A 60948-nucleotide genomic window follows, 5' to 3' on the forward strand; every position below is an offset into this window, starting at 1 on the left:
AAACCTGAGCCCCTGCCCTTGCCTTAACCCTAACCCTAACTTTTTATTTTTATTTAATTTATTTGTTGTTACACTTTTGGGAACAATTTATGACTGAAAAAATTAAATAAATGATAACGCCATTTTGCTAATGTTAAGATCTTGACCTTATTGTGGCCTGGATGAGAAACTTCCTTGGAACTCTTGACCTATACAATGGAACAAAGTTATATACATGCAATTAAATGAATGGCTTGATAAAAGTTTGGGGGAACCAAGCAGCAACACAGTCTTGATATCGAAGCTGCTCCACAGCTGGTAGAAACACATACTTGTCCAGATCATCATAACCTATGTGTCCTATAGTATTGTCCTATAGTATTACACACACACACAACTCAGAGTCATTACAGCCCAGACAAATGCAGCTTCCTTTGAGGAACAGCTCAATAGGTTATGATTAGATCACCAACTACTTCTAAAGCAAAAGGAATTTCTGAAGTTGGTAAAAGAGAGAATATGCTGATACCTCCACACAGTTCATGAATATAAAGCACCACAGAGTTCATAAATACAAAGCGGCCGGGCAACTGGTGAATGTTTGAAAAGCTAATTGCAAACGGGGGTGGTCATCTTTACAGTCAAGGTCACCTCTTTGCTGAAAATAATGACCCAACATGCCAGGGGAAAGAGGATCTGCCTCAAGGAAATAAAAATCAGGAAAAGGCAGCCAATTTAGAGGAATGTCATGCCCTAAAAATGCTCCATTTTCTTCCTCCATTAAACAAGATCGAAACAAGAACTCCCCAGCCTGGGTCAGGAGCAACCGGCTCAGACCAGCTGCACCAATATCTTAAATGAAGTCCAGCAAAGCACATGATCTAAATGTCCTCAGTTTTCCTGCAAAAGGGAGATGCTCAGTCCTGGATCTTATTCAACAGTCTCCAGCAGACCACATGGCCGCGAGCCAACGATAGGCCTTATCCTTCATTAATTAGTCTAGCTCCCTTTTAAAGCAATCTAAGCAGACAGTCATAACCAAGCCGAGGAAAAACTGCTACATAGGGCTCTTTGATCCTTTGGGGAGAGAAAAAAAATACCCAGCCTTGATGTTCAAGAACAAAGTAGAATAATCAGGCTCTTAAAAAAGGAAAAAGAAAACAAGTTGGCAGCTGTGGAAATTCATGTGATAATAGATCAATTCCGAATTTGGCCCTCAGGGCCACAAGTATACGTTTAATGACTGTGAAATGTTGGAACAATATTTTTTTTAAAAAAACTGTATTCCCAATTAATGAGTTCTTTACTTGCAATTACAAAGGGACAGAGGAAACTTAACAGCCCTGATTCGCAGATGTTATACCAAGGAACAGAGCTGAGGCCTCCATTTGAAGCACAGATTTATTTAAGGGTACATTTTCTGTTTAACAAATCCGTGCCTCAGAGATAGATCTCCCCTCCGTTCCTTGGTAGAGCATCTGAGATTACTTGGCATAACATCTCCCCCCTCCCAAATAAAGCAGGGAAGGGCATTTGACATTATTAGTATGTATTTATTCATAGTCCAACAAGGTACATGTATTTTAATGATTCACTTGGGGAAAATCCATCAGTGCATAAATGTGAGAAGGGAGTGACATTGTTAGTACACTGGTAGTGTTACTCATCCATCCCCTAAAATGTACTCTTGGATTTTGTCTTGATTTTCTAGACAAAAGGAAGTACTTCTTTACTTAATAAGTAATTTGGTTGTAGAATGCTGAACGTAACGATAGCCACAAGTATAAAAGTCTTTAGAAGGTGATTCAATAGATCTGTGGAGAGGTTCATCAATAGCTACTAGCCATGGTAGCTAATGGAACCTCCACATCCCAAGGCAGTGAACACCAGTCCTATGAGGCAATAGTGGAGAAGGTCCTGGCTTGTATACCCTATTCCCGTGGTGGTGAACCTTTGGCACTCCAGATGTTATGGACTACAATTCCCATCAGCCCCTGCCAGCATGGCCAATTGTAGTCCATAACATCTGGAGTGCCAAAGGTTCACCACCACTGCCCTATTCATTGGCCATTCACAGTCATGGGCTAGCCCCTCTGTGAACTAGGATGCTGGGTGCAGGCAAGCCAGTGGCGGGTGTCTTGTTGGGGATTAGGAGGGGTGGTGGGAATGGGGAGGGGGCAGTAGTCATGTTGTTGGGGGTTGGGAGAGGGCCCAGGGGAATGGAGAGGGGGCTGGCAGGCAGTGGATGTGTTACTGGAGGTTTGGGGGAGGGGAGGGGAGGGGCTGGAATGAGACATTTGCACCTCCAACCCTTGGGGGATTATGTATAAGGATACATAATCCCCCAAGGGTTGTACCTACATTTTTTGTCTGCAGCAATACCTGTAAAAAATGTAGGTACAAAAAATGCTTGGAAGCTTGGTTGTGGCGTGATATATATACACAAATGATTTTAATGAAGCAGAACAATTGTGTTGTATTCAGCAGAGGGCAGCGGTGGTACCGTGACAAAAATATCTTCTACTATAGAGGCCTGGCTAGCCTGATCTGGTCCGATTTTGGAAGCTAAGCAGGGTCAGTCCTGGTCAATATTTGGATGGGAGACCACCCAGGAAGGCAGTTGCAAGCCACCACTGTTAGTGTCCTGCCTTGAAAACCCTGCAGGGTTGCCGTAAGTCACCTGCCACTTGATAGCACTTCATACACACACACATGAACAAGAATAAAGTTTGTTTTCCCTGGCGATCCCATACACGTGTCCTTTTTCCTTCTTTTCTTAGTTTTGAGGGAGATGTCTGCAAAGCTATGGACTCAAATATGTGCATATTGCACATTCTTGTGTTGCATCATCATAGCTTTGCACACAACTCCCTCCCTCAAAGCCAAAAATAAAGGAAAACCGCCCCGTGCGTAGGATCGCCAGGGAAAACAAACTTTACTCATAAGAACATAAGAACATAAGAACTAGCCAGCTGGATCAGACCAGAGTCCATCTAGTCCAGACTCTGCTACTCGCAGTGGCCCACCAGGTGCCTTTGGGAGCTCACGTGCAGGATGCGAAAGCAACGGCCTTCTGCTGCTGCTGCTCCTGAGCACCTGGTCTGCTAAGGCATTTGCAATCTCAGATCAAGGTGGATCAAGATTGGTAGCCATAGATCGACTTCTCCTCCATAAATCTGTCCAAGCCCTTTTTAAAGCTATCCAGGTTAGTGGCCATCACCACCTCCTGGGGCAGCATATTCCAAACACCAATCACACGTTGCGTGAAGAAGTGTTTCCTTTTATTAGTCCTAATTCTTCCCCCCAGCATTTTCAATGAATGCCCCCTGGTTCTAGTATTGTGAGAAAGAGAGAAAAATTTCTCTCTGTCAACATTTTCTACCCCACGCATAATTGTATAGACTTCAATCATATCCCCCCTCAGCTGTCTCCTCTCCGTCTCCTCTCCTCTCCTACTCATGTGCTTTTAACAGAGAAGTTGCACGTGGATGAGCTGCAAGCAAAGGAAACCTCTGTGGGAAACCTTCACCAAATGGGGGAGGCAGGAGGCTTCTGAAGAGAACAGAAAATGGCAGGCGCAACTGCAGCGAAAATGAAATTAAGAGCTGGGAGGCAGGAGAAATAAAGCATCTTCAGCCTGCTTTTGTCCGCACAGGCAAGCAGGAGACATCTTCAACCTGTCTTCAGGTGAAAAGAGTAGAAATTCGAACCTGGGTCCCCCGAGTCCTGCTGTAACTGCTACACCGCGCTGGATCTTAAGACTTCTCCGATACTTTGTGGTAGCTGTCAGGAAAGTAAATGGTAGACAGCGCAACACATATTGGCTGAATTTGCTTAATAATAATAATAATAATAATAATAATAATAATAATAATAATAATAATAATAATAATAAGAAGAAGAAGAAGAAGAAGAAGAAGAAGAAGAAGAAGAAGAAGACGAAGACGAAGACGAAGAAGAAGAAGAAGAAGAAGAAGAAGAAGAAGAAGAAGAAGAAGAAGAAGACGAGGAGGAGGAGGAGGAGGAGGAGGAGGAGGAGGAGTTTATATCCCCCCCTCTCTCCTGCAGGAGACTCAAAGGGACTGACAATCTCCTTGCCCTTTCCCCCTCACAACAAACACCCTGTGAGGTAGGTGGGGCTGAGAGAGCTCCGAGAAGCTGTGACTAGCCCAAGGTCACCCAGCTAGCATGTGTGGGAGTGTACAGGCTAATCTGAATTCCCCAGATAAGCCTCCACAGCTCAGGCGGCAGAGCAGGGAATCAAACCCAGTTCCTCCAGATTAGATACACGAGCTCTTAACCTCCTATGCCACTGCTGCTCCTATTCTAGCAATTAGGCATGATAATATTTAAATGGGAGGACTGGAATAGGGCTAACCCCACCTCAAAAAAGGAAGAGAAAGAACGAGGGGCCTCCCCCTAACATTCCCCCAACCTCCCCCTCTTCCGATGTTACTTCGGCAGATGGTTTTTGTACGAGAAACAGGCCAGGCTCCAGTTCTCAGCAAAATAAGCTGGTCTCGTTTTAGCATTCACCGGAACACGATCTTATCCATGTGAAATATGTTTATTTTTCTCTGTGTTCCCCCTCTGAGATCCCCCAGCAGGAGGAAGCTGTCCCTGGATTCAGCACCACCTGCTCTCCCACTCTATCTCATGGAAGATTGCTGTGGTGATATTTTAAGGATGAATATGAAAGGATTGTGCTAACCAAAACATGGCAGCACCCAGAAAGGAGACAAAAACACACGCAGAGGATGGTCTCCGTAGCCAATTATCATGAGAGGAAAGCACCATTCACTGAAACAAGTTGATGGCAAACACAGAATCAATGGCAGGATATTCTAACATGGGTAGTAAAAGGGATGTTGAAGACCAGAATATAACTGGGAATATTTAAAAGACTGCAAGTGAAGGTTATGGGGGGAACCAAAGTTAAGCACAAGTGAAACGCTAAATGCAAGAGTTTTTATGTTCACAAGTTACTTACTAGTCCTCACAAAAAAAGTTTACAAGTTTCCTAGCCACACAACCCTGCACTGTGCATTACGCATAAGCATTTATTGTCATTGTGCACACACAACGAAATTTACAGCAGCATTCCTTGATGCACACAATTTCAGACTCATACCCCATCCTCACTTTCCCCTTCCTCCACCCATCCCTACACAGCCCCAAACACATCAACACGAAGCCGCGGAGTTTAGCATAGCCACAGCTCTAGAGTAGAAGCTGTCTCTAAGCCTCTTTGTCCTAGTTTTGATAGACCTGTATCGTCTGCCGGATGGTAACAGTTCAAAAAGAGAGTGTGCTGGATGAGACGGGTCTCTCAGAATATTATCAGACAACTGTCAAAAGGATCTTCTAATGCAGAAGTTTTCTTGCTTTATCATTTACAAGTCATCTTACTAAATAACTGAGCAGCATGCGCCTGACAGTGAACCAGGAAAAATAAAGGAGTCTGGGAAATGTAGTCCAGAGGGTGCCACTTCTCATGTACAGAGGGGCTGACAAGACTACAACTCCCAGTAACACTTCTTAAAGTTCTGGGGTCTTTGCAGGCTATCCTATTTCTTGCCCGAGCCAACTCTTAAGTCAGCAGTGATCATGGTGCCAGCAGCCAGGACTAAACAGGCCCCCTGCCCCAGACTGTTTCGAAGAGAGAGGCCTCACCATACCCAGAATGGCTCCAGCTGAGGTGGTGATAGTGGAGTGGGGGGGAGAGGTCTTACCATGCCTACCCAGAGCACCCCAGGCAAGCTACAAAGAATTGGGGTGGTGGGGAGAGAGAAAGAGAGAGTTGGAGTAGAGGCAGAAAGAGAATAAGATAGCTTAGGTGGTCAGAAAGTGGTCAGAAAGAACAAAAGCTGGAGTACAGTGGGAGAAACAGAGAAAATAAACAGTTGGGGTAGGAAGAGAGGAAGACAGCTGGAATACGTGGGCAGTCAGGGAGAGCTGGGATAGCAGGGTAGAAAGAGAGTTCAGGTAGCAGGGCAGAAAGACAGAGCTGTAGTAGCAGGGCAGAAACTTAAAAACAGAGCTGCGGTAGGGAAGGCAGAAAGAGAGTTGGGGTAAAAATAAAGAAGATGAAGAGAATAGGTGGCCCGATGAAGAGGCAGAGACAAAGGGGCTTTTCGCACTACAGAAGGGAGCTAAGGTCGACTCGGTTCCTTTCAGTGGGGGGCGATTCCAGGCTGTCCGCACAGCAACTTACTTGGCCCCCTGGAACCGAGCTAAGTGGGCGGGATCATCTTGGTGCCTGTTTCGCTCCTCGATTGTGATTGGAGCTTGTGTTACCATGGGAAACGGGAGCGTTCTTTTTTTTTACAGTTTTTACAGTTTACAGTTACATGCCCACCACAACTCTCCCATTCTGCGCATGCCACAAAAGCGTCTCCTGATTGGTTGAACGGATGAGGTATCGTTTCGATGCGTCCGCACTTCGAAGCTTCGAAGCTGTATCGACCTTGTTCCAGCAGAAAAGTGCAGTTCATAACTGCGACAGGGATGTCGCAGTTCTGAGGGAGGGGAACTGAGACAAAACAACGTTGAGCTCAGTTGCAGTGCAGATTCACTGAGGTGAACCTAGATAGAAACCAGTACAACTCTGTCAGTGCGGAAAGCCCCAAAGGGGAGAACAGAAGGAAAAAGGTGGGGGATTTATACCCCACCTTTCTTTCCTGTAAGGAGTCTCAAACACCTTCCCTTCTCTCTACAACAGACATCTTGTGAGGTAGGTGGGGCTGAGAGAGTTCAGAGAGAACTGTGACTAGCCCAAGGTGACCCAACAGGCTTCATATAAGGGTGTGGGGGAATCCTGTTCTCCATATTCAAGTCTGCTGTTCATTTTGGAGGAATGGGGATCAAACCCAGTTCCCCAGATAATAATCCACTTAACTACTACACCACACTGGCTCTTTATTAATACGTTGGACACCATTTATAAACAGCTCCACACACACAGAAAAAATCACATTTAAAATGTCCTCATTTTTAACCCAAAGACAGAAATTGGTGTGAAAACCATAGCTTGCACTGTTGGACAGTGGAATTCACTGCCTCGGAGAGTGGTGGAGTCTCCTTCTTTGGATGTTTTTAAAGAGAGGCTGGATGAACATATGTTGGGAGTGCTTTGATTGTGTGTTCCTGCATGGCAGGGGGTTGGACTTGATGGCCCCTTGGGGTCTCTTCCAACTCTATGATTCTATGATTCTATGATATAAACAAAATCTACAATAACAACAAAGGAAGTGTGCCAATACCCAATTATGAGAATCCAAATTAAACTGGAAAAGAAATGTAGTAGAAAACACCGGCTTCTCCATAGAAGACTACAGTTTTGCAGTGCTGTTTACTACCTATTAAGGTGAGCTTATTTCATTAGAATGGTTTTAATTACCGCAAGGCAGGGACAGAAGGAATGGGGTAGCCCGGCCCTCAGTAATTAACTCCCTAGGGAAACCGTATTACTGGCATTGGAGCTGTAAAAGAATAGCAGCCAGGGAATGACTCAGCAGAAGATCTAGTTTGGGACTAGTTGTTGTGGTTTTACAGGCAACAGAACAGGGATGTTTGGGGGTCTTTCCAGGAGGGCCAGAGATTCCCTCCCCACTGTGAACACCATGAAAAAAGGAGATTTGAACCCCCTCAGGATCCTTTTCCTGACTCCCACAGCAAACTTATAACGGGTTGCAGTCAGGATAAAGTAATCCGTCTTCCTGTTTTCGTGTTCACATGCATCTGTGCAGGCAGCAAACGGAGCCCACGGAAATAATTCAGGTTGCTGTCATGTCTTCGCATGGAGACGCGTCTCTTTTAAGTAATTTATTTCCCACAAATGTGTAGCTATGCAGGCACGCACAAATGAACCCCCACAGCCATGCTGTCTCATGACACGACCATCTGCACCTGCGTAGTTACACAGATGTAAGCCACAAAAAAATTGAACAAGGAAAACAGAGGCGAATTAAGCACTCCAGCCCAGCTTGTTGCTCGCAAGTGGCTGCAACCTGGGATATTTTAAAAAACTCACTAATAGCACGATTCTCAAAAAACCTGGTTGGGGGAAAATAACATGGGTTTAGGGGCGGAATCTGTGCGAAGTCCCACACACACACACACACACAAAAGGGGTTTTTTTACCATCCTACATCCGTGTTTATTAGCCGTGCAGAAGGGGCCCCTGAGAGTCGAAGCTGCGTTCTAATATACTCCTCAGGTTCTCCAGCTTTGGTCTTACCAGCACTTAGCAGAGCAGTTTAGCTAGGGTGATCAGATTTTGAAGTGGGCCCTATAGCTGTCTCCCTAAAAGCAGTTTCAACAGGTGGACTTTGGTAGTTGAGGATATTCAGCACGGTGCCTTCACCTGCTGGCTACAGGGGAAACCGCTGAGGTGGTTCTTTACCTCATATACATCTCCATGGAACTTCGCAATAGCATGCGGAAGTAAGTAGGAACAACATCGGGGGGAGCAAAAAAGTGTGAGAGGAAATGTTTTCCCCTCTCGCAAAAGTCTATTGTTTTGTATTTCAGATGTGGCATTGGAGAGCAATTTCCCTGCTACTTGGTTCCACTGAGGCTCAGGACAATATAGAAAGCTGCAGAATGCAGACTCAAACTGGACAAGCTGGGTGTACCTGGGACTGAGTTAATGAGACATCTGAAAGAATCTCAAGTCATTGATTTTAAAAGACCCAGGATGAAGACAGGAGTAAAATAAAGCGGCACTTGTTTATTTCATATGCGAATGGGGACTATGACATCCCTGAGCCTTCAGCTCAACACAGATCTTTGTGGATAGACTTTATCCTTTTTATTGAAAACACTTGTGTTTTATATTCTTTATAAAGATCCTGTATTGTTGCATATTGCAAATGTTACTATATTATATTCCATAAAAATCCGTTCCTTCGTTCGTAATTTTGTTTATTTTTGCGTGTGTGTGTGTCTAAGATGAACATTTCTGATTCCTATCTACTTGAAAAAAAAGATCAACGCAGATGTTTGATTTTTAAAATACATCAGGTAGGAAGACTGGGGGAGAAAGCCACCCCTTCCCCCCAATCAGACAGAATGCACAACCCTTGGCTATCTTCGCAACCGATCTTCCTCAACCTACGGCAGCTGCCAGTGTTCAGATTATTTCAATAATACTGATGTCTGCAGTCGGATGACCCATAGCTCAGTGGTGCATCTGGGGACAGACTGTGTCTCAAGGGGATGGGCTGAATGCTTTCCATACTGGGACTCCTGGGTTCAATCCCTGCCAATGCCAGTTAAAGGATCTCCAGTGACAAATATTTGGGAGAGTAGATGTAACCCCTGTGCTCAGAATGGGTTGACCCAGTAAGGGGTGGAGACTCAAAGCAGCACGAGGCTGCAGACCTCATGTAGTTGGAGGAGACAAGGCTACCAGACTCGGACCTTGGTTGTATAAGCCCTTAACACCTTGTTAAGGGTTTCTTTTTATGTTTGTAATGGGTGAGAGTTCTCCTGGAAACCTTCATCATGTTGAATCCTGTTCCTCAAGCCCTTGGAGTCTTCAGGAGCCAACCCACTTGCAAAGAAGAATTGGACTTGGCAGTCTCAGTAGACTGTAAATATAAGGACTTGAAAATGCAACCTGAACAGGACCTTGAAATGTGATATTAAATGTTGATGTTATATGTTATGTATTAAGAAAGTAAACCATTTTGTTTTTAAAATTTGTTGTTGCAAACTCATTCCAAGTTCTGCCCCATAGAACCCACAAGCTGAGGTTACATAGACACCACTAAGTTATGTGGGCCAAGAGCCTGACTCGTTATAAGTAATTTCCAAATATTCATTTTGGAGTGCATCCAACCATACAACCTACCACCCCTGGACTGTCTGGTGATGACAGTAAGGAGGTGGAGGAGAGGGGGGGTTGGAACGGCCTACACTGACCCATCTGTCCCAATGAAACAGCCTCCGCAGCCTAATTTGGGGTTTCAGATAAACACGTTGTCCTTTGCACAGCCCTGAAGCCAGTGGGCGAAACTGCCGAACTGGCAACCAACTGTTCCAAAATGAATGTATTTATTTTGTTGACTTGAGATTCTGCTCTTCCCAGTGAATATCCAGGCTCAGAACAGCTAACAGATATAAAAATAAAACATCATCTTTAACAATTCAACCAATCAAATGAAAACAGCATTAAAAATTAAATAATCGGTTCTTGACTGCGTCACAACAATTATTTAAAACAGTTTGCCAGAGTTCCGGTAAGGGGGAAAGCCTCTCAGCCTCCATTTTCTGAGACAATTCACAGACGGTTTCCACACACTGGGATCTTTTCCCTCACTACTGAAGAGCACAAGGCTGAGGATATAATTGGGAGGTTTATTTAAAATCACAGCACAAGTGCAGATGACAATATTCGGTAACAACATCCACTTAGCTAACTTACCTTAACTTTCTTAAGAGATCGACGCCTGTAGGAATTGCTCTTGCCAATCAGTTCTGCTGGATTAGTCAGACCAAAGATGGAGGACTGAAGTAAACATGGCGGCATCCTCGTGGCTGCCATGAGGACATCACAGCCATTTTAAAATGCTAGCGGGCAGCATGGCGCTTTCCCGCCATCCCCCTTTTTTGAGAACCAAAACAGCAAAGGGGGGTGTTCTGTCCCCAACAGCTGTTTTGGCTGTTGAAACGGTAATCAGGATTGGGTCCTTGCAGCATTTTAAAATATCTTTAAAGAGGCGGCGCCAGCAACATCCTTGTGGCCATTATAAGGATGCCGTCATATTTAGTTCTGTTGACTTTTACAGCAGAAGTGGAATTCAGAAGTGGAATTGTCAAAAATCTAGCACAGGATGGATCCAGAAGGGACAACTTTCCTCACAAAGTAGGAACCCTGTCATACACTTCTTGAAGACCACTCTTGGGAGAGTCATTTTCTAATTCATCCACAGACTAGCAGTCTATGCTCATATCCTTTTCACCGAATAATTTGTTTACCACTTCAGACTTACAACACCGTGTTTCCCAATTAAATTGCCTTATCTCTGCCTCACCCTCCGCGGTTCGCAGGAAGCTTAAAGTTTTATCATTTCCAAACATACTGAATTCATATTGATTGCATAAACATCCCATAAACTTATGGAATGTGCTCTTTAGCATCACAGTAAAACAAAATATCAATGTCTCTAAAATATAGTGAAATAAAACTGAGAATATTGTCATTTACGGTTCTGCTTAGATCGCTGATTTCTGTGGTTCGGTCTGTTCTCCTGAACTGGTTCCCCCTCAGCCTCATCCTTTATTATTCCTATCGGTACAATTTATGTCTTCTCCATGGTGCTGAACCTGTACCTCCAGACAGGCAATGCAGGACCAGAGAGGTATCTGATGCACAACTGAGGTACCTCTTTCATATTTCAAGCAATATTTACATGTATTTATTTATATCTGCCTCGTGGAACGGCCTTCCCAAGGAGGCCAGGAAAGCACCCTCTCTCTAGACCAGTGTTTCCCAACCTTTTCGAGGTCAGGGTGCCCTTGACCTCACTCTTCATATCTCACAGTACCCCTGCCACCACCCTCCACCTTCCCCTCCAATTGCCCCTGCTTGCCACACCCCCACCTTCCCCTCCCAGGGTGAAGGGAAGCACTGGGGGGTGGCTGCTGACCTTGCGGCAGGCCCTGCCCCATGGGCCAGCTCCATGTCCTTGCTGGCACCGGTGGGAGACACCACAAAAATGAGGGGGGGTAGTGTTGTCGCGGTACCCCTGGGACATGCTCACGGCACCCCAGGGTACCACAGAACCCTGGTTGAGAATGGCTGCTCTAGACCTTCTGCAAACTATCCAAAACTGAACTGTTCAAGAGGCCTTTTTGTGCGACAAGGCTGCTCAATGCAAAATGGTTCCACAAACTTACCTGGACAAAGGATTGGGACTTGTGGTCTGAACTGCTGTTTACAGCAGATTGTCAGTAGTATCCTATTGTGTAATTTCTGTACTGCTTAATGTGTCGTGTAAATACTTATGCTATGCTTGTGTCTCTTTCTGGCAGTTCCAGATTTCTGACATCCTATTGCATCGGTTACTAAACATCCCATTTTGTCGATTACATTAACACACTATGTGTAATCTACCTTGGTTTTCTGTGAGAAAGGTGGACTATAAATAACCTACATTTAAAAATAAATATCTTGCTTTTGTGCCTCAAAGTGGCTTAGGTCATCGTTCTGTCCCCGCCCTGCCTCCATTTTTTCACAACTTTGTGAGGTCAGCCAGGTTAAGAGTTCACCCAGTGAGGTTCTGAGGCAGAAGTGGAGATCTGAACCCAGACCTACCCAAGTTCCTAGTCTGAGGCCCCTTCCGCACACGCAAAATAATGCATTTTCAAACCACTTTCACAACTGTTTGCAAGTGAATTTTGCTATTCTGCACAGCTTCAAAGAGCACTGAAAGCAGTTTGAAAGTGCATTATTTTGCATGTGCGGAATGAGCCTGACATTCTATGTACTACCCCACACCAGCTCTCTTCTGTTCTATGAAGCTCAAATCTGTGTCTTTGGTATGTAACCATTCCATTAATTACTTGCGATTCTGAGTCAGGAAAATACAAGATTTAATGCACATGCTTTTCTCTTTTTCAAAATGTGAATGCTCTGGTTGCAGGAACTGGAGATTTCAGAAGAAGAAGAAGAGTTTGGATTTATATCCCCCCTTTCTCTCCTCTAGGAGACTCAAAGGGGCTGACAATCTCCTTGCCCTTCCGCCCTCACAACAAACACACTGTGAGGTAGGTGGGGCTGAGAGAGCTCCGAGAAGCTGTGACTAGCCCAAGGTCACCCAGCTGGCATGTGTGGGAGTGTACAAGCTAATCTGAATTCCCCAGATAAGCCTCCACAGCTCAGGTGGCAGAGCTGGGAATCAAACCCGGTTCTTCCAGATTAGATACACAAGCTCTTAACCTCCTACGCCACTGCTGCTCCTTCAAGGTAAAAATCATACATCTTTTATCAGAGCATTAAGCTGTTGTTTCTATAGCCTTAAGTCTGGTTTGTGGACTCTTGAGTACAGGGCCTTGCAGAGTTATTATGCCCTGCAAAGCCCTGCACTTCATTTCTTTTCTAGTTCCCCTGCCAGAGAGAAAGCCCAAGAGAAAAGGGGTTGAGCAGAGGGATCCCTCGCGAGCCCACAGCAAGGGGAAGAATGAAAACAGCCCCTCAGCTCCCAATTAACTATCCTGTGCCCAGATGCAAACAAGATATTGGGCATGTAATGATTTCTGTGCAGTCGATGCACAAGTTGAGCCATGACAATACTCATGCTGTCCAGAGACACAAAAGTAAGGAGCAGCTCAAGGTCTCCATGAACTGAGAGAGGCTTGGATCTATTAATTATTATTTTGGCTAGTAACTCAAATGGCTCACAAGAGGGTTTGCTTCAGAACAGCATACCCTCTGACTTTATACACATGCATGTAATAAGAGCATTCCTATATCAGACCATATCCTATATTATCGATCTCAGGATCTCTGTTTCCATCTGCAGCCATTTGGAAGACGGACGATTGTTAGTCTAGAGAGAGCAGGGTTTGTGAAGAGGAGGGTATAATGTCATAGAATTCACCTTCCAGTGCCACCATTGTCTCCAGGGAAACTAGTCTCTGTTGCCTGGAGATCAGTTGTAATTCCAGGAGATTTCCAGCTCCCAACAGGAGCTTGGCAACCCTGGTTATAGTTAGGCTCCTTCCGCACATGCAGAATAATGCACTTTCAAACTGCTTTCAATGCTCTTTGAAGCTGTGCGGAATGGCAAAATCCACTTGCAAACAGTTGTGAAAGTGGTTTGAAAACGCATTATTTTGCGTGTGCGGAAGGGGCCTTAGTTTTAAAAATCATTTCTTGAATAGTTTTGGCAAAGCTGCCTTGACTGTTTAATATGTTATTTTTATTTATTTATTTTCCAAAATGTATATCTCACCTTTCTGCCAACATGACTAAAAAATGAAAACATACAAAATAAAATTCATATTTTGAAATCATTAAAACCACACAAAGTATGATATGGGATGACCCGGTAGAAATGCTTTAAATAAATAATTGTATTAAAATATGCTAGTATTAAGTTCGAGAGTCAGAATGATGGGACGTCTTTGAAGAATGAAATCTATTCACCCCCCCTCCTTTATTTCCAAATGTGCCCATCTTCGTAAACGGCATCACAATGCACAATTATAATTTGGAGGCACAGGGGTTTTTTTTTTCAGTAGCTATAGCAGTACCTAGATAACACATCCCCAAGTCCCTCTGCCGTTTCCCTCTGGGATTCCTCAGCTCTCAACTGTTGATCTGCAAGATCCACTTTAGCATTCGGGTAGTCGGCAGAAGCAAGTGCTCAGTTCCCGGCAACCAAACAGTTTGGAGGTGCAATATGACGTCTGAGCACAGCAAAGCCTGGAGCCACGTCCGCCACCTTCACACAGCAAGCGAGGGCCTGTGGAAGGATGGAGGCCATTCCTCTGCCCACAAGAAAGCGAGGAAAGGGGAAAGGAGAAAGGAAACAGTCTCTGCATCTTCAGATCCAGGAGGAAAGCAACAATACCAAGGAGAAGATGAGGAGAAGGAGGAGAAAGACCTTTCTGCATCTTCAGGAGTAGAGCAAAGAGACCAAGAGGAAGGACACGAAGGGGGAAAGCAGGAAGGACCTTCCACATCTTCAGAACCAGAAGAAGAACAAAGAAGCGACCAAGATGAAAGACATGAGAAGAGTCCTTCCCTGTCGCTTCTCAGCACCCCGAGTAAAGGAGTCAAAGAGAGGCTGGCTCAGCTTCGAAGTCAACTCCAAGCTCAGTTATCCCTCCAGGAGCAGCAAGAGGATCAATGTCCTGGCAGTCAGCTGGTAGAACTGGTGGAGAGAATCGTGCATGGGGAGGGAGGTGACAGAACTTTGTCAGCAAACAGCGACGTGGCTACAGACGGGAAGTGCCCAACCTGCGGTCAGTACAATAACCCAGCTGACTACTCCAATGGACTTCCTGCCACAGTAGAAAAGATACTGCAGAGGGAACTGGCAGGGCTGAAGGAAGAGGTGACAACCAGGATTGAGTCCATGAGGAGGGAGGTGGCGGAGAAGCTGAGCAGCCTCCGTGAGGCCCTGCAAGCCTACAACGAGCACCATTTTTTCCAGGTGGCAGACCTCAGTCCTCTTGAGGAGCTAGATGAGAACGGGCCTAATCAACTGAAGGGAGAGCACCATGGGATTCCCCAAGTGGGCCATCCAGGGGACAAGATTTCACTGGAAGATAAATTCAAATCCCAGTCGGTGCCAACCCTTCACCCCCTGCCTATCTCCGGTAGAAACCAAGCTATGCTCCGGGCAGCCATGGCCACCATTTCAGCCAAAAGCAGCTTTGCTTCCAACTTGTCCAGATCAAACTCAGACCCTGTGGAGCCGATGCAGCCCAAAAGCACCATCTTCCCACTGGTAGTCCCCAAACTAGCCACCAGAAAGGCCCCCACAAAAATGATGGTGCCTCCTCCAGCTACTAGAACCTATGCCTCAAATGGAAAGTACAGCAACAAAATGTCTACCAGGACACCGGCTCTTCATCTGCCACGTGGGGACTGTGAAGAGAGACCTCATTGACCCATTCAGGCATTGGCACAAACGGGTGGCAAGTACAGATGCTCTTTTACCTTAAACTTTGGCTATATTGCAGAGCCGTGACCATTTTTTTCTGCTAGTGTAACCCCCATGCTCAGAATGGGTTGACCCAGAAAGGGGTGGAGACTCAAAGCAGCAGGAGGCTGCAGAGCTCATGTAGTTTGGAGGAGACAAGGCTACCAGGCTACCTTGGTTTGTATAAGCCCTTAACACCTTGTTAAGTTAACTGCAATGTTGTTGGGAACTAGCGGGAAGGTAGTTGTTTATTTTTGCTATGTTGTAAATGTTGGAGTTTATTGTTTCAGGGTTTTTTATGTTGTAATGGGTGAGAGTTCTCCTGGAAACCTTCATCATGTTGAATCCTGTTCATCAAGCCCTTGGAGTCTTCAGGAGCCAACCCACCTGCAAAGAAGAGTTGGACTTGGCAGTATCAGTAGACTGTAAATATAAGGACTTGAAAATGCAACCTGAACAGGACCTTGAAGTGTGATGTTAAATGTTGATGTTATATGTTATATGTTAAGAAAGTAAACCATTTTGTTTTTTAAAAAATTGTTGTTGCAAACTCATTCCAAGTTCTGCCCCACAGAACCCACAGATAGAGGTTACACTAGCAGGGTAGCAACCTTCTTCGAATTCAGCATGACTTCTTCTTGGGGGGAAATAGTCACTCAATAACTTCACAACTGGATTTGTCCTTTCTTGGATTTGAGGACTAGGATCTCATTTAGCACACGAGAACTGATGTGGCAAACCTCCCCAATCCAGTGTAGATCTAGGAAACTAGAAGAGAGAAGAGCATGGACATTTGTTTGCTTGGGATTTATGATTAAGACTGGTGGATTTTAATCTGGAGAACTGGGTGCGACCCCCACTCCTCCAAATGAATGGCGGACCCTGATACGGAGAACTGGGTTTCCCCATGCCTCCACATGAAGCCTGATGGGTGAGCTTGGGCTAGTCACAATTCTCTCAGAACTCTCTCAGGCCCACCTACCTTGTGGGAAGGGGGGAAGGTAATTGTAATCCACTTTGAAATCCCTTAAAGGTGGAGAAAAGCAAGGTATTAAAAAAACCCCTCTTCTTTCCATATTGAATGGATGCCCCCGGCTGCATTTGTTTTCCCAATCAAAGCAACTAACTGACTTTCTACCGCTGCTTTTTAAACCTGACTTCTGCTCGACACTCATGCAAAATGTCCTTGCTGCAAGCGGCATCATTAGCTCCAGCCCATTGAGTCTTAAACAGATAAGCACTTAAAAAGAAATAAAAGGCAAGTTTGTGACAAGTCAGTACCAGGTGAGATTAAAAAAGGGCCAGGAATTGTTGCTCACTCAGGCTGGCTTTGTAGAAAACCCCTGCATTTTTGAAAATGTAATTCAATCCATGTGACTGTCTTCAGGGAGGCAACCGTCTTGTGAGCCTAAGGTTCTTTTGCATATTTTCTTTTCACTTTCTTGTTTGCTGAAAGGTAGCGGGGCCTGCAAAGTCTTGAGCTAGTTTGGTTTCGCAGGCTCACATGATGAGAAGATGTACCCTACCATGGATGCAGAATTTGTGTGCTGTAGGGATTTGTGAACAACTAAGTTATTCTTGAGATAATTGTCTATTTCTGGTCGAATCCCCACTACCGTCTTAGCCAGGTTTCAGAACACAAACGACCATTAGTTTGTGTTCTGAAACCTGGTTAGATGGTAGTGGGGATTCGACCGGGGAGGTCGTCCCTCAAACCTGGTTAGTTTGTGTACTGAAACCTGGCTAAGATGGTAGTGGGGATTCGACCTCTGTTTGAAGATAGATGTGTTTTAGATGTTTTTATGGTGCACATAGATGCTCCTACAGAAGCCTTTGATTCTCACATTAATTAAATAAAAATATGATGTCTCTCGTATAAATCTGTTATTCTCTGGCTTCTTACAACGTCAACTGACTATGCCCAGCAAATGTGTTGGTGTAAATGTGGTTCCAAAGTAGTTTCCTCCATCTCTGGCCCCTTCCGCACATATAGAATAATGCACTTTCAATGCACTATGAAGCTGTGTGGAATAGCAAAATCGACTTGCAAGCAATTGTGAAAGTGGATTGAAAGTGCATTATTTTGCATGTGCGTTAATGCACCTCCAAAAATTCTGCAATGATTGTCACAGATTCTGCATGCGAACATGAAATATAAAATTCCAGACACATGAGTAGCAATGGGCAGCAGGGTGACGGAAGAGAGCAAAAAAACCCCATTCACTTTCTGTTCAAGAAATGTCTCTAGACAAGGATGACCTGTTAAAGAGTTATGGGAGATGCTTCAGAAAGTCATATGGTGTAATAGTTAAAGTGCTGGATGGGGAGATGGGGCAGTGGGTTCTAAATCCCTCCATGGCCATAAAACTCACTGCCTGACCTTGGGCCGGCCTGTTAGAATTAAATAAGGGAGAATCATGAAAACTGCCTGGGTTGGCCAAAGGCTGAGGAGGATAAAAATGTGATGGATGTTTTAAGGCCTTTATCCGGTACATTTAGCTGGAGATTGTATGTCTCGAATGCCTGTTTTCATCCACAAGGCAGTAAACTTTTATAAGGAGACAGGATGAAGCATCTTCAGTATTCAAAATTATGTTCAATTCATGACACTGTTTATCAACCGAGGAACCAAAACTGTATGGGACATCCCCCGCCCCCCTCCCAAATTTCACCTGGATCTCCTTTTTGGCATTGAAGCATCAAGATAATTTACAAAGATGTTTATTTCCTCAAGCTTTGAATTGCACTTTCCCCCACCTTTTAGCCACCTATTTTAACATTTTATTCTGGCTTCTATGGCCTCAATTATTTTATATCCTTCTTGGTAAGACCTAGGCATCAGCTGTCGGCTCCTAATGTGGGCTGAATGTTTTTCTCTTTCAGACTCTGCGGTATTTTATATTGCTTTTACTTCTTATGCATTTTAATTTGTTCAATTTGCTTTTACCTCTTGCTTAATACATCTCAATGCGCATCCCATAGCTTTGCATATTTTTACAAACCGAGTCAATAGACCGCAATAAATATAATTGTAATTGATACCACGTTGAGGGGCAGCTCAGAACTGATCTCATGCCATCCAACCGCGATTTTTTTGTTTGTTTTAATTTTCTTCTGTCACTGTTGCACTGGCCCATGAAAACCAGGTTGCTGACGGAGATCTCCCACTATAGCAGGAGAATAGTCACCCTATCCAACTCAGGCCCCTTCCGCACATGCAGAATAATGCACTTTCAATCCACTTTCACAATAGTTTGCAAGTGGATTTTGCTGTTCCGCACAGTAAAAACCAGCAGCAAAGTGCATTGAAAGTGGATTGCATTATTCTGCTTGTGCGGAAGGGGCCTCAGTGGTGCTGCTCGGGGGGAAGAGGTAGAGAGAGCAGAAGAGCTATAACTTCTGAGTGATCCCCTAAAAGGGATATTTCCACAGGAGGAAATAGGAGGCTGCCACAGGAGGTGGTGATGGCCACTAACCTGGATAGCTTTAAAAGGGGCTTGGACAGATTTATGGAGGAGAAGTCGATTTATGGCTACCAATCTTGATCCTCCTTGATCTGAGGTTGCAAATGCCTCAACAGACCAGGTGATCGGGAGCAACAGCCGCAGAAGGCCATTGCGTTCACATCCTACATGTGAGCTCCCCAAGGCACCTGGTGGGCCACTGCGAGTAGCAGAGAGCTGGACTAGATGGACTTTGGTCTGATCCAGCTGGCTTGTTCTTATGTTCCATGAGTAACAGCGAACAACAATAATAAAGCGACTGATACGAAATTGACGGATACTGATATGAAATTGACTGGCATGAAATTGACACAATATTGCCCAGCACTTAGATCTGCACTTAGATTGTTTTAATTGGTGCAGTTCGCTTTTTGTTTTTGGATTTTCCTCCATCAGGAAGGAAGTTCCATGGTTGGGAGAATTCTTGCCGCAGCAGTCTGCTGGGAGGCCTAGAAGAAGAAGAAGAGTTTGGATTTATATCTCCCCTTTCTCTCCTGTAGGAGACTCAAAGGGGCTGACAATCTCCTTGCCCTTCCCCCCTCACAACAAACACCCGGTGAGGTGGGTGGGGCTGAGAGAGCTCCGAAAAGCTGTGACTAGCCCAAGGTCACCCAGCTGGCGTGTGTGGGAGTGCACAGGCTAATCTGAATTCCCCAGATAAGCCTCCACAGCTCAGGCGGCAGAGCTGGGAATCAAACCCGGTTCCTCCAGATCAGAATGCACCTGCTCTTAGCCACTACGCCACTGCTGCTCCCACTCTCCTGCTACCAGGGGGTGAATCTTCCTGAAGTGTCAGCGAGGCCCTGCTGTTCAACATGGCAGGTGAGGGGGCGAGGAGAGGTGGTCGGGGGAGAAGGAGAAAATAGCACATTGCTGCTGATCAGCTCTTGGTGACATGCAGCTTCGGCCTCTTCTCCAGCTGTCGTCTCCTGCTTTTGTTCCTATGGAACCTGCCTCAGGGAAAGCAGGAGGAGATGGAGGAGAAAACGAAGTTGGGGTGGAGAAACCAGGAAAGGCAAGAAATCTCAGAGCTGGAGGGGAAAGAGGGCTGCAGAAACAGACAGGATTGTAGGAAAAGACCGCAGAAGGTTGCTGGTCAGAGGTGGGATCCAGTAGGTTCTCACAGGTTCCCGAGAGTAGGTTACTAATTATTTGTGTGTGCCGAGAGGAGGTTACTAATTGGTGATTTTGCCATGTGATTTTTGCCTTAGTTACGCCCCTCCTAGAGGCGGGGTGAAAAGAAACTGCACCTGGGGTGCTCGTGCCCTGCATCCTTGCCACAGCCCTGCCCAGGAATGCCCTGCCCCTGGAATGCCAGGACACACCCCGTCTTGCCCCGCCCAGCCCCATTGGCTCTACGCCACTGTTTGAATCCCACCACCATGGGAACCTGTTACTAAAATTTTTGGATCCCACCACTGTTGCTGGTGCATTGTCACTCAAGTTTTAGAATGACATCAAGTTATGACACCGAGTTATGTTTGGTATATTATTGGAGTTATTGCACTGGTACATGTTGCAAGCTTCCCTGAGCCCTTCTGAAGAAGGGCGGCCTATAAAACAAATAGACTTAACCCTAGTGGCAACTACCCTATAGCCTCTAGGACAGTGGTGGCGAACCTTTGGCACTCCAGAGGTTATGGACTACAATTCCCATCAGCCCCTGCCAGCATAGCCAATTGGCCATGCTGGCAGGGGCTGATGGGAACTGTAGTCCATAACCTCTGGAGTGCCAAAGGTTCGCCACCACAGCTCTAGGAGAAAGGTACCTGGGGAAGGGGAGGTGCCTCTCACCTTTTGGAACGTCTCAAAATGTGGCACCCTAGGTGATCATCTGCCTTTGGACCCACCCACAGAGGCATAGCAAGGGGGGAAAGCGCCCGGTGCACTGGTGTGTCCTCCACCCCGTCTCGCCCCGTCCCGCCCCGGAACACTCCGCCACACCCCCAGAACGCCCCCACCATGCCCCAAGAATGCCCTCGCCACTTCCCCAGAACGCCCTCGTCACACCCCCACAGGGGTGTGCACCAGTGCATGGTGCACCCCCCCCCCCCTTCCCCTGGGGGCTATGCCTCTGCCCACCCTACAGAGCCCACTTCATTGTGCCGCAGACAAGATATGAGAGTTTGGCCAGCAAAAGGCTGTGCCACAATGAATTATTTCTGGCACCCCAAAATTCTTTGTTATTTTGACTTTAACAGACTAGCATGGCACCCCTCTGGAATTTGTCACAGCTGTGACAAATTGGTCCTACTAATTTTGCCGAAAGCTCAAAAACAGGGGAAACCACTATGATGGTTGGGGATCTGAATTCCAAGTGAGATAAATGAAGAGATTTGATGATATGCTGCTACATATCCAACTTGGGAACTGTCCCAGCTAGTCCCAATTCTGCAGGCCTCTTATGAAACATGTAATTGTCTTGCTGGGCCACTGTGGATATGTTTCTATTACAACAATTAAGAGCGTCTGAGTGCCGTAGGCTGAGTAATAGATCGCTGGGGAATTTCTGACACTCTTGACAAATCCCTACATGCAGCCCAATCAATCAGCTTGTCTGCTCTCAGGCTGGGCTGCCATCTGTAGGTTCAAATCTGTGCTGACAGCAGGAAGAACAAATTGCAAGCAAATGCAGTTATGCGTAGTTGGACTTCCTTTCTCGGGAAGGAGCAAACTAAGGCGGCGAAGCCCAAATTGGGATTTTTGAGCTGGAATCTTAACACAGACAGAAGGAGAGAGTTAGAAAAACCCTTTTGGGTTAGTCTAATGCATAAGTGTCAAACTCGCGGCCCTCCAGATGTTATGGACTACAGTTCCCATCATCCCAACTGTAGTCCATAACATCTGGAGGGGCGCGAGTTTGACACCTGTAGTCTAATGGACCCATTTCCAACCATGACGGACTGATGGGATTCTGGGAAACTTAAAAAGACAACAGTCATTCCCTGCTGCTGAGCTAGGACATTCAGAAGTATACTACTTCTGAACAAAGAGCTTTTATTTAGCTACCATACCTATAAACACTACATAAGAACAGCCCTAACCATTTGGTGCAGCACACAGTTTCCAATAATGGCCAGTCCAAGCAGACCAACCAAGAAACGGTGGCCAACATCCCTGGTCTTCACAGGTAGACTGTTAACCATAAGGCCTTTTGGAGGACATTAATTCATAGGGCCACCATAAGTCAGAAGTGACAGCACTTTACATGCACACACACAAACACAAACACATAGGCTCATTCCGCACATGCAGAATAATGCACTTTCAAAATGCTTTCAGTGCTCTTTGAAGCTGTGCGGAATAGCAAAATCCACTTGCAAACAGTTGTGAAAGTGGTTTGAAAACGCATTATTTTGTATGTGCGGAAGGGGCCATACATAGGCCAGGATCTTCCCTTTATGTTATCTCCTAGATCTGGTATTCAGAGGTTTCGTGCCTCTGGATTATGGAAATTCCCTTTAGTCCCCTTGGCTAGTAGCCACGGATGGGACTGATCTGCAGGAATATATCATGGTGTGTGTGTGCGAAGTGCTGTCAAATACCAGCCAACCCCCGGAAAGGGCTATTCAAGGCCAGTGAGAAGCAGAGATGGTTTGCCATCACCTGCCACTGAAGAGTCTTTTTTGGTGATCTTCCACTCAAGAATTGACCCTAGCATCTGAGACCTGACAGAATCAGGCTATACTAGGCAGCTTTCCTTCCTTCCTAGCATGTGATCTGCCTCTTCCTAAATCACCGTAACCTTGTGCCCCATGCTAAATGAGGATCAGAAAAGGAAAACAGAGGAACAGGAAGAGATTATAGACAAAGATTGGGAGTCTCTTCCTGTTTCTCTGTTTTCCTTTTCTGATCTTTAATGATGGGGCACAAGGTTACGGTGGGGCACAAGGTTACGGTGATTTAGGAAGAGGCTACACTTGCATATTCAGATCCTCATTCTGCTATGGAAGCTTGCTGGATGTCCTTGGTCAAAGCACATACTCTTAGCAGGGGTCTGCAACCTGCGGCTCTCCAGATGTTCATGGACAACAATTCCCATCAGCCCCTGCTCACAAGGGCTGATGGGATTTGTTGTCCATGAACATCTGGAGAGCCGCAGGTTGCAGACCCCGTAACTCACAGAACTGTTGTGAGGATAAAATGCGGGAGAGGAGAATGTTATGAGCCACATTAGGTGCCCACTGAAGAGAAAAATGTGGCTCGAAAGAAGTAAATTGCAAACATTAGTTCAATCTTGTATGCTACTTAAGTAGATATGCCACTGAAATTATAAACAAAGCTAATGGCTCAGTTATGTAAAGAAGCAAAACATCCACCAAGAGAGAAAGTGCCTAATTTGCAGGCGCTGCGTAGCTGAGATGGTTCCTTTTGGACATGTATTAAGAATTGGCTGGCCTTTCCCAGCGTTAATTTTAGCCTGCAAGACTTTTCTTCCTTGGTGCTAAATTTAAACCTGTAATTAGGAGAATAAAGGGGGAGGGGCGCATTTGTGTGACTCTGGAGCAGGTTGGCTACTTGGGGAAGAGCTCTGTTTCCTGGGATTTTGTTTCACAACAAATGGTGCACAGGGAAAGGAAAACCTGCCTATGCTTTTGCTTTTCTCAATGGGATGTTCTTAGTAAAAGCTTCTTTGAAATAGGAATGTAAGAACACAGCTGAATCGTGCAGATGGGCATTAACAGGAAGCTAATGGAATCCACAAAGCCCGAAACTTAATAAGGCAAGTTTTCAAGGTGCCCATTCAGGGAGGAATTTCTAAAAAATATATTTTAGGCACAGGTGAGCATATGAAGCTGCCTTATTTCGGTCAGGTTATGGATCCCTCTGGTCCAGTACTGCACACTTTGATTGGCAGCAGTTCCAGTATTTCTCAGCATCTGAGATTCTTCAACCAAAGTTGCCAGAGGTGCCAAGTCCTTCTACATGCAAAGCTTTTGTTCCACCTCTGAGACACAGCCCTCTGCTTGAGAGAGTATTTTCAACTTAGAAGCCACCACAAACCCCCAACAAAAATGCCTTCTGGATAGGTTGCCAATCTCCCGGTAGGGTGTAGTAATCTCTTGGACTCCAAACAATCGAGGTCAGTACCCAGTGGCAGGATTCAGCCGGTTCGCACCACTTTGGCAGAACCAGTTGTTAAAATGGTGCTTGTAAACAATCAGTTGTTAAATTACTTGAATCTCACCACCAGAACTGGTTGTTAAATTATTTGAATCCCACCACTGTCAATACCCCTGGAGAAAATGGCTGCTTTGGAGGATAGACTCCATGGCATTGTACCAGTGATGGCGAACCTTTTTGAGACCGAATACCCAAACTGCAACCCAAAACCCACTTATTTATCGCAAAGTGCCAACACTGCAATTTAACCTAAATACTGAGGTTTTAGTTTAGAAAAAATGGTTGGCTCCACGGCGTGCATTACTCGGGAGTAAGCTTGGCGGTAGTCGGTGGCTTTGCTTTGAAGCAACTGCGCAACTCTTCCAATGGGTGAATCACGACCCTAGGAGGGTTTACTCAGAGGCAAGCCCCATTGCCAGCAACCGAGCTTACTCCCAGGTAAAGGATCGCGCTTTAGTTCTTCGCATGAAAATCAGTGGGGTTTAACAGCATTTAACAGCGTTACCTACACTGCTTCCCCAAAACTAGGTCTTAGGCCAGCCTAGATGTGTGGGGGGGGGGGCGTGACTCTGTTTGCGCGTGCACACAGAGAGGGCTCTGAGTGCCACCTCTGGCACCCATGCCATAGGTTCGCCACCACTGCATTATACCCTGCTGGGGTCCCATCCCTCCCCAAACTGGACCCTTCCCCAAACCTTCACCCCCCCCCAATCGCCGGGAAACCTACTCTCGCGCCACTTCACCCCCAAATCGCCAGGAAACCTACTCTGTTGCCACTGCCTCAGATTTAAAGAAACACAAAAGTATGCAGGAAAGAAAAGGTGATGAACAGCTGACGGAAATGGTCTCCTCTGCTGTATCACAGCATAGTGAACTAGGAAGAGGTTTCCCCTGGAGAAAATGACTGCTTTGGACACTGGACTCTATGACATTATATCCCACTGAGCTTTCCCCCACCCCACCCCACCCCCTGCCCTCCCCCAAATCCCCAAGAATTTCCCAACCTGGAATCGGCAACCCTACATCCTGTCATATAATTTCCCGCCTGATTCTAAGGAGAAGAAATGAGTGTCTAAACAGCCCTGCAAATAGTTTACCTTCTCTGTGTGCCCCCCCCCCTCTTCCCTGGAGCAAACTGTTGGGGAGGGGGGGGGACAAGTCCGAATGGCAGATCCATCCATTTTCACAGCTTCTCTTAAAATGCTTTTCAGTCCTTCTCGGGCTATAATTAGTTCATCCCCAAGACCTATCAATTTATCTTACGTTGGCCGATGGAGCAGATCTTCCGCCCGGCACAAAGATTCTCAATCAGTGCTAGCGGAAGGCAACATCCAATGTTTGTGCATCAAGAAGGCAGGCAGACCCCTTAGGTGCTTTACAACACAGAGGCAGATTGGGGAAGGCTTCGATCCCAAATCTGAAACCATTCCCACCCTTGACGTACATTTACATGACTTACGAGCCCCCCTGGCTTGTTGCTAAGCAACTGTGGAGTATATGATGCCCTTGACATGGTCTGAGGCCATATAATCCATAATTAGGATGATTTCGATTTTTTTTAAATCCCTGCTGTTGTGATAGAAAAAACCCATTTTAGCATCATTTTGTATGAAATCTCTTGACATGCTTTTCCCGCTATCTAGTTCAGAATCCTACAACTTGTTAAAACAAAAATTGTTGGAAAGCGAATGGATTAATTGAATTAGGGCTGCTATGGAAACTTGTTCACCCTTACATATTTCAATACCCCTATATCAAAACAGGATGGCTCCCTATTTGTATTTTTTGACTAATCCTATGCAGAGAAGAGCCCTCACACTTGCTCGCTTCAATGTTTTCCCCTCCGCTTTATTGCGTGGTAGATTTAACAACTTGGAAATGAGCGAAAGGGTATGCTCTTGTGGTGAACAACAAATTGAAACATTGGCACATCAACTGCTTTGCCGCCCTAAATTTGCTAACATCAGATCAAAATATTCCAATATTCTTTCTAGGATATCTAGTGAAATGGGAGAATCAGGTAGACTCCCTTGCCTTCTGGACAATTCTGACAATGAAACTTGTGAATTGGTAGCACGATTTTTACTGGAGGTGATGCACAATCAATAATTTATATTCTATCTTAAACCTTTGTATTTGTGTATCTTTTATCTCAAGTTTTTTATTGTGTTATGATTATTGTTTTGCCAATTAAAGGCTTATTATTATCATTATTTTTTGTATGAAATCAAGCCTGTTAACTCTTCTGATGTTTTCCATAGAAGTATGTATTTTTCCATGTTGTTTGCACACCTGTCCATCCATGTTCTTACAGGATACCTTCCTATAAACTAATTGGTTTGTTATTTCTTCCCTTTATAATCCATATTTCTCTCCAAAAGGGGCCCGGGTCAGCTTACCTCATTCTTCTCTCCTATTGTTTTCTCCTCACAACAACCCTGTGAGATAGGCTAGGCTGAGAATGTGTGACCGGTTGAGATTCATCCAGAAAGTTTCCATGGCAGATTCCGTGGAATTGAACCTGAGACTCCCAGATCCTGTTCTGATATTCTAACCACTACACCAGGGGTCTGCAACCTGTGGCTCTCCAGATGTTCATGGACTACAAATCCCATCAGCCCAATTGGTCATGCTAGCAGGGGCTGATGGGAATTGTAGTCCATGAACATCTGGAGAGCCGCAAGTTGCAGACCTCTGCACTACACAATGCTGACTGAGGATCAGGCTGATCCACTGAGGAATTTCAGAGCCCTACTACTCCACAGAGCTGTCAGGTTGCCAACTACACATTGGGTACAACGTTATAGGGGTGCCAAATCCTGGTTGGAGAAATCCTTGGAGATTTGGAGGTGGAGCCTGCAAATGGCAGGATTTGGGGAGAACTCCTCTCAGTATTTCCCTTGGAGATGGAAGTCTTTCTACCTACAGCCACTCAATTTTGAAGTGCGACAGTTTAGACACAAGCATCACACTTTAATGAGAACTGAGCCCACATTTGAAGCAAGAGAGACTATTTCCATTCTTGGAAATTATAGCCAACCTGTGCCTCATTTGCACAGACCCACCTTCCTATCTGGACAAGACTTTGGGAGCATCTGGAGCATCTGGGAGGAAACCCCCACAACAACACCATGATCCAGCAACATTCTTACTGCCACGTGAAATTTTGCCACGGGCTGATAATGTTTGTGCAGTATAAACAGCAACAGTGCATCTCTTTGGAGCCTTAGCATGCACACCAGCTGTTGTACAGCCTTGCTTAGCAACTTACGAACTTAATAAATAGAATCATGATGTCTAGAACAACAATAGTATCATATCATTATCCTCTGGTGTCAGGACACTGCCGGAGGAGGTGGAAGCTGAGCTCAAGAGAGGCTTTCCCAATCTTACCGAAAATCAAAAAGAAGGAATCAAATTCCCATGATAGAAAAAGTAAGAATTCTGGATTTATTCTAACTTCTTTTTGCATTGTTTAAACCCGATTTTTTTTTCACAATCTGATGGCAAAATGTTTTGTGCGCCTTGTTACCCCAAGCGCATCACCACAGACAACGGCAAAAAGGTGGTAGACATCTCTACGGATTGTTCTTAATCAATTCCCAAGCTTGGTATTGCCAACTCCGACTGACAGCAATTCTCCAGCATCTCAAGCAAAGAAAACGTTTTTTTTTTCAGCTCTTTGGTCAAAGATGCTTCAACGGAAGATGCCAGGAAGTGAAACCTGCGCCCCAACGCATGCAAAGCAAGTTCCGCGGGCCCTTCCATATAGAACGGTGGCCTTTTCCCAAACCCAAAATGCAATATCCAGATGTTGCTTTATTCCCTTCCCTGACCAGTTGACTTTCCCTCAATGGCTGATTACCCACTGTCAGCTGTTCCCCGCCCTCGCCTTGCTCTGGCGCAGAAAGTTGCACCGGAAGTTGTCTCGCATTCTGCGTGGAAAGCAAGAAGTACGCATGGGGCAAGAGGAAGCGCATCAGGACAAGATTTCTTGCCCTGACGCTCTTCCAGTCCCGCTGTGCGCCCCAGCACCGGTGAGTAATCGGCCAACATTTTGTTCAGTTCAGTGCTAGAAAAAGGATCACAGTGAAAAAGCATGGCTATGAAAACGCTATGAAGTTAACAGTTGGTCATGACCGGCCAAGACAATTAACAGAGACCAGACAACTGGCCAGTTAGAAAAGCTAAAAATAGAGAAAAGGGGAGACTGGCAGGCAGCGGTGGGCTGTGGTTGATGGTGGCTTCTTTGGATGCGTAGACTTTGCGGCTTTTCAGAGGCTGCGGAGGACGGAAGTTGTTGGCCATTTTCACCAGCTTTGGCTCAGTTTTAAAGTAAAGGGTACTCACAAAGGCATTCAGCTGAATAGAAGAAAAAAAGAGGGGTCTATTGCCAGCTATCAGAGAAGGCAAACAGATATTCATCAGTGAAACAGTGAAACCACGGTAAAACAATATCCGCCACCCCCGCCCCGCCCCACCCCACGCCACCCACGCCTTTGGTCAGGAAAACATACTTTTTGAATTGAACTTGGGGCAAACTGGTTTTACCACTTTTCAGCAAAAGCTAACCTGGGCCCTTTCCGCACATGTAGAATAATGCACTTTCAATTCACTTTCAATGCACTTTGAAGCTGGATTTTACTGTGCGGAATAGGAAAATCCACTTTCAAACAATTGTGAAAGTGGATTGAATGTGCATTATTCTGCATGTACAAAAAGGGCCCTGCATAGCTCTGGTTGGTTCCCCTCCCCAGAACAGTTCTTTTTCAGTTTTAAAACAAATATGGGATTTTTAATAATGAAAATAATGCCAAATATTTCTACAAGAAGCTGAGGCAGGTGACATCTATGAGAAGATTATCCCTGCATTTTTTAAAGGCTGAATTAAAGCTACCTCCGATGGTAGTTTGAACAGGGGGTGTGTGTAAAGTGCTGTCAAATTGCAGCTGACTTATGGCAAACCTATACAAAAAGGTGCACGGAACAAATTACAACAAACAGAGCAAATACAGTGTGCACTGTGTGGCACGTACAAACAATAAATTGCAATACACCTATGCATAAAGTTAATATACCTTCATTGCAATGATAGCAAATTATAAATATTCATAGTGCATATACAAACAATAATCACTCACTATGCCTATGGAAACAGTGGCATACAAAGTTTCATAGATCAGAGAACAGGTACAGCAGAAGGAGGTCTGGGTAAATGAAGAAAACCAATTGCACTTCAGACAATTATATCTAAAGACAACAGTGCAGGGTTGCATGAATAGAAAATGAGGTCAAGAAGAAGAAAAATCTGCTTTCAGGAGATGTCAATGGAAAGGGCAAATCCGTTTCGCTCTTTCTGTGCTTCTTCAAGACTTCCCCCAATGCATGCCAAAGCTATGCCTTGCGTTGCCCTATCTTCTTGACTTAAGATGAGACACAGTATTCAGTTGATTCCATTGTTCGTAAACACAACAATTAGAAAACTGACAGTCATCTCCATTTGTAATTTGCTATTATTGCAATGAAAGTATATTAAGTATGCATATATGAAGTGCAGTTTATTGATTTATAACAACCCAGCAAGATTATAACAAGAGGTGGTTTGCTATTGCCTTCTTCCAAGAAGAGAAGGAGGAGTGGGGAATCAAACCCAGTTCTCCAGATTAGAATACAAGTTATCCTTGTATTCCTTGGTGGTCTCCCACCCTGCTTAGCTACTGAGATCTAACAAGATCGGGCTAGCCTGGGGCATCCTTGGACAATGTAACTACCTGCACTTACCAAGGTGACATGCAAGAACCACCACCATCACAGAGTCCCATGTGCAAATAGCTTTTTTACCTGAGGCTTGCTGATTGGGATCTGTTCTTCAAAGACAGTCCAAACAACCACTTCTTCACACCCAGGCGTGGTGAGGGAACCTTTGTAGCGATAATATTTGGAGAGCAAGCCCATGTTGGGAAGCAGGTTGCTCAGAGGAAATGTGGATGCTAAGTCGACTGAAACCCCTAGGCAGAGAAACAGAAATGTTTAGGCAAGGCAAAGACATCCACTCCATGTGTGAAAAGCAGCACGTCAAATAGGATCGGCACATTGGGCTGTGGTTCAGCAGAAGAGAGCCTTCTTTGAATGCACAAGGTCCTAAGTTCCGTTTCTACCATATGATGTCATTCTAGGAATTCAATTTCTCATAGAGTCTATCCTACAAAGTTTTTGTCCAGGGAACAGATCTTTGTAGCCTGGAAGTAAGGTGTAACTCCAGGAAAACTCCAGGTTCCACCTTTAGGGTTAAGTACCCAAAAAGTCAAGAATGAATAAACATATAAGGCAGTGGTGGCGAACCTATGGCACGGGTGCCAGAGGTGGCACTCAGAGCCCTCTCTCTGGGCACACGCAAACAGAGTGCCCCCACACACACATCTAGGCTGGCCTGGGCCTCTGGGCTCGATTATTAGTGTTAAACCTAAGACCTAGTTTTGGGGAAGCAGTGTAGGTAACCCTGTTAAGTGCTGTTAAACTCCACTGATTTTTATGCGAAGAACTACAGCGTGATGCTTTACCTGGGAGTAAGCTCAGTTGCTGCTAGGGTCATGATTCACCTGTTGGAAGAGTTGCACAATTGCTTCAAAGCAAAGCTACCGACTACTGTCAAGCTTACTCCTTAGTAACACACGCCTCAGAGCCAACCATTTTTTCTAAACTAAAACCTCAGTATTCAGGTTAAATTGCCGTGTTGGCACTTTGCGATAAATAAGTGGGTTTTGGGTTGCAATTTGGGCACTCGGTCTTGAAAAGGTTCGCCATCACTGATATAAGGCCAACAAATTCAATTGTAAAAAAGTATGTAAATAACAAAAAATATATAATATGCTTTCATTAACTGCGATAGCTATGTCAATAAAGGAACCAGTTGTGGTCAGGAAAACAGTGTGGGCGAGGAGGGACAAGTTAACTGCCAGCATCATGATCCCAATCTAACTGAGAAAGCCTCAGGAGATTTATTAATGGATCTCCAAACGTCAGATCTTGCTTGAGGCTGATTTATCCAAGCAACAGACTCACATTTGTCTGAATCTTGCTGCTTACCCGCACGAGAGATGTTTTTGAGGCCAGCGACAATTGTGTTGTAATTGGTGTTATCCATTTCTGACACCTGCCATTCAAAGAGAAAAAAAACCAAATTGACGACCTGAAGTAGCAGGTGCTGCTCTACTCTGAGGCTCAAGGTGAGTCAAGGAGGGCCTAGCACAAATTTATAGCATGCCCTTCCAATCCAATGCAATATAATCCCATAATACACTCTCATGGGTCTTTGAAAAAAACATCCGTTTTACTTCTGAAACGATATACATTTCCCATGCCTTTCCCCCTTGCAAGATTTCACAGAAATGTTTACTAGGAACCTGTAAAAACTGCTTCCAGAGCACAGATAAAGTGAAGCAGGAAGAAGGATTTGGAGCAGAGAAGCAGCAGATGAAGTAAGAATTAAACAAATATTTATGCACCTAGATCAGGGGTCTGCAACCTGTGGCTCTCCAGATGTTCATGGACTACAATTCCCATCAGCCCCTGCCAGCATGGCCATGCTGGCAGGGGCTGATGGGAATTGTAGTCCATGAACATCTGGAGAGCCACAGGTTGCAGACCCCTGACCTAGATGCCCTCAAGTTACAATTGACATGAGGTGACCCCCAGCAAGGGGCTTTCAAGGCAAGTGAGATGCAGAGGTGGTTTGCCATGGTCTTTTTCTGCATAGCATCCCTGGATTTCATTGGTAGTGTGCCATCCAAGCGCCAGCCCAGTTGAGCTTCAGAGATCTGACACAATGGGGCTTTACCATACTGCCTTTCCTCAACCACCCACTCATCCACTCAAAAATCCTTTCCCAAAGATGGGGAGGCGTGAGGCCAAGCCTGGCCTTAAGAAGGCCCCTTGGCTCTGCCTCCCTGGTGATGTAGGGGGAATCACGACGTCACCTTTCTGCATCAGGTCCCCTGCCCCGTGAGTCATTGGAGGCTCACGAGGCAACTGGGAAGGAGGCAGCCACCAAGGGAAGCTGTCCCTTCCCCACCACAAATGGCGGCCGCGGTAAGTCGCAGCCGTTTTTTCCCCAAAGAAAGCAGCCTCGTATTATTATTATTCTTTTTTGAGATGTATTTCTTATTTTAAAAAAATTATTGAACATGAAAATAAAACAAAGTAACAACAGAATAAAGTGTAACAATTCAAATCAAAAAGTAATTAATATCAAAAAATAAAAAAAAGTTCACTGCAAATGTGCAAGAAAGAGAACTAACGCAAAGTTTTTAAATGTTAACCATAGAGATAATTCTTAATATATACTTATAACTACCTTTTTATCATCATTATTAACCTTTAATAGGCATAAATAAGTCAAAATTTACACAGACACATTCTTCAGTTTCAAATATAGTTCAATAGCAAGAAAATAGTCCATATAACTTAGTGGTTGACTTCAAGGGATTCAGATCACTTCAGATTTTTAAAAAGAAATTACCAGAACGAATGACAGTAAATTCCCCTACACAAGCAATATAAAAATACAATCTAGTATAAAATTGCAATATAAATACATCTGTTTGGCAAGTTAAAAGCAAAATAATACAGCAATAGGTATCCTAACATGCCTAAATATTAGACAGTGTGTATCAGTTAGATTGGAGAAGACACCTACCTTTTGTAAGAAGTTCTACATTTATTTTATGTATCATATTTGATATTTATTTAATTTGACTCTGTGCCAAGTAATAATGAACTGGTTTGATTTAATGTGCTGGTGTGATATATTATCTCTACATCTCTTCCCATGCTACGTTTACATGATATGCAATGACTAATATTATTCCAATCAGTTGAGCCCCAATCGATCACATAGCAGCACCAGCTTAGTATGTATGACTCACCTGAAACAAGAAGCTTAGGACAGCCAATCCATTAGGATGTCCCTTTGCTTCATTTAAGGTTTTGTATTTGGTATTCATGTGAACAAGGTGCAGCTGCAATAAAAAGGAACCATTTTGAGTCTAAGCAGGGCCAATTTGTGATATCCGCCGGTCAGTTGCCAGGACACCAACACCAGTAAGTTTGATATGCTCAGGGAAAGCACTATTTGGAACACGTCCTTCTCTCGAGAATAAATCTGCAGGCTGAGAAATATTTGCATACCTTTGAACCTGCCAAGCAGTACAGGAAAAACGTTTTCCCATTAATTTGACTTCAATCTGTGACATCATTGCATAATCACTTCTGACTGGCTATCTGGCATGATGATATTTGTTTACTAGCTGCAGGTGTGGCTGGATGAGTCACAGGGTTGCCAACCTCCAGGTGGGAGCTGGAGTTCTCCTGGTATTACAACTGATCTCCAGACGACAGATATCAGTTTCCCTAGAACAGTGGTGGCGAACCTTTGGCACTCCAGATGTTATGGACTACAATTCCCATCAGCCCCTGCCAGCATGGTCAATTGGCCATACTGGCAGGGGCTGGTGGGAATTGTAGTCCATAACATCTGGAGTGCCAAAGGTTCGCCACCACGGCCCTAGAGAAAATGGTGGCCCTGGAGGGTGGGCGGCATAGCATTAGGTCCCCCCCAAAAACCCTGCCATCTCCACTCCATCTGCAAATCTTCAGTTGTTTCCCAAGGTGGGAATTGGTAACTCTCATTGGATTCCACAGTCAGCAAAAATAACTTTTTTCTAAGAAAAAAGGGCAGTAAACAGGGCTGAAAAAAAAATCAAAACCATAACCCCCCAAAAAAGCAAAGCTCAGCAAGGATGAAAATGTCAGTTTTGTGGAGTGACAACCTGATTCTTTTTTGTACTTAATAAGGAACTATCTGGAAGAGCCCAACGCAAACTTCACAGCTGCAAACAAGCCCTCCTGTTATTCATAATTGTTTTTGATCCTCCTGTATCCTCTAAATGAAAAGCATCTCACTGACTCACAGTGCTGCAAAACTGCAATAAAACACACAGTGAAGAGTGCCATGTCATCACACATCACAAAGAGCAACACATCTACAGTTTTAAAGAACTATAGTTAAATTGTTAGGTAATGAATGCACGGTATTGTGTTAGTTAATGAATGGATGGTTTTCCCATTCCACACATTCCGGCACAAGATAAAAAGAGAAAAATGACCAGTGAAATCTTGCAAACTCCCCATTTAATAATTAAAATAATTGCAGCGAGACAACCAGATGCCCGTGATTGAACAGGTCTCACAATGAGCCCTTTCTCATCTTCTTCACTTTGCCCGACTCTCACAGGGAATGACTGGACAGTCCCTCATCTGCTCTGCCATGGGGTCTTCCTTAAGTAATAGCTTCTTGCTGAAAATACACAGAACTGAATTTGGAAATGAGTTTACTCATTGTACACCCTGTGTAATTGAATGGTTTCTCATTTGAAATAACAGCAGGACTTTTTCCCATCTCCCCATTAATGTACAGGAGGCTAGAATCCCAGAGAAGCTGGAATAGTTTCAATAATCCTAGAAGAACTTAAGACATACTAAAGGAATTGGTCCCCATACCTTCCTTTTCATTCATTCAGTCAACTGCATTTTCAGCTCATCCTTCCTTTACGAACCTAGGGCATTTCCACATTCCTCATTTTTTTTTTCAGCAAGCCTGCCAGGAAGGCAAGGTGAAGAGAAACCGGGAAATTAAACCAACAGCCTAGAAGGTCTCTTCACCTGCCACAAACTGTCCCTTTAACAAACATCAGCCAAGGAATGGGGCTAATCCAGCTGGATTAGCTTTAAAAAGGGCTTGGACAGATTTATGGAGGAGAAGTCGATCTATGGCTACCAATCTTGATCTTCCTTGATCTCAGATTGCAAATGCCTTAGCAGACCAGGTGCTCGGGAGCAGCAGCAGCAGAAGGCTGTTGCTTTCACATCCTACACATGAGATTCCAAAGGCACCTGGTGGGCCACTGCGAGTAGCAGAGTGCTGGACTAGATGGACTCTGGTCTGATCCAGCAGGCTAGTTTTTATGTTCTTATGATTCCATCAAGAATCCTCCTCCTTATGCTAAGGCTGCACGCAGTCATGTTGGCCCACAGACCAAAGCTAGAAGTAATTTGACCAACCAAAATGTCATAAAACCATACGTGTTGCAAACAGTATGCAAGCTTTCAAGTTCCCTAGAACACTGCTCAAGTCTTCACAGGGACTCCTGGGTGAGCACACATTCAGACAGAGCTCCGCCAGCTGCCTCCAGGTGTAGTACCAGGTCAGGTTCAAGGTTCTGGTATTAACTTTGAAAGCTCTAAAAGGTCTGGGACCATCATACCTGTGAGACTGCATCTCTCTATACACCCAACAAAGAGCGTAGCGCTCAGGAAACAACCTTACTGGTGGTCCCTGGCCCCAAAATTGTCTGGCTGTCCTCGGCCAAAGCCAGGGCCTTTTTGGTGCTGGCTCCAGCCAGGTGGAACACGCTACCAAGAAAGATCAGGGCCATGAGAGATCTACTATAATTTTGCAGGGCCTCTATGACAGAGCTGTTCTATCAGGCTTAAGGTTGAGGAATGTAGCAGCTTCCATCTTGCTGATCTCCCTTCTCCCTTCCCTCCTCCCTTTTCCCATAGATTAATATTTTAATGGGGGAGGGAGGTTCTGTGTACTTATCCCTTATTTTTATTTTTTGTTTTATCCCTTGCTTTTCCTTTAAATGCCAGGGTGATTGGCACTGATTTGTTTTCATTGGATGTTTTTATTAAATTCTGTAAGCCGCCTTGATCCCTCAGGGAAGGGCGGCCTAGAAACAGACTGAATGAATGAATGAATGAATGAATGAATGAATGAATGAATGAATGAATGAATGAATGAATGAATGAATGAATGAATGAATGAATGAATGAATGGATGGATGGATGGATGGATGGATGGATGGATGGATGGATGGATGGATGGATGGATGGATGGATGGATGGATGGATGGATGGATGGATGGATGGATGGATGGATGGATGGATGGATGGATGGATGGATGGATGTCATTTTAAAATGGAAAATAGGATGTTCTGCAGATAAAATCCAATGAGATAGTGCTGAGCACAATCTAGGTTTTCTAATTCATGACTCTTATGAAGAACGTTGTGTATTGAGCTATTGAGGTTTTCATAGTCGAGATGGTGACGTCAGTTGACAGCATTATATTAAAGTCAGTTTATGCGTAGTTCCTCCCTGCTCAGCCTGAAGTATTACTGTGGAAGTTGTCAGTGTAAACAAACCTTGTTTTTACCTTATTGTTCTCCTAATGATTGAGACATAGCAAAGAACTACCGTCAGTCTCCATCCAGCCTGAGAGTCCTCCCTCACATTGCAATAGGCTGGTTATAAAATCAAAAGATGAAAGAGTGTCTACCTCCATTGGGTATTGCTGTCCATCAATCGTGTGCTCCGAACCATTTTTGTTGATATCCCCCCAATGGAAGTGGAACTGCAGGGCCCGGTACGTGTCTTGGAGCCCCCCTTTGGTGATATTGATTTGTTCTGCAGCAGAAGCTCCGTCCAGGTTCATAGTCACTGCAAAGGGAGCCAGGTCAAAGATTGAGAGAGAGACATCACAGAGAGAGAGAGAGACACACACATCAGAGAGAGAGAGAGAGAGAGAGAGAGAGAGAGAGAGAGAGAATGCTTCCCTGCAAGAGAGCCAGCTAGTGTCCAGCTTTCCCTCCCTCCTTCCTTGAACATGGAAAGGAATAACTAACCAGTTGTCTGAGAACAGGTTTCCCACGTACCTGCCCAGGCCAGGAAATTACCCACCCCAGAGAGGAGACACGAAGTAGACGATATCATGTGAGACAGCAGATAGGTACCAAGATGTAACCAAACTTGCAGCAACGTAGATCAAGGTGGCTTACAAGCTCCTTTCCCTTCCTCTCCCCACAACAGACACCTTGTGAAGTAGGTGGGGCTGAGAGAGCTCCAAAAAACTGTGACTAGTCCAAGATCACCAGCAGGAATGTAGGAGTGTGGAAACTCATCTGGTTCACCAGATGAGCCTCTGCCACTCAGGTGCAGGAGTGGGTGATCAAACCTGGTTCTCCAGATCAGATCCCACCTGCTCTTAACCACTACCCCACGCTGGCCACATTCTCTGCCCCCACCTGTGTGTCCATCGTTGAGGAGTCTCCATGGTCCAGCAGGGGCCTGGTCATAACCTTCAAACGAGATTTCGTCGAGGGTCCAGTCCCGTTGAGTTCTTCTTCTTACAATGTTGATGGGTGATTGGCTGTCTCCTCCGCAACTCTTTGTGATGTCCTTCCAGTATGAAGGGCCTGAAGAGAAAGGGAGAGGGAAACAGCAGAGCTTAATGTGGAGGAGCTAGGCTGATTCTACCTGGACGGGGGAAAGGAAGGCTCTTTCCCTTGAAAGAAATGAGGAGCTCACAAGAAGGCAGGCTGGCTGAGCTGGGGCAAGAAGTCTGATTTGCATCACTTTCTTGCAAAGGAAAATGTTGTGTGTGCTCAGATACTACATAAATGCACATGTATTTATGTACATATTCCAGTGCATTGTAGTCGTTAGAGCAGTGGTGGGGAACCTTTGACACGGGTGCCAGAGGTGGCACTCGGAGCCCTTTCTGTGGACACGCGTGCACAAAGTTCATCATGTAGGGGGGGTGGAAAATCACCCCCCCCACACACACACACACACACATACCCCTAGGCTGGCCTGGGCATGATCTTTTACCTGGGAGTAAGCTCGGTTGCTGGCAATGGGGCTTGCTTCTGAGTAAACCCTCCTAAGGTCGTGATTCATCCATTCGAAGCGTTGCACGGTTGCTTCACTAAGCTTACTCCCGAGTAATATGTGCCTCGGAGCCAACTGTTTTTTCTAAACTAAAACCTCAGTATTCAGGTTAAATTGCAGTGTTGTTGGCACTTTGTGATAAATACGTGGGTTTTGGGTTGCAATTTGGGCACTCGGTCTCAAAAAGGTTCGCCATCACTGTGTTAGAGGGTCAAATTAATATCTAGTAGACCCGGACGCCAATCCCTATTTATCTGTAAAGTTCATTGGGTAAAATAATTCCAGTCATTCTCTCCCAGCCTCACTTACTTCACAGCATTATTGGGAAGACAGAAGAGAAGGAAGAGAATGTTTTGGATTTATACCCCGCCTTTCTTGCCTGTAAGGAGACTCAAGGTGGCTTACAAACCCCTTTCCCTTCCTCTCCCCACCCCAGATACCTTGTGAGGTAGGTGGGGCTGAGAGAGTGATGGGAGAACTGTGCCTAGCCCAAGGTCACCCAGCAGGCTTCATGTGCAGGAGCAGAAAACAAATCCAGTTCACCAGACAAGAGTCTGCCGCAATGAAGAACCAGAAAGTCACCCTGAGCTCCTTGAAGGAAGGGTGTTATAAAATGTATACAGAGATACCTTTCTTTCCAGGACATTTTACACTGCAGTATCAGTTCTCTGTGGATATCTCTGACATAGCTTGTTTATGGATTTTTGTTCTCTCTACTTTCTCCATAAATTGCCATGCTCTGCGCTCTCCTCTCCTGCGATCTATCACAGAGTTGGTTTTCACACCCTGCTTTTCACTAGGAGGAGTCTCAAAGTGGTTTGCAATCACAGTCCCTTCCTCTCCCCACAACAATCACCATGCAAGGTAGGCGGGGCTGAGAGAGTTCTTCTGAGAGAAAACTGTGGCAAGCCCAAGGTCACACAGCAGGCTTTGCATGGAGGAGCAGGGAAATCAGAGCCAGATTACAGTCTGCCACTCTTAACCACTGCACCACGCTGGCTCTCCACAGTCTATTTTCGCTTTCTTTTTCTATCGTTCTCTTACATTGTAACCCTTTCCTAGATTCAGACGCCCTCCTTTCTTCGCCTTCCCCTGTCTATCAAGAGGTCTGTACCGCTTTAAAGCCACAGATCAGAGGAAATTAGTCTACCTTCAAAACTCTTTTGCTTCCCACGCTTCATCTGAAACCTTAGTGGATAAAAAGCACACAATTTAAAACAATGGCTTTGTAGATGCAACCCCTCCTCGACATCACATCCCAAACAGTTAGGTCTCCGACCTAAAGCCAATAACCAAATGCTGGATTCTTCAATCAGTAGCGCTTATTGAAAGGCAGCAAGCATCTAGCTTGAGAAAGCCAATTCTGTTCGGCCTGGCTTTCCTGGGCTCCTTTATCCTTGCCCAATTCCCACCTCCCAATTTCCCAGAGAAAGTGTGAAAAGTAGTTGTTTGAAACTCAGGCGCCTTCAAGGCCATGATAGGGATAGAGGCACCCACCTGCCTCGCCCCCCCCCCCCCCCGCCCCAGTGGTAGGATTCAAATAATTTAACAACCGGTTCCGATGGTGGGATTTAAATAATTTAAACAACTGGTTAAATAATTTAACAGCTGCCAGGGAGGCTCCACAGGGTCGTTCAGCCTAGTTATCTACAATCGGTGTCAAAGCAATAAGCAAGTGAAGGGAAAGGAAAGGAAGAGGAAAAAGTCCCTTTACATGTCAATCAGAGCTTACATCGATCAGGTTACATGAAAGGTACAACTGAGTTACATAGACCAGGCTCAGCTCCTGACAGATATTCTAATGGAGAAGAAGGGCCATTTCCTCACTTTAAAAAAAAGCAGAGGCAAAATGGTTTTGTAAGCTTCGGGTGTTTTTGAGCGCGCAGTCATGCTCCCCACTGCAGGTAGTCACACAGGGTTTCCCAAAAGGCGCTGTTCCGAACAGGAACAGAAATGACACGCTCCGAGGGGTCGCAAGGCAGCAGAATCGGGGCGGCTGCGTTGTCGCCGCTCCAGTAGTGGGGAGTGCTGCTGGAACCCGCGTTACTTGGAGCAAGTTGCACGCAACAAAAGGTGAGTGGGGAAACGGCCAAGATCTGTTATATCCCACTTTTGGTCCCCAATGGTGAGACAAATGGTGTATAAAGGAAGTAAATAAAGTTATAAATCATGTTGCCACATGGGAGACCGGATACAAATGTTGTCCTTTCCCAAGGCAATTTGCTCCTTGAGAGAACTCAGAGTTCAAAATCTGAATCCAAGGTTCTCCGTTGCTGCCATGGGCAGCATCTCTGCCGGTTCTCCGTGTATCTCCTCCCCGCATGACACACTCACACAGCTATTTGATCTTTCTGATTATGGCACCTGACAATGGAGGTAACAAAGTGCCTCTTGCTTCCCTCGGCGTCAGTGGAACGGAAGCTCTTGCGATTGATTTTTTAAAAACTAAAATTAATGGGGAGGCTGCTGGTAACATCAACATTTCTGCCAGCGAGGCAAGAGGCTGCCGCCAAGATGCTCATTAGCCAGCTCGAGGTGTTCTTTCCGCCCCTCTCGTCCTCAAAAAGAGATGCCCTCTCGCTGAGCCAACCTTCATAAATAAGCATGAGCAGGGTTTTTTTCTTATTTATTATTCAGCAGGGTTTCCTTCCTGGGTCTATCTTTAGCTTGACAGACTAAACAAATGGTTTTAGTGAGCGTTTCCGTTCTAATCCTATTTCTTCTTTTGTTTTCTCTCTCTTGCCCTCTCAGGCCAACCCCTTGGGAAGGAGTCCTCTTGTGGACTGCAGTATGGTTCAGCTGTTACCAGTGGTGGGATCCAAAAATTTTAGTAACAGGTTCCCATGGTGGTGGGATTCAAACTGTGGCGTAGCGCCAATAGGGCTGGGCGGGGCACAACGGGGGTGTGGCCGGGCATTCCAGGGGCAGGGCATTCCTGGGCAGGGCTGTGGCAAGGCGCAGCCGCTGTGTTGGTCCTTGGGCGGGAAACGAATGCACGCAGGTACAGGCTGCCACGCACGCCGGTGCACCTCCTGCTAGACTGCTTCATGTTCTGCGCGCTACCGCTGAGAGGAGGGGCGTAACTAAGGCAAAGATCACGTGGCAAAATCACCAATTAGTAACCCCCTCTCAGCACACACAAATAATTAGTAACCTACTCTCGGGAACCTGTGAGAACCTGCTGGATCCCACTTCTGGCTGTTACCATGGCAGAGATACAGCAAGGACCTGTTTATTTATTGATCAGGTCAGCATTTGGGTGAGGCTTGGGCCCCTTCCGCACATGCAGAATAATGCACTTTCACTCCACTTTCACAATTGTTTTCAAGTGGATTTTGCTATTCCGCACAGCTGCAAAGTGCCTTGAAAGTGCATTATTCTGCATGTGTGGAAGGGACCTTGGACCTCCAGTTGATGCTTAGATTTCTGCTGGAATTACAGCTGATCTCCAGACCGCAGAGATCAATTTCCCTGGAAAAACAACAGCTTTGGAGGGTGGACTCTATGGCCTCACACTGCCGCTGACCCCCCTCTCCCATAGAGTTGCCAGCCTCTGGATGGCATATGGATCCACACCATTGTTAGAGCTCATGCTGTCCTTCGCAACTTGAATTTCCTGAGAGGAGCAGGCCATCTAGGAGGTGAATCATTGTTATTGTGCATTAATAGTATAATATCCGGTCTTGTGTAGATGTAGACCGGAACTTTCTCTTTGTCCATCTTCGAGGCCTGAGGGGGGTCCATTTCATTTAAAGAAACTACACAGGGAAGCAATTAGATCCCTTTGCTCCTCAGAACACATCCCGGATATGAATTGGGAGTCTCCACAGCTGCATTTCACGTATTTAAAAGTGTTGGGAAGATCCAGCTGTGAATTTCCCAAAATCTTGTCTGATTCGGCCTTCTCGCATTCCCTGAGTAATAACACTCAGGGTTGCTAGTGGAAACTGATGAGGCCGGTATTTGCCAGGGCCTGAATACTGGCACAAGGCCCACAATGTTTATAAGCGCTGCTGTTTTCCCTTTCCATGGGAAACCCAAAGAACATTAGAACCAACCAGCATGAAAGACTTCTTCCATTTCAATTTATGTATATGGCATATTAGAATCTCTTTTACATTAACTGTTTCGATCTTTTTTTAACAGGAAGAGCAGAAAACAAATATGTTAAATGCCAATAAAAGTACCAAATGCTAATAAATATTAAATGCTAGTGTAGTGGAGAGCCAGGTATGAATCCCCACCCTGCCATGGAAGTTTGATGGGTGTCCTTAGGCCAGACACATTCTCTCAGCCTAACCTACCTCATAGGGTTGTTGTGAGAATAAAATGGAGTGCAGAACGATTGAGATGGTTAGGGTCCCCATTGGAAAGAAAGGCAGGGTATAAACAAAATAAATAAAATAAATAAATAAGACAGTATAGGAAAATAAGTTAATAAACAGCATTCCTGGCTTGCATGGCCTAAGAATCTCTATTCCACGAGAGCCTCAGAATTCTGGATCTGGGATATAAAGATCACCGTTACTGAACTTATACATGCTTTATCCTTAATGTTAGTGTGACTACTTTTTAAAAATTCATATTTTGCAATGCATAACATAAACCACGCGCAGGCATAAGACCACACAACAAGCAACAAAGTTTTGAAATATTTTTTCAAAGGACTTACCACATTTCAGGTCTTGTGAATCATAGCACCAAATACCTGGAAGAGGAGAGAAAAAGGAGATGTGAAACATACAAGCTGATATGGAGAGAAAAGCCAAACACTAAGTGAAACCTACTCCTTCTGTAGAAGGAAAGGCTGCATCGTAACTTCTCGGTCCGTCGTGCAAAGCAACCATTTGGAACAGCCAGAGGCGTAGCTCCAAGGGGACAGGGGGGCGACGCACCGGGCACACGCCCCTGTGGGGGTGTGGTGAGGGTGTTCCGGGGCGGGCTGGGGATGGAGGACGCACCAGTGCACCAGGAGCTTTCCCCCCTTGCTATGCCTCTGAGAACAGCTGGGAGGGACAACTAGAGATTGAGATGAATTCATACTCAGCAAAAAGCTGAGAAGAAAAGCATCCCAAAGTATGGTCAGGATCACCTGACAGGGCCAGTTACAAATTTGGATTTGCGCAAAGGGACCAATGCAGCTCACTTTTCATACCAGATGTCATCCCCTCTCCCAATTCCCATATGTGGGGAGTCTCCAGAGTATGTAGAAGTCTCTTACCTTATCTACGACAGGCCATGTTGCATCACTTCACCAATAAACATTTAACCATGACATAGAGAATTAGAAGCAACAGTGGTTCTGTCAATGAAATCGCCCTGTTTATTTCTGATTCTGCGATCAAGGCTTTCAAATCATGTAGATTTTCAGCACTTTCTTTTAATCTGCATCATTCTTTACCTATTTCTTTGGCCATACTAATTCAGGATCAAAACTCACAGTCACTGCTTGTATTTCATCCTACACTTGGGTGCTGGTAATTGAATAAACACACTTTTAGATTTCTTCAGTTTTGAATAAATGTATACAGTAAACTGCGGTCAAACTATCAGCCTCTCTAGCAGAATACTGCCCTCACACACTGAATGGCACAAGGGTGAGGAGATTGTGCAAGCCTACACAGAGTAACACCGTGTCTGTCCTTTGAAGGTAGCAGGCTTAGAAGAATGCAACTCTGCTTAGGATAACATTGATAACATCTCACAATACTAGAACCAGGAGGCATACATTGAAAATGCTGGGGGAAAGAATTAGGACTAATAAAAGCAAACACTTCTTCACGCAACGTGTGATTGGTGTTTGGAATATGCTGCCACAGGAGGTGGTGATGGCCACTAACCTGGATAGCTTTAAAAGGGGCTTGGACAGATTTATGGAGGAGAAGTCCATCTCTGGCTACCAATCTTGATCCTCCTTGATCTGAGATTGCAAATGCCTTAGCAGACCAGGTGCTCAGAAGCAGCAGCAGCAGAAGGCCATTGCTTTCACATCCTGCATGTGAGCTCCCAAAGGCACCTGGTGGGCCACTGCGAGTAGCAGAGAGCTGGACTAGATGGACTCTGATCTGAACCAGCTGGCTTGTTCTTACGTTCTTATGTTCTTATTCTCCGACTGTGGCTAATGATTAGGGACAACCAAGAATGGCAACACTGAGAAATTTGCCATTTTGAACATTGACGCATGTACACTTCCCCCCCTTGAGTGACGTTTCCTCTGTGCTCTTCTTAGCCTTGCATTAAATTTGACCGCTTCCGCACATGCACAACAATGCACTTTCAATCCACTTCCCCAATTGTTTGAAAGTGGCTTTTGCTCTCCCGCACAGTAAAATCCAGCTGCAAAGTGCACTGAAAGTGGACTGAAAGTGCATTATTCTGCATGCGCGGAAGGGGCAAGAGAAAGGGCACTTAAGAACAGCTAAAGACAGGGCACGTAAGCAGGACAGCAGGAGGAGGAATAAGTAGGATTAGTTCACAATCCTGTGCAAATTTCACGCTTCTTTCTTCTCTTCAACAGAATGATGGCATGACTTTGGGAAGCCAGGGGTTTTATGGGGCTCTCTATTAGCATGCTTTGTCAAGTGCCCGATACCGTATACAAAATCATTTGGCAGAGCATTCTATTAGAGAGTGTCATAAAAAAAGAAAATCAAGCTCCCAAAGTAATTCAAATTGGGTTGGAGAAAAAAAAATCGATTAAAAACTTGATGGACTCCAGCCAAAAAAAACATTCTGATTAATAACTGTGCACCAGGCTGTTGGAAGAGCCGTCCGTCAAGATGTTACGCTGAAGGTAATAGCAATTTCATCACATGCTGTCAAGAACAAACAGGGATTGGCTGGACATTGCAGGTGGCTGGGAGGTTCCATTAACAGACAAGGTCATCTCTGAGGTCTTTTGTTGAGATCAAGTTGGGGTGTTGTGGGGTTTCCGGGCTGTATGTCCGTGTTCCAGGAGCATTTCCTCCTGACGTTTCGCCTGCATCTGTGGCTGGCATCTCCAGGGGATCAAAGTGCTTGGTAGAAGCTCGTAGAAATAGATTACCGTTCTATCCTGGTTGATCCTTTGTGAAGTAGACTTCCAGGCTTTTCTACGAAAAGCACAAACTGACACAGCTCCCAGTGTGAGTTTGATCTATTGGTCTTCTCTGAACCTCGCCTAGCCTGCTATCAATCAGTCATTAATAAGAAGAGTTACTTTGAATGAAGACAACAGCATTAATGAATCTGGCCTACCAGTTAACTGAATTGATGTGACATTTCTCCATCCCAGGATGGTTTTCACCCACCCCAAGAAGAACTGAGAAGGTTAAAGATCTACATGGAGACAAGGAAGATAGAATACAACATACAGGGGATTTCATTTATTAGGGCTGCCTGAGTTGGGAAATACCAGGAAATTTGGGAGGGGAGGGGAGGGGGATGAAGCCTGAGGAGGACGAAATGTGGGGAGGGAAGGTCTTCAGTGGAATGAAATGCCACAGAATCTACCTTCCAAAGTAGCCATTTTTTTTCCAGGTGAACCAATCTGTTGCCTATATCTTACTCTATATCATTCACTTATGTCATGACGACGAACCTCCAGCCAACAGGTGCATGGGACTGTCATGCATACGCCCCTTGACTGAGGGTTTCTCATCGCATTCGAAACAGCCCACTCCATTTTGGTGAGGAAGCTGCCACTGCAGGGAAGGGAGATCCACAAAGGACAGGAGCACCGGCCAAACCAACAAGCCAGCGACAGGCAGTGGCTGGATGAGCTAGCGAGGGTTGCAACCAAGGCCAGGGCCCAAGGCAGGGATAGAGAGAGCTGCCAAGAGACCCTTCCAAGATTTAATGAATGGAGAGAGAGAGAGAGAGAGGACCCTTCCGCACATGCAGAATAATTCACTTTCAATTCACTTTCACCATTATTTGCAAGGGGATTTTGTTATTCTGCACAGTAAAATCCAGCTGCAAAGTGCATTGAAAGTGGATTGAAAGTGCATTATTCTGCATGTGCGGAAGGCGCCAGAGAGAATGAGAGAGAGATAATGCAGCTACATAGTTCTGAAGGCAAAAGGTCACCTCAGTTGAGGGGGTTGCTATTTGTACTAATTCTCCCTTCTGACCCCCATTTTGCCCCCTATGTTTTCCCTGATGATCCACTAACTCCCAGGGATAAAATGGGGCTCAGGGTGCAGCAGCAGGGGTGGGGGGTGGGGATGGGGAAATGTCCTGTGTCACACATTCCATGAGTTTGGGTTGTCCACCACCATGCAAGGCCTGTAGATTTCCTGGAATTACCTCTGATCTTCAGCCTACAGAAATCAGATTCCCTGAAGAAAATGGCTGCCTTGAAGGATGGAGTCCAGGACATTATACCCAGATGAGGCCCTCTCGATCTCCACTGGAGATTACAACTGTATAACTATCAGGTCCAAAGAACACTGGCAAGGACACAACTGGAAAGAAACGCAACAGGAAGAGGGCCACCAGTCCCCTGACCTTTTCAATTAAATTAATTCCCACATTTAAGGGTTCCTTTAAGTGCTTCCTGCTTCAAAGAGAACAACAACTCCCATAAACTCTGCCCATGTCAACATGCACGCATTCTGGACTGTCATTCTCCTTTTTAAAAGCTTTTTAAAAAAAACTGGACTGAATTTTCCTCTTTTATCTTCTGTCAATTAATAATAGATCTGAAGGGGCTGTTGTTCACTGAGATAGCCTCTGCAGTTAAGCACTCAATATTTGCTTTTTTCCCTCCTCTAATTATCTCTGGAACCTGCCAGTGTGGGTTTTTTACAGCTCTCCCTTTGCAAGCTAATTGTGTTGCTTTAACCTCCTTGCTTATTGCTGCTGCGATTCTTTATGTCTCGCCTTAACCAGCCTGGCTGCCCTGTGCTGTATTTACTTCAGATTTAATCAAAATGAAATTCTACTAGGATTCCACTTCCAGTCACTCTTTAAATATTTCCACATTCTGGTTTAGGGCCGGTCTCATGAGGTCTGACCCTTTTGTTCCTAGCAGGAAAACACTTCGCAGTTTGAGACCCTGCTAAATTGTATAGTGGGTTTATATGAATAAGTCCCCACTGTGGGATTTATTTTTTTTTGGTATGCCTTATGGGTCTTCGATCTGGGTGTTGTGCGCATGGAAATGCTCTCAACTTCATCCTAGGGAAAGCAGTGCTGAAATTCATAATTGCAACTGCTACAACGATGGTTTACTGAGTTCTGGATTGGCAAAGCTCCAGAGGATTTAAGCTGTATTTCTTGAAATCGTTGCATGCAATAGCCACATGCAGCCTGAAAAGGACTTTCACTTTAATTAGAGCAAAAAAAGGTGGTGGAAATAGCCAAGGGACTTATTTATTTATTTAGATGTATTCCCCACCGTTTGCCACAGACTCAGGATGGGTTGCAATAAGAACCATTCAAAATCTTATCCAAGAAGGGTAAAATCACAATAAAACCCCATCCTACAAACCCTAAAATACTCTAAAATCTCAAACATGTAATCTCAAACCATACTGGGTTGTTTTCTTCTGCACAGCATGAGAGAAATAAAATGTTGCCAACCAAAACGGTTCTTTTTTCGACTCCCCACCCCTCCCACTCCTGCTCAAGCTCTTATTTGCTTTTGTTGTGTCTGCCATTTTGTGTGCGCCTGCAGAGATATTCCATGGTCGAATCCCCACTACCATCTTAGCCAGGTTTCAGAACACAAACTAACCAGGTTTGAGGTTGTGTGGCAGATTCTGTTTCTGGTGCTCGTTCTCCCCGTTAATCCGCATTCTGGCAGGACCTGGTTGCAAGTGACATAGACCCCATTAACACGGTTCAGAGCTGATCCGAGGGGAGGGATGAGGGTTGAAACCCTGACTCGTTTCCCACCCTGGAGTGTGACGTGGAATTCAGGCAACCAATCAGCGCTGCGATGCACACGCAGCCTTTCCTTGGTTTCATTTCTGCTTTTGCGATCGGCCAGCAGAAGGGGATGCAAACGTTAAACAGTCAAACAAGTAACTTTGAATCGTTCATGGTTTACACAGGTAACAATTAACTGTTTGCACAGTTAAACAGTTAAATGTCAAACTTTTACATGCTGGTTCACACCCCTTCAATGTACGTTTCTGCAGTGGGAAAAGGTCTCGCCCCATCAAGGCACGCCAGCCAATCAGGGGAGACTGGCGAAGCGAGCTAGCCTGGTAGTGGGGATTGCTAAGAGTTCTGCAACCGGGTGTGTCTGCTGTGTGCTCTCTGCGGTGGGGAGGGAGAAACTCCGATGAAGAGGACACGGTTTCACAACAAACAGGTTTGGATCTGCGTGCAAATTTCAAGTGGGGATTCGACCCATGATTGTCTCCATTTGCCTCTGCAGCAGCACACAAAATGGCAGGCACAATCAGCAAAAATGAAATACCTTTTTGAACTTGGGCAGGAAAAATAAAAATGTCCTACTTTCAGTCCGGGGTGGGTGGGTGGCAAAGAAACGCTAGATAGCGTTTTCAATATAAAACATTTTGAGGCTGGAAGACTGAGTTTTCAAAACGTTTTAGGCTAAACGGTGGGCAGAACCCGTGCCCAAAAAAGTTTTCTATCCCTGCCTCAAAACGTTTTATTTGTGTTGTGCAAAATAGACCATTCAGAGAGACATAACTCTTTTCCTTGTCAAAAAAACGTTAACGTTCCGTTGCCAAATTGAGCTGGAACTTTGGAGTGGGAGATTTCATTTGCTGTTGCTTTTATCCCTACCGTAATGTGTCTGGCTGTACTTTCCCTTTATACACAATCTTCATAGGCAACTGCCTATCCCTAGTAGCTTGCCTTTTCAGAAACAGCTGAGGTGGGTGGTTGCTAATAGCCTGCAGACTCCATATTTATCATTTCCTAATTTACTGGTGTCAAAACACTAAGTTTTAAGCCTCAAGCATGCTCTGTTTCCTCAGTTACTCTAATTTGTTGCTGTTCAGTTTTGAAGGAGCTGCTGCCAGCTCTCTTGGGCATTCAGTCACTCTCTTACTACCCACATACACGGTATTAGTTATCATTATATAAGGAAGGAATTCAGTGGGTTGGATTCTGCTGATCTGTTCTACCAACACCTTTCCTCCAGCGCAAGGGGGCGGGCCGTCTGTTGATGCTTCTGTCTTTCTTCTGATACACCAAACCTTCTGTTGATGCCTGCACTGATGCTTTTCGTTACAGCTCTCACTTGCCATGGGGCTAGGAGAGGAAAGAGGCAGCATGGTTTAGTAATTGCAGTGGATGGAGGCCTTTTGCCCCCATTTGTGCATGTATTTAATCTGTGAGAGCAACACTGCCTGGTGTGTAGATGTAATTGTGCTGCAATGAAGAAGAAGAAGAAGAAGAAGAAGAAGAAGAAGAAGAAGAAGAAGAAGAAGAAGAAGAAGAAGAAGAAGAAGAAGAAGAAGAAGAAGAAGAAGAAGAAGAAGAAGAGGAGGAGGAGGAGGAGGAGGAGGAGGAGTTTGGATTTACACCCCCTTTCTCTTCTGTAAGAAGACTCAAGGCATCTTACAAACTCCTTTCCCTTCCTCTCCCCACAACAGACACCTTGTGAAGTAGATGGGACTGAGAAAGTTCTGAAGAACTGTGACTAGCCCAGGGCCACCCAGCAGGACTGTAGGAGTAAACACAAATCTAGTTCACCAGATAATAGTCTGCCGCTCACGTGGAGGAGTGGGGAATCAAACCGTTTTCAGATTAGAGCCCACCTTCTCTTAACCACTACACCATTTAATCACATAGAGAAGCAGAGAGGTGAATCTGTAACAGTCTAGACTTGAGGGAGGTCTAGTCTGTAGGAATATAGATCTAGAGTTGCCAACCTTGAAGTGGGGCATGGAGATAGGGCTGTAAACTCCGGATTGGCAAATACCACGAGATTTTGGGGGTGGAGCCTGAAGAGGGTGGGGTTTGGTGAGGGAAGGGACTTCAGTAGAATATAATGCTACAGAATGCACCTTCTGAAGCAGCCATTTTCTCCAGGTGAACTGAGCTCTTTCAGCTGGAGACCAGTTGTAATAACGGCAGATTTCCAGCCACCACCTGAAGGTTGGCAGTCCTACCTGGAGACCTCCCAAATTCCAGCTGCTTGCAAACAACAGATTAGTTCTGGATAACATGGCTGATTTGGAGGGTGGACTCTGTGGCATTCAAGCCCGCTGAAGTTCATCCCCTCTCCAACCCTGCCCCTGCATGCCCACCCCCAAATCATCAGGAATTTTTCAACTCTGTCAGCAGCCCTTACCTGGCTTTCTAACCTGTTTGAGCACCTGGCTACCCTGAGTTTGACCTAAAGTCTGACCTGTCAGCAAAAGCTTAGAGAAGACTGAATAGGATGTTTCTCTCAAGCACGTAAAGTCCATTGTCTGTGTAATCAAAGATCCGACAGAGGATGCTGTTTGCTAAAAGTGATTGCTTTGTGTTGTTCTTGCAGAAGCCGATGTTGCAAAGAAACTGAAAGCCTTCCATGAAACAGGACCACTCTCCCAAACTTTGATCTTCCAGAGGGTCGAGGAACCTTCCACTGTCACTCCAAGTTAATATGTAAAGACGTGATTAGCAGAAAACTGATTGAGGATTGTTGTTGTGGAGGTTTTTTTCCTTCAAGAATGTGATTGAGTTATTTCCTGAACTGTTGAGGAAAAGGTCACTAAAGGATTTTCGATTTCCCTGGAAAGATTACTTCATATTTAGGTGCCTGGATTAAGTGTGCTCAAGCTGTGGAAACAATTGACTTCATTCATTAAATGTAGAGACCGCTTAATTAATTTTATCTTACGACTGTTTTTTTTAAATACTGTGGATTTAAGAAATGGATGCTTGGAAGGTGTGTTGATATTATACCTCAAGGATCCAAAGTCTGATGTATGCAGAGAACAATTTAGTATTAAAGTGTCTGTTTACCGATATTGAGTGGGTACTTACTGGTAGCCTCCTGTTGTATTGACACTTCCCTGCGAGAAAGCCCTAGCGGATAAACCTGTACAGTGTTCTGAGTATCCCTGTTTAAGATGGCATTGAAAGTCTGTATGGTGAAGGAATAAGAGCACTTTACTAGAATCTCTCCACAGAAATGCTTCATCTTGAAAGCATATAGGCCATTATCCAAGAAACCAAATCTTTCCTGATAAACAACTGGCTGTACAGATGGTGCTATTTACAAAGTGGAAGACTTGACAAAGTGCAAGACAATAGGTCCCTGCCCCAAGGAGATTACAGGTTGAACTTTGATCTAAGGGAGACAGCAGTGGAAGACAAAGACAAATAAATGGGGGAAGGATATTTGCTCACTGGTTTCAGAAGCGCACTGCAGAGTTGTGCCAAAAGCACCAAAGAAGCACTTGAAGAGAATTAGATGGTTCTATGTGGAAAATCATTATGGGCATAAAATATATGTTTGGAAGAAATACATTCTCTTTGTTTCTTTCCCCATTGTCCAGATGAGGACTTCTGAATAAGCTGGCAATCTAAAATTCTCTGTTGCCATGTCTGGTGTAAACATTTCCACATGGAATGGAAATCTACAGCTGTAGCAAAAAGCTTGAGGAGCACTACATGTCTTTTCTCACACACTCCTTATATGTGCTGAATTGCCCTCAGATTTATCCTGTGAAGCTGTAGACAGAATACATGATTCACTCTTCCTTTGTTTTATCTTCGCAAACACCCTGTGAGGTAGTCTTAGCTGAGGGGTAGTGAGTGACTGACCCAAAGTCTCTCAGCGAGTCTTTCAGGGTGAGTGGGGTTCTGGATCCCAACTCTTAACACTCTAACCATGGTGCCACATAAGTTCTCCTAAAATCTGGAATCTGGGAAACAGACCTCCACTTTTGTAGAAGGAACTCTACCAGCTCTGTCTACCAACTACAAGATCTGTGCCAACACATGTTGGATTAGTACACCAAATTCAAACAACTAATCAAATTCAGTGCGTGCACGCACACACAATGGCTACTTTCAAAGAAAAACAGAAACATCAGAAGAATGCTTATATGGATCTCCTGCATCTTGTACACTTTAGATCTGAATCTGATTTACCAGTAGATCACCAATTATGGTTTGTTGATCTAGACATCACACCAAACCATAGTTAACGTTCTTTAACCATGGTTTGCTGTGATCCCTTAATCAAGCCTGCTCTGGTTTCCATCACTGCATTTTTGTTAGTTTACCAGCTTTAAACTTCCTACAGATAAGAGCTGTTATCTCTACGGGGAAATAATGAAATCAATAAGAGGGATTTCCAAATGTACAACAGTGTGGATCAGAAGAGCATTCAACTAGCACTGGTATTAATATCCCTGTTTAGTTAGAACTCAAGTGATTATAGGAAAATAACTGTCTATTTCAGCCTCCTTTTCCTCTGTATAGTAGCTTGAAAATGCCTGTCTAGCCTAGGCCCCTTCCGCAAATGCAAAATAATGTACTTTCAATCCACTTTCAATGTACTTTGCAACTGGATTTTACTGTGCGGAATAGCAAAATCCACTTGCAAACAATTGTGAAAGTGGATTGGAAGTGCATTATTCTGCATGTGCGGAAGGGGCCCTAGTTTTGTCATAGCTTGGAAACTAAACATGGTCAGTCATAGTTAGTACTTGGATGGGAAACCACCTGAGAACACAGGAATGGCTATACAGAGGAAGGCAATGTCAGACAACCTCTGCTCATCCTTTGACTTAAGAATTATGTAGTCCTGGGGTTGCCCTAAGTCGGCTGCAATTTGAAAACACACTGGTATCATTATTACTTCCCATCTGTAAAATGAGCATATCAAAAGAAACAGAAACCTCAGTCCCTCAGTTATATATACAGGGTGGGGAAATCAGCAGAGCTATTCAGCAAAAATCAGGGATATCTGGACTACGTATTTGGCAACCTGACCAAACACAGTCCGGACCAATATACATATCCTTCTCCTGCAAGGAACATAGTGTGCCATCTAGTGACCATAAAAGCAAACTCCATTTCCTTTAGGGAAAAAAATCCTCAGGTGTTTGTACGAAAAGGCCTTTCTCCCAGGGACATATCTACAGAAAATGGCTCCCAGGGCAAGCACTGAACTTGTGCCCTCACAGAGGCGTAACAAGGGTGGGGCATTGTTGATTATAGGGAGAATTGTTCTTCAGATTGAATGTTAGTCACCAACTTAATTGATGTTTTAATTTCTTGATTTTATTGTGTCATGATGTGTTGGTAGCTGCCCTGAGCACACAACGGGGAAGGGTGTCATACGAATTGAATAAAATAAAGAAAAATTTACTTGTTGCCACTCAGCAACTGGCATTCAGAGATATACTGCCTCCAAACACGGGAGCTCCATTTTAGTCATCATGGCAAATTGCCATCAGTGGACCCCTCCTCCATGAATCAATGTAAGCCCCCTTTAAAGCCATATGAGCTGGTAGTCCTCACTGCATCTATTGGCAATGAATTCCACTTCTTTGCCCACACATTGGGCAAAGAAGTACTTTTTTTGTTCATCCTGAATTCCCTGAACATTACGGGAGAGGGACAACATTTCTATCTACTTCTTCCATTTTTTCTTCCTAACCTACTCTGCAAGTTTGTTGTGAGGATCAGTGGCGTATCTGCCTAGGGACAAGGGGTACCCTTTGTTCCCGGGCACCACTCTTCTGGTCACGTGGGGAGCGCAAAATCGTCCCCCCACGTGACCAAGAAGTCCTGCTGTCTCGTCGTTTTCGCGTGCCTTTACCCCGGCTGAGGCATGCAAAAATGACGAGACAGCAGGACTTCTTGCTGCCTCCAAGCGCCCTCAACCCCGCCCTGGAGACAATTTGTCTCCGGGTGCCATTTACCCCTGGTACACCTCTGGTGAGGATAAAAACAGAAAGTGAGCACATAGGCTGTTCTGATCTCCTTGGAAGTTGAGTGATTTTTTTTAAAAAAAAAATCACATCCATGAGATGTCAGCCCTGGCATTACATTCCCCAGCCAAAGCCTCATCTACTGCTCGCAGCATTCAAATATTAACAATGGCTTGCTAACCTTTTATGTGCATACATTTATAAAGCCGCCAGACCCTTTATGGAAAAACCCCGCTGCGTACAGTGAGATTACTCTGGAGAAGTTCCAGCTGAAATGACAGAAGAAACCTGGCCTTCTGCCTGTTGACTCAGTTTGTTTAAAAATAAACAACCCTTGAAAACATCCCCAGTTTGGCAGCGAACTGCAGTGTGTTATAAGAAGAAGCCGGCTCATTTCTGCTGAGACGTACACTGAACTGGGGGATTCTGTACTCTCGTTTCATTCATCCGTCCATTTTAGCAGCACCTGACACTCGAGCTCACAACAGAGAGTCCTGCTGAGAATGACCGCAACATGCGGGGATCCTCTCAGGTGCTCAAGTATCGGGGGTTCACCCGAAGGTTCAGACTGTGTGCATCCTTAACACCTCTTACCCTCAGAGTAAAAACATCAGGGTGACGTGACAAATTGGAGAGTGCAAACTATTTTCAGCTTAGCTTTCATGACTCATCTCACTACTCTGAGGTTTAAAAACATAAGAAGGACCAGAGGCTCATCAATTTCAACATCTCCTTGCCTGCAATAGCTCCTCTTGGAAGACCAAGAAAACGGAATGAAGGCCACTGTCCTCCTCTGCTGTTTCCCCAATCAAAGGTTGAGTCCAGAGGTACACTGCCCCAGAACCTGGAAGTTCAGTTTAGCCATCATGACCAATAGCCCATCAGCAGTCATAGCCTCCATGAACGTGGCTATGCTCTGTTCCAAAGAAAGATGATAATAGGGTTGTACATTCCTCTACCACAGAAGAAAGCATGCCGGACCTTCTTTGTTGTGGGGAATAGAGAGCCCGCCTCGGAATGCAGGTCCCTAGTGATGCCATGACTGTGGTGGCCGAACCTTTGGCACTCAGATGTTATGGACTACAATTCAGATTTATCAGCCCATCAGCCAGCATGCTGCTGCTTGAGGGCTGATAGGAATTGTAGTCCATAACATCTGGAGTGCCAAAGGTTCGCCACCACTGCCTAGTGCTTACCCAACCCTGCTTCCATTTGGAAGTCCTTCAATGAACTATAAAAACAATGAACTATAAATCAAAGCACCATGTTCAATAATGCACAAAAAATGGTTTTGACAAAAGCAGTGTGTAAAAAGGAGTGATAATTCTCATATTCGTTTGGGGCTATATTCTAATGTGAAAGCATAAGATTTTCTTGAACACTGCACCTCCACTAAATGTACTAGTTAATGTCCTTCTGCGGAACAGAGTACAGTTGTGTTGTTTCACATTCAGGTTCTCATCTTATTGCACACTGATGTCATGATCCTCTGCCCTCATGGGGCAACCAATAGACTCTGCCCTTCCTTTACCAAGCTCCACCCCCAAACCATACCAGGCTGCAGTTCTGGAAGTGAAGCCAGCCAAGTGCAAAATGCTTATGCAAAAAGCAACAATGTCCAGAAAGGTAAGGGGAAGGGGCAGGGGTGGGCTCCTCTTGCCCCCAAACTCTATTTTTTTAATTAGACATCTTCTAATTCCCACATTTCACTCATGAATGGATAGAAGCATGAATAAGTAGAGGAGAAGGGGATTTATACCCCACCTTTCTCTCCTGTAAGGAGACTCAAGGTGGCTTACAAGCTCCATTCCCTTCGTCTCCCCACAGACACCTTGTGATGTAGGTGGGGCTGAGAGAGTTCCGAGAGAACTGTGACTAGACCCAGCTCATCCAGCAGGGATGTAGGAGTGCGGGAACACATCTGGTTCACCAGATAAGCCTCTGCCACTCAGCTGGAGGAGTGGGGAATCAAATCCAGTTCTCCAGATTAGAATCCACCTGCTCTTACTACACCACACTGACTCCATAACACCCGTGAATCTGTTCATCTTCACCATGAGACATCAAGGACTGCAGTGGACTTAGAAAAGTATAACTATACTTCAGACTGCTCTGTAAATTCAGGCACGGCACCAAACAGAGTTTAGATCCCAACCGCGGCTTGAGCCTCCACCCTCACGTGCAAAGCCATGAGCAGCACGTCTGCTTTCTGTTCAGCCCGCCCCATATCTACGACTGCAGAATGTGTCAAAGGCACAATAGACCACAGCAATTGCAGTTTAACAGTTGGCATTCTGGTTAAGCTGCAAACATGGACCTGCCAAGTACTGAGGATCAAACTCCATGTGGCTGTAACCCCAGTTGGCTGTTTCCCGCCCCAGTCCGAAAAAGGCAAATATCCATATCGTGACTGAGGGAGGGGTCATTTCTGTACAGGAAAGGGGCAAAGAATGAGTTAATTTCTGTTTGCCTAGCTGGGTCCCGAGGGCAGTTCCCATCTCATCTGGTGATCCAGTCACAGAATTCCAGTGTGACGTGCCGCAAGTTGGTTCATCTAGTGCTGTATTGTCTAGTCTCATAATATTCTATTGTCCGGTCTCTTTTGTTCCTTGTGATCCTTCATCTCTGGAGATGCCAAGGATTGTGCATCAGGCACACGCTTTAACACCACGCTGTACCCCCCCCCCCCCATGTTACTTCCCCATGTTTTGGCATGAACTTATCACCCTCACATCAATCGTATGCTTCAGGAAATTAAAATGATGCCCAATAATATTGAAATTCACTCTCCATAGCTTTAGGCAGTAGGTATGCATCCTCCAAGGAAAGGAAGGGTATGCTTCCCCTTGCATCCCTCTCAACAAAGGGTCTAGGGCAGCCACTCTCAACCAGGGTTCCCTGGTACCCTGGGGTGCCATGAGCATGTCCCAGGGGTTCCGTGGCAACACTACTCCCCCCCCCCCTCATTTTTGTGGTGTCTCCCACCGGCGCCAGCAAGGACATGGAGCTGGCCCATGGGGCAGGGCCTGCCACAAGGTCAGCAGCCACCCCCACCCCCAGTGCTTCCCTTCACCCTGGGAGTGGAAGGTGGGGTGTGTGGCAAGGAAGGGGCAATGGGAGGGGAAGGTGGAGGGTGGCGGCAGGGGCACCGTGAGATATGAAGAGTGAGATATGAAGAGGGTACCCTGACCTCGAAAAGGTTGGGAAACACTGGTCTAGGGCACAGGTGTCAAACTTGTGCCCCTCCAGATGTTATGGACTACAGTTACCAACATCCCCTGCCAGCATGATGCTGGCAGGGGATGGTGGGAACTGTAGTCCATAACATCTGGAGGGCCGCAAGTTTGACACCTATGATCTAGGGTATTAAGATTTCCCAACCCTGTCCCTAGAAATAAGGGGGTGCAATCATTATTTCGGTGAGATGGCAGCTAAGTTTGGATGGTGTTTTACACAGATGAGCGCTGATCAGCATTCGTAGGCTACCATTCCGTTCAGCTAACTGTGGTGCTTACCACTGTCACAAGGAGCCTTCCTCCAATACAAGAAAAGATGAAGAAAAAGATGGAGAAGAAGAAGAGGAGTTTGGATTTATACCCCACCTTTCTCTCCTGGAAGGAGACTCAAAGGGGCTTACAAACTCCTTCCCTTTCCCTCCCCACAACAGACAACTTGTGAAGTAGGTGGGACTAAGAGAGTTCTGAGAGAACTGTGACTAGCCCAAGGTCACATAACAGGTTTCATGTGTAGGAATGGGGAAACAAATCTGGCTCGCCAGACAAAGTGTCTGCCGCTCATGTGGAGGAGTGGGGAATCAAACCCGGTTCTCCAGATTGGAGTTCCACACCAAGAGCCTCTTCTTCCATCATCAACTAAGCAAGATATTTTTAGCACTCATTTTTATAACCTTAGGTTTTTAAGGGGTTACAATTTCTTGTAGACATGACAGAATACACAAAAATGATTAAATGGGTTGGTTTACCAGATGGGAACTCATGAAAGTCCTATACCTTATTATGTGCCCAGTTTGAGAGCATTGTACCGGGAACAGAGAACAGATTTTACATGCAGAAGGTCCACGCACAGTTTCTCCAGAATCACCTGTTAAGAGAATGTTAGGTAGCAAGTGATAGAAACAGTTAAGGAAGAAGCCTTTGAAGGTTTTGGACAGAAAGGCTTGATGGACCACGCAGTATAAGGCAGCTGCAAACATTCACAAGGCCAGTGAGATCAACCACATACTGCAGGGGTCTTCAAACTATGGCCCTCCAGATGTTCATGGACTATAATTCCCATCAGCCCCTGCCAGCATGGCCAAGTGGCAGGGCTGATGGGAATTCTAGTTCATGAACATCTGGAGGGCCATAGTTTGAAGACCCATGACATATGGCAATCAAGGCAGCAAATGTCTTAGGGCTCCTCTGTCTTGGGAAGGGGCTCTGGCTCAGGGGGATATCATCTGTTTTGCCGTTCAGACGGTCCAGAATCAGTCCCCAGAATCACCAATTAAAATGGTCAGGTAGTAGGCAATGTGAAAGAAATCTGAGACTCTGGAAAACTTTGCCAGTCAGAGTAGACAACATTGACCTGGTAGATCAGTCATATGACTCGGTATGAGGCAGCTTCATGTGTTTATGTCTCCTACTCACCTCCAAAAGACCCTCTAAGCTTCAACATCTTTCAGCATCGACTATTAAGGCCCTTCCGTCGCTCACCCAATCTGAGGCATCTTCAGAGGCACATTACTGTAAGATACGTTTCTCTCTGTTGCACAGTGTGGAGGGATTGCGTGGTGGGACGGGGTGGGAAGTAGATTTGCCTGTGTCTTGGTCGAGTTTGTTTGCCGTTGCGTTTGCATGGAGGTTGCAGCTACAATTGTATGACCAACTGCTTTAGCGTGTGTCTGAGTGGAGTTTAACTGCAGTTGCATTTGAATGACACGGTTTTTTTGGTTTTGGTGTTTTTAGTGCCAGTAGTCAGACATAGTAGCTATGTCAGACTACACAGGGAAGTCGTTGAAATCCACACACGCCAGGACAGTTTCAGCAAAAAGGGAGAGAGTCTGAAACTCAACAAAACCTGGCTGCCGGTACTAAAAAACACCCAAACCAAAAACCAGAGACATTCAAAGGCAAGTGCAATTGAACTCTGCCCAGGCATATGCAAATGCCCCTCACCACCACCACAGACTTGTGAAGTAGACAAATCACATATCCCACCACACGATCAGTGCTGTGCTTTGGAGAGAAGCACATCTTACTGTGACATGCCTCTGAAAATGCCAGCCATAGATTTGGGCGAAAAGTTAGCCGCACAAAATACCAGACCATGGCCACACATCCCAGAAAACCCACAACAGCCAATCGGCTCTAGTAACTTCAGTAACTTTCGTAGCTCACTCTAGTATGCCTTTCTGATTTATCCTCACTGACAACTGCTTAATCGTTATGGATTGACTCCCAACGAGGTCCGGTCTGCTTGACCCAACGAGTCCTTTGAATCGTGCGCACAGTAAACCTATCGCACAACCGCTTCAGCATGCGCACAAATCAATGTGCACTCACCCTTTCCAGCACCTCTATTAACTATCACAGCGGTAGGGCAGAGGTGGCACGATAAACACGTACTGAGAAGTCAGAAGAGTTAGATTCAAGTCTAGTAGATTTTCAGAGTATAACTCAGAGCAGCCAAAACAGCCACATGGTCACTTCAACAGGCGTACAGATTCACGCTGTGTACTCACAAGACGCTTGCCTGCATCTAGCCTCACGCGAATCACACCTTGCTGTTAACGCATCTTTTAACATTTCTGGCTTACGCTTGCTTTCTCTCTCACACACGCAAACACTCCAGACAGCATCTGAGCCACTCCAAAGTTACTCCCACTTAACATAGAGGGGGATTCCTCCCAGAGGAAGCATTCTGGTGCAGAAAGTCACTTTGGGGGCCATCTGGACTTACAAAACAGAGCTCTTAATCTAAATTGACATGAATTATGACCACAAGCCGATCTTGCAAGGAGCACCCTTGTTTAATGTCAGAGAAGGAGACGGGGGAAGTACCCAGTTCCAGGGGTTGTCCGCAGTCTTGACTTAGCCGCCGCCAGAGATGCCAACAGCCATGAGCAGCTGTCCCCAGATCGACAGGTGTTCATCGCACGGGGAACTGAGAAACTGAAAAGGTGGAGGAGAGCCCTCATCTAACAGGACACCGTTATTTGGCAACCCATCCACAACGTGGGGGGGGGGGGGATGCTCCCAAACCTGCCTCTCTGTGCTGAAAATAACAAAGGCGACGTTTGCCGGCTCACCTGCTGTGCTCGCTTGGACGACAAGAGGCAAAGTGAGAAAAGTTAAGCCCAGAACTGACATCTTCGTTGCGCCTGGAAGATGCTGGCAAGTGAGAGACACAAGCCGAGAGCTGTGTGGAGAGATCTAGGCAGCAGGCAGTGTCCTCGGCTCCTCGGTGCCACATGAAAAGGGGAGAGAGAGAGAAAGAGAGAGAAAGAGAGAGAGAGAGAAGATTTGAACCAGCTCCAAGCAGCCTCTCTTGATCCCCCAGTCGCCGGGCAGCAACTCCGGTCAGAGGAGACTCTTCCACCAGCCACGGCTGTCAAGACAGCCAAAGAAATCTGGAGAGCCCCAGACTGTGCACTGGCTGCTGTTAAATATTCATTGCAAGGAGGCCGGGGCTGAGGTTTTAACTCCTTGCCTCCTGAGAAGAAGGGGGGTGGGGGGAAGCAAGCTTGGAAAGTGGAGTGTGGAAAGGGCCTTGACCCACACCACTAACCCAGACCAGAGACCCTTGGCGCCTGGCAGGCCAGTATCTCCAAGGAGATCACAAAGGGTCCTTAGGACTGCAGAACTCAGCAAGGATTTCTCTCACATCCAGGGGGTTGACTAAGCTTCACCCCACTCTTTTATAAGAAGCAAGGGTTGCATTTAAGCAGTGTTCCGCTGCATTATAGGGATCAGCTTTCCCCTGTGTTTTATTAGTATTTAATGGTATCATAGTATTTAATTACCCTACCCTGCATTGTGTGCTCTTTCTGAATT

At 45.4% G+C, this 60948-nt stretch overlaps 1 protein-coding gene across 1 annotated transcript; it reads right to left on the minus strand.

Annotated features, from left to right (window-relative positions):
- Positions 1-27692: 27692 nt before the first annotated feature.
- On the minus strand, positions 27693-60531 carry LOC125442379 (carbonic anhydrase 15-like). Its single transcript, XM_048513678.1, has 8 exons — positions 60204-60531; positions 42727-42762; positions 37409-37579; positions 36664-36824; positions 33190-33282; positions 31352-31418; positions 30107-30273; positions 27693-28627 (listed from the first exon to the last, which is right to left on the minus strand). The coding sequence occupies exons 1-8, from the start codon at positions 60262-60264 to the stop codon at positions 28418-28420; spliced, it is 966 nt and encodes a 321-aa protein (XP_048369635.1). The 5' UTR covers positions 60265-60531; the 3' UTR covers positions 27693-28417.
- Between the last annotated feature and the right edge of the window lie 417 nt (positions 60532-60948).

This window comes from Sphaerodactylus townsendi, linkage group LG13 (genome assembly GCF_021028975.2).
Source record: "Sphaerodactylus townsendi isolate TG3544 linkage group LG13, MPM_Stown_v2.3, whole genome shotgun sequence".
In the NCBI taxonomy this organism is placed as follows: Eukaryota; Metazoa; Chordata; class Lepidosauria; order Squamata; family Sphaerodactylidae; genus Sphaerodactylus; species Sphaerodactylus townsendi.

Bases quoted from the DNA above. Each gene is read 5' to 3' on its own strand.
- LOC125442379 (XM_048513678.1), bottom strand. From the start codon at position 60,264: ATGTCAGTTCTGGGCTTAACTTTTCTCACTTTGCCTCTTGTCGTCCAA. The intron at 42,763-60,203 runs GTGAGCCGGCAA...CTCCTCTTCCAG, and splicing joins CGTCCAAGCGAGCACAGCAG to GTATTTGGTGCTATGATTCA. The intron at 37,580-42,726 runs GTAAGTCCTTTG...CTTTCTCTTCAG, and splicing joins TTCACAAGACCTGAAATGTG to GCCCTTCATACTGGAAGGAC.